The sequence below is a fragment of the Physcomitrium patens genome, chromosome 21 (genome assembly GCF_059467195.1).
Source record: "Physcomitrium patens ecotype Gransden chromosome 21, ASM5946719v1, whole genome shotgun sequence".
Taxonomy (NCBI): Eukaryota; Viridiplantae; Streptophyta; class Bryopsida; order Funariales; family Funariaceae; genus Physcomitrium; species Physcomitrium patens.
Window position 1 is genome coordinate 5,421,371 of NC_143430.1, and position 72,089 is coordinate 5,493,459.

A 72,089-nucleotide genomic window follows, 5' to 3' on the forward strand; every position below is an offset into this window, starting at 1 on the left:
TGATGTTGTCTTAGAGAGAGCAGAAAATGGATCTCATAGTTGTTCAAGAAATTATCAAGGACACAAGAATCTCATAAAGAAATATATTAAGATTAAATACAAAGAATGAAATTGATAACAAAAGTGATTCCAAATACTCCTATTTATACTATAATGAAGGTTATGGAAGTTTTTAGAAGTCTAAACAGGCTTCTAAAAGTCTATAGAACTTTCTAAAAGATTATAGAAGATTTTAAAAATTTATAGAAGATTCTAGAAGGTCCTAAAATATTATAATTTGGAATATATCTATGCTAAGAATTGTGATTAAGAATTGAGCCTTTATAGCTATTAATAAGTAATAATGATATTATTAGATTAATAATAATATTATTATAGTAAATTTGATGATAATAGAATGATGTAATATTAAATATTTGATAGAATCTAAAATTAGATACTACACTTAAAAAATTATTTCAATACTACTCCAAATTAAATTGGTCATAGCTTCGTAATTATCTAATGGATTTTTTTCAACCTAGGATCATTTGATAGCTGTAAAAGAGTTCTTTATTTGCTATATAAACTACATATCATTCATTCAATATATTTTCTGAGTCATTTGTTGAATATATACTTCTTTCTTTGATTATCTTCGTTTTAATCCTAAGTTGATTAGTAATTCTAATTAAGATGGAATTTTCTATGGAGTCGTAATCTATAAGTACTTAATATGGTTGTCTTTTTAGTTTATTCATTAGATATATCAATCGACCTTTTTGATAGTTATTTAAGGCCATGTTGTTTGTTTCTGAGAAACAACAGCTATTCTTAATACTAGCCCCTATTGCTTTTACTGCAAAGTCTTGTTTTCTTGCTTCATTTTTTTATCTATTTGGTGAGTCTTAAGATTGTGAACTTGCCTTGATTTGTTGATGCCTAAATTTTGATGTTTTGAAAAACCTCCAATCTAGTGGCCTAACTCCTGACAATAGAAATATAATCTCTTTTGTGCCAATATTTGTCATCTTTGTGGTGTTAGTGATTTTTATAGGGCATCACTCTCTATCCACATTAGTTGTTTTTCTCTATGGTTTTTAAAATCTATAAAATTGACTTTCTTTGCAATCCTAATTGCTTCTTCAAATATTTCTAGATCCCTTAATTCTACCTCTCGTTGGACTAGTGTCAAGCTAGAGAGAGTTTGCTTCAAGAAAGCACTAGATTCCTGGCAGCCACTAATTACTCAATGAAGTCTTGAGATAAGAAAAACCAAGTTTGTATATATATATATAACACTTTTAGGTACTATTACACCAAATACATAAGTCTTAAGTTCCCAAAAAACATCCAAAATATGATAAAACTTCTAAATCCTTAAATATCCTAATGGAATATTATTCTCAAATTTCAAAAACTCATATCTTCCAATCGGACTATTCAAACATACTCAAATTTTACATGAAGTATTAATGTACTTCTAAAAACTATCACAACAAATTTCAATTGCTAATTTGTCACGGATCTTAAGATATCACCAAAATCCTAACAATAGCTTCAAATCCTAGTTTTTATACATCTACGTATAACTTTCTTCATATCTTATAAACTAAGAATTCAAATACCACAAAATTTATATATATAGCTTTTTAATACAATAATCTATCTTCTTCTAAAGATTTGAGCCAAAAATTCATTTAAAAATGTAAAATATGGCTCCAACTATTACTATGAATAAAATCACTTACTTATTGCCTTTGATTTGGATGCGATGTCTTCAACTCTTTATAACTTCTTCATCCAAATTCCAATAATGCATAAAAAGTGTAGTCAAGGAAGTGCTTTCTCCAATTCTAATTGCCGATCCTTTTTTGCTCTTTGTAAATGTATATTATGTCCAAAGAGTGATAGTAGATATGAAATTAACATCTTAATTTTGAGCGCCAATAACTCCTTCATAAAAACTCCAAATCATACAAAATTTGCGCCCAATCTATATCCAAAAACCTAAGCTTGCTGATCCTAGCCTCCAAAGCTTGAATGACCTCAAAAGAGAAATATTAATTCCTAATAAGGCCTTGAGCAACCTCCTTGAAGCCTATTGGATATGGCTTTTGACCAATAAGAATGAAGAGCTCTATTCTTTACCTTCATCCATCCATATCTTGCTTTCATCCCTTCCAATAAGCCTCTTACTAGTTAAGATTTTCATCTTTAGGCTCTAATCTCCTCTCAAGGCTTCATATTGAACATTTAGGTCCTATAATTTTTTTAAATATTATAATCAAAAAAGATAAAATTCAAAATAAAGTTTCTTAAATCCACTCTCTTTAAATTAATCTATTAAATATTCTAACATATACCAAGAATTATGAAAATATTATATATTCTAACTAATTTTTACATATTATAAGCAATTACAATACAATACCAGAAGTTTCAATCCTTGTACAAATCAATCCATGATCTTTGCCTCTGAAACATTGTCAATTTGAAGACATATAAACTTGAATTGAGAGACATAATCTTGCACTAACCTAGATTATGTAAGATTATCCAATTGATTGTATGCTATCTTCTCTATATCAATGGACCAAAATTAATTCCTAAATTTAGTCTTAAATTCCTCTCAATCATAAAATCTACCTTGAGCTCCATAGCTTTGAATTTAATATTGCCATCAAATGGCTGTCACATCTTTCAAATAATTAAAAACATACATAATTCCTTCAATGATTATTTGTCCTATATAGTTTGAAGTATTATTACATAATGAAGAGCTATTGGCATACATCCTCTTATTTTAAAGTCCTAGAATATGTATTAAACTTATTTAATTTTAACCTAACATATGTCAAGTCCTTAGTCTTAGAAGCTTTTATTTTTCCTTGTAAAGTAGCTATCTAAACTAAAAGGTATTGTATCTGAGTCTCTATTTGGAATTGCTTTGCTATATCTTTTATGCTCCAATTTTTTTATTAAATTCTACTATTATAATGCCTTCTCCTCTTTTAATTGACATCTTAAAAATAACTTATGGTAACTCTAAAACCATACTTGATGTGATTATAATAATTGATCTCCAACTAGATAGTGGCTATCAATACACTACCAAAGAACAAACTAACATAAGCTTTAGTTCCAATAAAATGAAACTAAATTATTTCTAAGATCTAAGATCCTTCAAATCTATAGTAATATAAAATCTATGACAATGTAGGACAATTTTTAAGGACATAAACTAGAAAAAGATGTATAAACTTAAAAAATCTAAGTTAAAAGAAAAGAGACAAAATAGCAATAAAATAGTATGTATATTAAAAAGAAATTAAATTAGCTATTGCCAAAAGACAAAGAAACCACAGACTTTTTGTAATCGTCGTTTGACTCGGACTCAAAACACCAAGATATTTGATCAGTATAGGTGGGTTCGATCTCGGGGAAAGACTCGTTGTATGAATTGGATATGTTATGTCACAATTGATTATGTATTAATTATCTAAAACTTCCAAAGTTCTCTTCTTCATCTCAATTCAATCCCTTCACAATCTCTACAATCGTTCACTGCCCTGCAGCTATTCAATATCACTGACATTCCTGACATCTACAGGATGCTTAATCTCTTTCCACAGTACTTCAATTCTCAATTCCTTTACTTTTACTCAATCTTCCAGTGCTACTAACACAATGCAATAATCTCTATTATCACAATCACACTTTCTTTCTCCAAATTAATTAATTCGAATTCATAATTTTCAATATCTCAATCACAATTTCAGCAATCCTTTTTTTAAATCCAATACTAAAGAAAAACACAAAAGCAAAGAAAACAAAAGGGTAGCTCCAAGCTTTATCCTGGCTCACGACTATCACAGTCTGGCTCCCATTCCTTCTTCTTCAACCTCTTTATCCTACCAAAATATGAATCGTCATTCAGCAGATTCCACAAGTTGTGAAACTTTGGCTTCTTAACCACATATGTTCCTAACTTCCTACTATTAACAACTAATCGAACTAACAATTCATCTAAATGCCAACATTACTACTATTTAATCGATAACGAACCAGAAAAGACATTTATACATTCTACATAGCTCCACTCCTTACTGTGCAGTGTCCTCGCAAACCACCTCGTACTATGTTTTACAATATCACCACATCATTGGCTTCCTCCAATGTCTGAACCTCTGGTCCGCCTTGGTCTGTTTCATCATTTCCATAAGTGAAATTGGTTTCGACTTCTTGAGCTTCTTCTCCAACTCCCTCTCCCACTTGCTCTCCGTTCAATAAAGCTGTCAAGTTCTCGTTAAGTGCTCCCAATTCCCAAACTTGAGACTCCAAAAGCGTAATTTGGGTGTCTCGCTCTTTCAGCTGCTCCTCCAGGGCATGCACCTGTTTTTCTAATTTTCGTAAAGATGTACTTGCTGGATTGACCTCTCCTTGCTGCGTGATAACTGTAATCATTTTTGCCTCCAATTTGGCAATCCTTCTCTTCAATTGCTCGTTCTCCGTCTTCGAGCTCTCCGATTGTCTCCAAAAATCGTCCTCCAATTTAGATCTCCCGGCTTCCAATTCCGCCACCCTATTCTTCTCCTCCTAGTATTGGTTCCGCAACTCCATACACTCTTGCTTGGTAAGCTCCATCAGACTCTTTGCCAACTTGTTCTCCTTGGCCCATTCCGCTTGGGTCTCCTTGAATTGGTACTCTAATCTTGAATATTTGAGAGCGTCCGTTACTGAAGCACGTTGTAAATCCCCAATCTTCTTCTTCTGATTCTCAATGATCTTGTCCTTCTCCTCCAGTACCTGTCTAAGACTGAACTCATTGTCCATTTTCTCAACGGCCATCTGTAATTGAATAATTTGTGCCGAGATTAACTCCTTGAGTTCTCTTGCCTGCTGGCCAGCTCCCGATAAACCCACCCGTTGATAATACTCTACCAGTACTGGTGGAGTGACGGCCATATTGGTACTGGGACGACCCAATTCTCTAGATGACGAGCTGACATTGGTCCGTTCGTAATTTCTAGCTTGGTTGCACTCTGCTATCACCGCTTCCTCGACTTGTTTTGATGGCAATGGCGTTGACTCTACTCTTGTCTCTGTTGCTACAGCGTCTACTCTCTCCACCATTGAAGGTTGCTTCAGTTGATATCTAATTGCTTTACACACGTAGTTGGAGCATAACATCGTGGTAACCTTCCCTGTTCTTCTTTTTACGTCCAATTTCGCATGGATTCTGGTCGCAACATACGCTGCCCAGTTGAAGACCATCCCCTCCAGCATTGCAATTGCCAAAAATAATAATCTTCTCGATATATATGTCATATGCCGATTCAATCCTAATCTCTTCTGCATAAACCACATCCATTCTACTAGCTCTGGCGAAAGCGCATCCACTGTTTTCCACCCTTGACTCTTCTCAAATGCTTCATTTCCCGACTTGAAGTAGTTGCTTGGAACAAAATCAAACTCCAGATCTCCCGATATTGACAACTCACCCATGGAAAGATATAATACCTTGTTCAGTACCACCTCATCTATACCAATAATTCTGCCATGCGCCACACTAGATCCATCCTCCGGATCATAATTCTTCAAATATTCTGTTACCAATGTTATGTCAATTGGTGGCAGCTTTTGCGAAAACTTCAAAAACCCATACATCTGTGCCGTGCAAAACTCTCTCTGTCTCTTCTGCGACCAAAAGATGTGCATAGCTATCGGCTCCATATTGGTCACTATAACACACTCTATTAGTGGTATTTCGTCCTTCGACCTGATTGAACGATGTCTCTCATCTCTTGTAGCTGTCCTCTTCTTACAAATCACCATCTCTTCTACTCACAACAATACTCTAAACTCACACTCGGGAATACGGCTCACAAAAATTGCAATGTAAACAATGCAAAAAATGGAGTCCCACTCCTAACTTCTACCATGTTTCTCCTCCTGAATTGATGTACTCTAACGTGCTCTTGACGCCTAGCCTATTAGGATCTTCGTAACGGCCTCTGTATTACACTTCCTGTCTTAATCGCATTATTACCCATGTTACAATTCCCATCATAACATTTGCGCCGCCACTTCAGCACGTAATGACCACTCGTTCCTCCTCCCCACCAATATAGAAAAAACCCGTCCTGGGTTTATGTATTATACAAGCGTAACCGATTTCCTAAATTGCCGCATCATTGGCTTCTTCCATTGATATTGGTGTGCCAAGCTTCAAATTGGTAACCTCCTCCTCCACTTCTTCATCTTCTATTTCAGTGTTCAAGTCTTGATACTGGTGCATTGGTCTTCCCAATAATTGGAATTGGTTCTGGAATTGGCTTGATCCCGTTTATAAAATTGGTTCTCTTACGGGTTAAGACTGGCCACCCAAATTGGTTGAAATTGGCTCCTTAAAATTGGTGAACAACCCAATATACTGGTCGAATTGGTTAATAAAATTGAACCTGCTACTGGTTCTGGTATCGGACTTTCCTTTTTAAACAATATTGGAGTACCTTCGCCATGTATTGGTTCTTGCTGATTTTCAATAATTGGGTCTGTTCCAATATTTGAATTGGTCCTTCGTCTTTCAATATTTAAATTAAGTCTTTTCCAATCTGAAATTGGGTATTTTCCAATTTAATTGGATCATTTCTATCTTTGAATTGGGTCATTTCTAATCTAAATTGGATCTTTACCAATCTGAATTGGCTTGTTGATTACGATTAGACTAGATTTCCTATTTATAAACTGATTTATATCTTTATTTTGTTCAGCGCATGAATTTCTTTCCTTTCAAATATGCCAGGATCCCATATTTTTTCATTACTTGACACTTGTAGAAACAAATTCTTCAAACTGCCATCTGATGCAATAATATTGCTTGAAAATAATATATGATAATACTTTGAATTCATTGCACACATACTTTGCTTAATGTTTGAAAACATCCTTCATAAGATTTTATAAATCTTAAACCACCAATATTGAGTATAGTCGTACAGTTATCAATTAAACATGTCATAGACGTCTTAAGATCCATAATTATTTTATTAATTTTGAGATTAAAGGTTTGAGAATATAAAATTTCCTTCACACCTTCCAAATTTGAATGAAAATTCTCATAAAGAAACACTGATATTTTAGTTTTCACAATTGATTTTTGAGTTGCAAAAGTTTTTCTTTTCCACATGTTGAAATCCATTGTCCTTTTTAAAACAATTTTTTTCAACAGCTTTGATTCTTGCTTATCTACTTTAAGCAAATTTGACATGGTTTCATTCTTCAATTTAAAATTTGGTAAATAATGATGCCTCCAAGTACTAAAGATTGTAAATTTGTTGAATTTGACTTCAAAATATTTTATTAAGCAACCTTCATTGGCTTGATTGCAAAACAATGGCTTAACTTTTAATTTTGCCAAAGCTTCACCTCTTTGTCTAGCTAGAAATAAAATTTCTTTATTCTTTAAAATCTTTGATTGCAAATTTTCTTCAACTCCTTTTGACAAAACTTTGTTTGCAATGGCCTCAACTTCCTTAATTTTGAATCTTGATTTTTCTTCATTTAGTTGTGAAACTAAATTACTATTATTATCAATTAATATAGTAATCTCAATTTCCAATTTTATATTCTTATCTTTATATTCCAAATTGTCATAATTCATATCCTCATGCAATTGTTTGAATGTTGCTTCTTTCCTTTCCATACATTCAAGGTTTCTTTCTTCTAATTGTTGAAATTTTTCATGCTCATGTTGCAATTTACTTTTCAAATTATAAATAATCTTTTTTTGATTTGAAGTTTCTTCCAATAAATCATCTTTTTCTTCCAATGAATTGATCAAGTCATTTGTTTTTGTGCATAATTCATTTTTTAAAGATTCAATACACAATTCATAATTCTTTTTATTTTTCTGTGCATTATGACTAAATTTGGTAAGATTATCCTCAGCCATATCACGTTGTGCTGTAATTGTATCACAAGAACTTTGAAGCATTTCCAAATTTTTTTCCATAACTTCAATATTTAATTGATAATTTTGCTTCTTGTAGTCATTATCAAGGTTAATTTTTTTCATTTCTTCCAATTGACTACTTAATTCTTCATTTTGTTGAGTCAATTTTGAAATATCAGTTTTCAATTGTAAAGTTTTACTTTCAAATGTAGAATATATCTTTAACAATTCTTCTCTTTGATATTTCATATCGAACTCTTGTTGTTTCATATCCCTAAATATCCTTTCTTCTTGCAATTGATTTTTCCAAATTTGAAAAGTTTCATGTTCTTCTCGCAATTCCAATTTTAAATCATTGATCATTTCATCTCTTATTAAAATTTGATCAATTAAATCTTTTCTTTCACCTTAGAATTTTTCAAGTTCGTACAAAAATTGCAAGCCATTTTCATGGAGATAACTTTCTCTTGATGACCTTGGCCAAAAATTCTCAAAGTCTAAATCAAACATTCTTATAATCCTTTTATTCAACTTCCAATATTTTTATTATTGGAATTATTTCCCTTTTCCATTTTACATTCAATTTTTAACACTTCGTACTATTGTTCTTTCTCCGGTAGCAGCGCCAAAAATGTAATCGTCATTTGACTCGGACTCAAAACACCAAGATATTTGATCAGTATAGGTGGGTTCGATCTCGGGGAAAGATTCGTTGTATGAATTGGATATGTTATGTCACAATTGATTATGTATTAATTATCTAAAACTTCCAAAGTTCTCTTCCTCATCTCAATTCAATCCCTTCACAATCTCTACAATCGTTCACTGCCCTGCAGCTATTCAATATCACTGACATTCCTGACATCTACAGGATGCTTAATCTCTTTCCACAGTACTTCAATTCTCAATTCCTTTACTTTTACTCAATCTTCCAGTGCTACTAACACAATGCAATAATCTCTATTATCACAATCACACTTTCTTTCTCCAAATTAATTAATTCGAATTCATAATTTTCAATATCTCAATCACAGTTTCAGCAATCCTTTTTTTAAATCCAATACTAAAGAAAAACACAAAAGCAAAGAAAACAAAAGGGTAGCTCCAAGCTTTATCCTGGCTCACGACTATCACAGTCTGGCTCCCATTCCTTCTTCCTCAACCTCTTTATCCTACCAAAATATGAATCGTCATTCAGCAGATTCCACAGGTTGTGAAACTTTGGCTTCTTAACTGCATATGTTCCTAACTTCCTACTATTAACAACTAATCGAACTAACAATTCATCTAAATACCAACATTACTACTATTTAACCGATAATGAACTAGAAAAGACATTTATACATTCTACACTTTTAAATCTAGACTAGAAGCAAGAAAAGATTTGATAAGAGTAAAGAGGGCTTCACTCTTACCTTAATATATACTATTTAAGTAGAAGCTATGTGGTGATGTTTTTTAGAACCTCTAATATATGTTGACTTTGCAAGACACATGCTTTAGCTTATAAGGCAAGTTTTCTATGTATAGGCCACATAGTCTGCTTGTTCTTCAAGCTACCAATATTTGTGGTACCAGGCCAACTTATTGATCATGTTTTTAATCTAAAAAGTCAATTATAGATACTTATAAAGTCAAAGCAACATCTATAAAGCTTTTCTAGAAGATATTATGGAATTAACATATTTTTATTTAATTTTATTTAATTATTTAGATAATTATTATTTTACATGTATATATCCGTGACATTATCTCTCTTTCTAAGAACAAGTTCTATGAAGAGCAATCATCATATATTGAAGAAATCTAAGATGCGGCAAATTATTTTTGCCAGATATTTTGATCTTTATTCTCTTCAAAGATGGTTGATAGGACCTCTCAATCATCAATAGTATTCCATATCAAGGCAGGAAGTCCACCTAATTATTTGATTGTTATTGAGGCCTTCATAACTTCCTTCAAATAAAATATTTGAAACACTATTAAGAGTTGTTCTTACCTCTAGTAAAATCACCAAATATTAAGAGTCCCTTCCAAGATTGTAATACCAAACGCCTTGTATTTTGCCATCTATTTGAAAAAAAACATGTTGTTCTTAAAGATCTTCATCTAAATTGCATAGTCTTGAAGATTGTGACAATTGTAATGATTTGTCTAACAAATCAGCAAACAAAGGTTTTTAAGTCAAATCCGCTAGTTGTTGGTTTTTTATTTTTTTAGTGTCACAAAAATCACAAATAAGGATAGAAGGTAGAATGCAATCTTTCTTGGATCTTGTTTCTTTTATAGCAAAGACTTACTATTCTTTATCTTGGTTTTGATGGATATCATCAATGAAAAGTTTCCACCACCTTGATAATATTTGTAAGATTTTTTACTGGCTCCCATGTGCGCTCACTATTATCATATCTATGGCAATGGACAAGATATTCCAATTTAGTTTGGTGCCACCTTGAGTCTAAAACTTCTTTCTTTTCAAACTCTTCATTATTTTCTACTTCTATAAGAGGAAGCAGAACTTGTCTTCTTCTTTGTATGTTCATAGTCTTATATGGTTCAAGAAGAGACATATAAAAGATAGGATGGATCTTCATTGACTAAATGTAATCAATAAGTAAATGGATTGATTTATCTACAAATAAAAAAAGCTTCAAGCTTACGATAGTACAACTTATTATAAGGATGGATAGTCTTAATATTACAATAAAATAATCATACCTTGTCATCTACATTAAATTATTGTTATTTTTTTAATAGACATCCAAGTTGATGCTTTGTTGTTCTTGAACTTTATTTAATTGCACCTGCATTCTTGCATCTAGCTCTGACAAATAATTTGCCAAACCTTCTGCTTCATGATTATCAACTTTTAAAAAGTCAAAAGTATCAAATCATGGATGGTAATCATAATTGGCAAAGAAAGATATTTATTACATAGAAGAATGCATTGGATTATTATAAGCAAACTGTGCCAATGGCAAGAGGATTCTCCAATTGTCTTGTTGATAATTGATGGTATATCTTAAGTATTGCTCCAAAATTTAATTTATGCATTGTATCTGTCCATTAATTTAAGGATGAAAAGCCAAAGAAAGCTTTATGTCCATCTTTAAAATCTTAAAAAGAGTTTTCTAAAATCTTAATACAAATTGAATCTCCCTATTCAATATAATATCTTTCAATAATCTATGATATTGATAGATATTATCAAGAAAAAACTTAGAAATTTCTTCACCTATGATAGATTTTTTACATAGTATAAAATGTACGATTTTGGTAAAAAATAACCTATCATAAATATAGAATCATACAAACATGAGACTAGAAGATCTATAATAAAATCCATAGAAATAAAAGACCATGGTTGTTTTAGAATAGGTTATGGTTGAAGAAGTCTATAAGATTGATGACGAGGAGTTTTTAACCTTAAATAAATGTGACATGATTGAACAAAGTCTTTTATAGCCTTCCACATTTGTAGCTACAAAAAATCTGCAAATATTAGCTCTAAAGTCTTATTGTATGTAAAATATCCTGCCGCCAAAAATTCGTGATGTACTTAAAAAATATATTAATGTGCTTCTCCGTTTAGCACATATAGGTATCCTTTAAAATAAAGTAAGTTGTTCTTGAATTCAAACTTAGAAGTATCACAAGACTTAGAAGAAATATTCTTAATATCATGAACAAGAAGATCACAGGACATACTTGATTAAATTTATTTAAAAAAAGTTGAATCAATAGTCAATGTTGATTTCATTGCTCGAAGATGAAATTATTCTAATTTCAATAAAATTATTCTTTTTTGAATAAAAGGTATATTTCTTTCTTTAGATACAAGATAAGAATTTCTAAAAAGGATATTAGACAAATCTTGTTATTTTATTAGCCGATAAGTGATATTGAATTCAAATCTTGATAGAAACATGTTCCAATAAGCTTGGCAAAAATTTAAAATATGAGTTGACATGAAATATTCAAGATTCTTATGATCTATATATATAGTGACTGTATTAGAAGTACCTTCTAGATAATGATGCCTTTCTTGAAAAGAATCCACATTTGCAAGAAGCTCTTTGTCAAAGATTTCATAGTTAATCTCAACTGCTAAAAATTTCTTAGAATGAAAAGCTAGTACATGAAGTTTATCATCTATTCTCATTTGTGATAATACAACATCCAAAGCAAAATTTGATGTATTTTTTTTGATAAAAAATACCTTAAAAAAGTCAATATAATATAAGATTGGTGCAAAAATAAAGGCTATTTTTAAAGCTTCAAATGCTACTTCCACTTCTTGATTCCATTAAAGTTTGTCTTTATAAGTCAAACGTGTAAGTAGAGCTACAATTCAAGAAAAGTTCTACATGAAGATATAATACTAGTTGGCAAATTTCAAAAAATATTGGACATCTGAAATCATTTTTAAAATCTTCCAATCTATAATAGTTTGAATTTTCTTAGGATCCATCATAAGTCCATTATTTGAAATGATATAACCTAAGAAGTCAACTTGAGTAGTGTGAAATATATAATTTTTTATCTTGGTATAAAGTCCCCTATCTCTTAATTTTTTTAATACACAACAAACATAAAGTTCATATTCTTCTATATTCTTAAAATAGATTAAGATGTCATATAGATAATAGATAATATAATTATCCAAAAACTCTCAAAAAATATCATTCATAAGATGTTGAAAAGTTACTAGTACATTTGTAAGTCCAAAAGACATGACATTATTTTTAAAATGTTCGTACGTGATTTGAAATGCAATCTTGCATTCATTTCCTTCTTTGATGTATACTAGATTGTATACTCCTTGTAGATCTATTTTTGTATAAATCTTGACTTAATTCAACTAACCAAGAAGTCTACATATTAAAAATATTGAGTACTTGTTCTTAATAATGATTTTGTTGAGTCACCAATAATCAATACACATGTGTAATAATCCATCTTTTTTCTTCACAAATAGAATTGAGGCTCTTGCTAGAAATTTGGAATGGCATATGAAATTCTTAGCTAGATTTTTTTTAATATATTCCTTGAATTTAGCCATTTCATTTTGTAATAAATTACAGATTGGTCCAAATAGCAATTGTGTTTTTTCTTGAAGGTCAATTAAGCAGTCATAGAGATGATGTTTTGGAAGAGTATTTGCATTCTTTTATTCAAATATATCTTAAATTTTTGATATTGGCTTGGAATACCACTTGAAGTTTTTGTACTATTAAAAATGGGTGTGGCATAAGTAACACAAGGTGATCCTTCTTTTGCAGCATGCAAGAAAGTTCTTGTATCTACAAACACAGATTTAATTGTATTAGACTTATAAATTTATACATAATTAACTATATTTTTAATTATACTTTTAAAAAAGTCAATAGTACAAGAAATCCAATCTACTCGAAGGTTGTATTTTTTTAACCATGATAAATCTAAAATGATTGAATTAGATGGAGATTTAATAATATTAAATACTACAAAGCTATTATAACCATTGATTATTACTTCTATAAGAAGAATTTTATGAGTAACATCTCTAAAAGACAACAGATGACCATCTATGACTTCTACATGAATAGATTTAAATTTTTTTTATTAAAGATATTCTAATTCTTTTAGCAAATTCTTTATCTAAGAAAGACGCCGAGGCTCCTGAGTCTAATAAGACAAAGGCTTTGTAATATTTAGGTCCTAAAATAATATTTAATATTAAACTAAAAGAGAGTTCTGAGGAAAGAATAGGACTTTTATTAGATATTATACAAGATTTCAGCCACATAGTCCCTATTATAGCTGCACATATTTATTTTCTAATATATTATATTTTTTGACATTCGTATTCCTTATTATATAATTACGTCAATTCTTTAGATAATATTGAGCAGTGTGGTAAGATTCTCCATAATATAAGTATAATTCTTTTTGATGGCAATGAATCTTTTCTTACTCAGTAAGAAGTTTAAACATATTACATTAATTTGTATATCCTCTACTTTTGAATGTATGTGTTCAGGAGGCATTGGTATTGCTATTGAATTATAGTAATATTGAGGCCCACTTATCTGACTCTTAGATCAAAATTCAAAAAATCGATTGTTATAGTTCATAGCAAAGTTAATTGCTTGATTCAATGTTTGAAGATTAGGTAAGTTGAGCATCAATTTCTTTATCTCATATTATAATCCATAGAAAAATTAGCTATAATTACAATATCATTCCACTTTATATCAATTGCAAGTTGTCAAAATTATGACATATATAATTTTATGGATCGATTGCCTTGTCATAAAATACAGATCTTATTGGTTGCAATATAAGTTTCATCAAGTTTTTCATACATGGATCAAAACTCCACCAAAAAAGCCTTCAAATTATCTAGTATCAAATCTCATCATTCAAGAAAAGATAAAAACCATGATAATGTTGAACTTCAAAGAAGTGTATCAATGAATTTAAGTTATGATCTTGGAGTTGGAATTGAAGTTCAATCACAAGTTATACTTGATTGATAAATCCTCAAAACTTGAAACTTGTGCAATAAAACTTCTTATGCATGACAATTCCTAGTTCTCTAGTAACAGTGTCATGATGTAAAATGGCTAATAGATGAAAAGGTGAAGAAAAAATCATATTTTTGAAGATCTTATTTCAATTAAATTATAACAAATTATCTTGGAAAAATAAATAATAGTCAAGGGATAGAAAAATTAAAAGTGCTAATATTGCCTTTTTATAAAATAGGCTTCTATTCACTTTGTAGGACCACAAATAGAGCAAAATTAGGTAGATTAGAAAAATAAACAATATAAAAATATTTAAAAAGAAATTAAGAGTAGTTTCTAATAAAAATTTCCTAAAAAATCTAAATATTGATACTCAAAGAGGGTCGGTTATGAATCAGGATCGAAATCAGACCCTGAGGCACAAAACCAAGCTTCAACAATGATTCCAAAATTCTTTAGTAAATTGAAGAGTGGGATTAGATATTAAACTTGATAGGATTTTGATGAGCATTGATTTTGGATGATTTAGATTTGTATTGACTATATAAGAGCTTTGCAAAATCGGGATTTGTTTTGGATGACTCTAGATTTGTGAAATAAAGTGGATGATACTTTTTGGAGAATTTTGTAAGTTTGGCAGTAGATCTACAAATAAAATTTTGAAGATTTGTGATTTTATATGTATTTGATATATGCTGTGAGTTTAAGCTAGATGGAAGGGTTGGAACAAGGATTATTGAGGTTTAAATGGGTCAAAATCTTGAAAATTAGAGTTTTAGGTCCAATGAGGGTTTTTAAGATTTCTTGCAATCTATCAATTGGATTGGAGTAAAAATTATGTGCGAGGATAATAGACTGATTTCTTTACATAAGAGAAAAATTTAAAATCATAGAAATGGTTCAATAAGGAGATATTGATACTGAAAATTCAACATTTAGATTGGAGAAGGAGACTGGCCAACATCTATGCAAATATTAGGGTTGATCTTCTTTTTGGTGAGTTTGATCTTCTTCAAAAAAATTTCACTCGTTATCAACTTAATTGTCAAGAGGTGTAAAAAAATTGAGTTAATATCAATAATTCATTCATTAGTTATTTAGATTTAAATCTATTATAAGAATTACTTGAAATTATTTAGGATTTGATTAGGATTTGGTTAAGATTTATTCAGGATTTGATTAGGATTTGATTAGAATTTGTTAGAATTTGATTAAGATTTGGTTAAGATTTGTTAGGATCTGACTAGGATTTAGTTAGAATTTGTTTAGAACTTCACTAGGATTTATTTAGAATTTGGTTAGGATTTATTTAGAGTTTTTTTAGGATTTATTTAGATTTTATTTAAGATTTGACTAGGATTTATTTAGGATTTGGTTAAGGTTTGTTTAGGATTTGACTAAGAAATTGATTAGGATTTTTTAGGATTTTATTAGGATTTATTTAGTTTTTGATTAGAATTTGACTAAGATTTAATTAAGGTTTCTATTTTAATATTTTATTAAGATTTTTATTTTAGTACATTCTTGAATTTCTATATTATTTCTTTATAATTTCTTTAAAAGGTCTTTAAGAATAATTTGTGTTTCTTATATAATTTTTTTGTAATTTTAATTTAATTTTATTGATATTTGATTGTACTTCCTAATCTTTAATTGTAATTTGTTTAAGAATCTATTAGAGTTGTTAGGACTTATTGTTGTAATTTTTTTTTTATTTCCTATAGCTAGGTGCCTGGTGCATTCTCAATCCAAACTCCTCATATTACGACAATGGAAAGATCTTCCAAAATAGGAGAAGGGACATGATTAGGTGCAGATATTGAAACAACTCCAATTATATCTATATCTTCACTTCATGCCATTCTTGTTGCTCCTTGTGCTGATAAACTAAGTTAATGCATTGTAAGCATTAGCTCTCTCAATTTCTTTTACATTTGTGCCATTATACTCTTCATTTCAACAAGCTCTGTCATAATAATACTTAAAAAATAAATATCTAATATTGCTCAAGATAAGTAGGAGAGTGGACTTGAGAACAAAGAAGATACTAAGAATAATATTAGTTTAGAAGAGGATAATCCACAACTTCTAATATACTTATATCTTATTAAGAAAAAAAAAATAATCTACTTTTAATCAAGAAAAGACAAAGTTCTAATATTGTAAGTTTATTCTTGTCAATCTATCAAAGACATGAACTGGAAGAAGATGCATAAACTTAAAAAAAAATTGTTAAAAGAAAAGTAAAAAAATAGTACTAAAGTAGTATGTATATTAAAAGGAAACTAGAATGACTATTTCTAAAAGACAAGAAAACTATGGATTCTTAAATCTACACTAAAAGAAAGAAAAGAGTTGATAAGAGTGAAAAGGGCTTTATTCTTGCCTTTATATATATAATTTAATTAAAAGCTATGTAGTGATGTTCTATAGGACTTCTAATATGTGTTGACTTTGCAAGACACATACATTAGCTTATAAAGCAAGTTTTCTATGTGTAGGCCACATATTTAGCTTGTTCTTCAAGTTACCAACATGTGCGGTACATGGCCAACTTATTGAGTATGTTTTTAATCTAAAAAGTCAATTATAAACACCTAAAAAGTCAAAGAAACATCTATGAAGCTTTTAGAAAGCTTCTATAGAAGATATTATAGAATTAATCTATTTTTATCTACTTTTATTTAATTATATAGGTAATTATTGGTTTACATGTATATGTCCATGACAACAACATTGACCATAATAAAATTTAACACAACTAAACAAAATGGTGCATGAAAAGAAAAACAAAGCAAAAGAAAATAGACCAAAATTGAATAAAAAAGTACAAACCAAACTTTATCAAGATGAAAGGATCAAAGTCATACATGATTGGATATCCAAATGGCCATGGCTATTCTTAATTATACTTTATCTAAGCATCTTAGAACTTTTTAGAATATTCCTAATAGTAGGCTCCAACTAGATAACCATCTTAAGCCCTTTCTAAAATATTCTATAGTTGATCTTATATAAACGATCAATCTAGCCTCAATTCTAAAAACTTCTAAAAACTTCTAAAAACTCTCCAAACATGGCTTCAACTACCTATTTCTATGCATTGAGAATATGAATATCTTATCCATATCCCATTACATTAGGATTTGATTAGGATTTTATTAAGATTTCATTAAGATTTGATCTAAGATGTAATTAAGATTAATTAGAATTTTAATTAGAATTAAATTAGGATTTGATTAGGATTTCATTAAGATTTGATTTAGTTTTTTTATTCTAAGACCACCATTTGGATCCTACATCCTTCTAATCAATGGCCACTTCTTCGCTTCTCAGTCTAACCTCTATCAATTTTTAACATCTTTCAATTTCTACTATTTGACATCTATTTGCATTCTACAATATCATTTGCATAATTCACTTCACTATTCATAGATATGCTCAAGAAAACACTTTTTAGAAGTAATCTGAGCCAAAAAGATATTCAATTAAGTGCCAATATAGAAGAAAATGGCAAAAAGAAGGAAAGCATGGACTTTGCTTATTTAAGAGCCTCCACAACTATGACATAGTTTGATACACTTTCTACTATAGAGTAAGTCTTCTTTAATTGTTAATTTGCCTTAGTCATGTTTAATCAATTCATGTCATTTTAGCATAGCGGCATAGAGATTTGGAAGCAATAGCATGTTGATTTTGGATACTAGTCAATGGTTTTGGAACTTGAACTCTTACCATTTTGAATAGGCTCTCAAACAAAGTGTATGTAATTAGTGATATGATTTTTGCTTCTCTTTTTGTAATTTTTAGTTGATTTTACAATGGCTTCTATACCACATGTATGTACTCATTGACCTAAATTTTGTACAAAATCCCATCTATGTGATTGCAAACATGGTGGCCTTATAACCCCCAGCTTTTGCTTTAATTCCTCTCGTTTTTACTTAATTCTATCCCTTTGTTTAGGAGTCAAATGCAAAAACCTTTTTGATAATTTTTTTCAATTCAACTGCTATGACTTTTTTTTTTTTTTCTTTTTTCTTTTTTGCAATACTTCAAAACCTTATTTTCCTACCAAAAAAATTATATATATATGTTAAAAAAACCTCTCACAAATTGGTCGAAATCACTAAGTTGATGGTTTAAGGTATTTTGATGCTAAGTCTTGAAACGACCCCAGTACAAAGTTGCAGTATATTACACTAATTGATCGTTGTACGGCAACCTATTTTTGTGAACTCCAACACTTCAAGTTCATGTAGAGTAGCAAGGCGATGTGGTGGAGTGATGCGGAGAGTCTAAGCCCAAGGCTTAAGCCTTTCTACTGTCACAACCCATTTTAGGTCACTGTAAGCCTCTGTGTAATACACACAAGTTTCTGGTTTGCGTTATGAAGCTAAAAGATTGATTGTCTCCTAAAAATTTGATTTCAGAAAGAGATACACCCAGAAACTTACTTGACACGCCTCCAAGTGAGCACTCCTGATCGAACTTTCTTTGGCACAGCCGCGGCCCATGCATTCAAGTCTGGGAGGGGCCCTGTCAAAGCCAAGTGATTGTCCTCCTTTGTCTCCATCTTGCGCAAATTCAGCTGGCGACGTATAACCAACCACAAGTTTAGTATCCAAGCAAGCAGTTCTCATTAAGGAGGACTGAAAAGTTTATCAATTCTATTAAGTAAAAGGACCAACACAAAACATCGTCCCCAACTCAACGAAACTTTAAAATAGTACGCATTCAGGAGATGAGAAAGAGATGAATGACGTGACATTGCAGTTGGAATCTTGTGATGCTCAAAATCCAAAGAGAACTACGATGTACCTCGGGGAAAACGCGAACCAATGCTGAGATTGTTGCATCCCTGGCGGCTGATCCATCTTCCCAAGTCCATGTTCCGTCGTCATAATCAGGTGTAGAGTCTCGTCGTTCCACACACGTTCCGCCGCAGTTGATCATGATGCGTCCTCCGGGTTTGAGCCTCTTCTTGAGTTCATACCACGCTTGCACCTGCCAATACTTCTTTCACATCTTGGAGGCAAGAAATTCTCCTTGCGAACAATTCTAAAACAAGAGAAAAGAGAATAGAAGCAAAGAGATTTGAAACTGAGCAATTTGAAAATAATGGATTTGATTGTACAAACCTTCTGAAGTTGGGGCAATACCTCGCCCTGGTAAAAAAGATCCACTACTATTCCTGCCAGAAGACAAACACGCAGTACATGAGAAAGGTTTTTCTCCATATCAGGCTGCAAGTCAATGACCTAGAGAGTTCCATTCCCTAACTTCAAGAAATTGAGCCAGTAACTTCTTTACATCTACGAATACGTTAAACTTCTTTTTATTTGTTGAGTGGATGCTAAATCGTCAAGTACCCCTTTCCAAGGACTTGTGTTTATGTCAACAACTTCATGAACAAACTGTAAGCAAAAGTACCAGCAAAGCCGCCTGCCACAGTAGCATTTGGAGTCAGCGCGTCGTCGATGTGGACCGGGAGATAGCCGCCCTCCTGATTTGGAGACTCAAGTGATGCTAATCCCAGATGCAGTCTAGCCTTCTCCACCAGCTGCAGTCAAATCATAATCAGCTACTGGCATGAAAAAATCGAGGCAAATTCGTCAGTATATAGCCAAGAATTTGTACCTCGTGAATATTCCACAACCAAAACAATGATTTCCTCTCCACGCAAACTTCAATGTCAGCAGAGTTGCTTTGTACCTGAGTTGTTAACAAGAAGGGTGAATCCTGCGTATTTAGAAGATGACGACTCGGCGGATTCCAGAATACTCAACTCGTCATAGGCAGTCTTCATCACACTCAACATCGTATAATCACTCTCGCCATCTTGAGCCGCCGTTTCATATTGACTGCCATCTTCCTGTTGAGATTTTAGGTCAAAACAACGTATTACAGCAATTGGCTGCTGGTAACGACGTCGATTGATCACAGAAGCATTACTACAGCATATAATCAACCACGAATTGGACTGTTCCTGGCTTCGGCGCATTACCCACCTGCTTTTGGAGCAAAGCCCAGGCTCCGCTCCCTTTAGAAACAATCTGGTGGCAGGGACGAGCCTTCCCTTTAAAGCTGTACCCAGATGCAGAAACCAACCGGTTGTGGTAGGGAATGCCAGCATTTATGCAACACCGAGCCGGAGATTGCGTCAACGACAAACCTCTGGCACCCAACATTGTCTCCAAAATTTGTCCCGACGATCACATCATTGAATCCTCACAACCTGAAGCTGTTTCAACTTCAGCGACGACTTTCAACCACGATTACAGTCGCTCTGCCTTGACATGGAGTGGACTTGTGGGTAACGCACTCTCAAGCTTTTCGTTCGGTTCCAGAAGAGAGAAAAAATAAATTAGGGGAATCAAGTCCCAGTGCATCTGGGACACATGCGAATGATGGAGATACCGTGCAGACGTGGACGATGTAGTGGATAAAGCTGATATTGGGTAGAGAAGGCTAGGCTGGTTCAGCAGAGGGCAACTTGGCCTTCCGAAATGACACCTCTGGACCAGATTTTTTTCCATAAAGTAGTACTCGTGACCGCTTTTCCAATCGACCTTCTGCAATGAGCACTTCATTTCCTCACAGCGTCCATCCAGTGTGTGGACCACCGTGATGTCGATCCATTGCTGATGGTGCTGCACCTGCTCCTCGCAAGTTTTCTCTTGAATGGTGACGAGTGGTAAACGTCTTCGTCAAATGTTTAGGTAGTTTGATTGTTTCCAGTTGTGCGAGGAGTGTTCTGAGATTACGTTTAGGGGTTATCTTGTTGCGTGTTCTGAACGACGATGGGGACTTTGTGGGTAGCTACGTTTGAATCTACTCTAGTTTCTGGTCTGCCCGGCTGTGTAATCCCTGGAAGTGATTCCCAGCACAGGATTAAAGTTAGCAATTGGGCTCCTCCCCTGGCATTAAAGTCTAGGAGAGTTTTTGTCTCTGCGCAGCCGTCATCCTCCCAAGGTGAGGAATCTAGCTCTGTTGACAAAGTATCCGATTCAAGCAATCAAGATACATATTATAGTAGCTCCGAGGCAATTATCAGTGCTGCAGGTTCAGGTTCTGGAACTAAAGACTTAGATTCTCTACTCCCCTCCAGAAAACAGGGAAATGAAGTGGACCCAAAACCTCAAGGAAGTTCAGCTCAGTCTGCTCTCGAGAGAGCGATGGCTTACAAAAAGATGAAAGGGCAGGGCGCATCATCAAAATCTAGCCCTGCACCTCAAACTAAACCCTCTTCACCTCCTATGCCTCCTAGCGGTCCAATTAGAGTTGAGGTGCTGACTGGCAAGCCAATTCAATCAAGTAGATCTTCGTCAGGTTTGGACTTGGAACTAACTAGATCTTTGAATTTCGATTCCGCTAGTTCTAGTATAGGTTCGGGGTCTGCTTCTCCACAGGGAGGGGAGCAATCCGAGGTAGTAGTGTCCAGTTCAGTTCCCAAATCTGAAAACAATCAGATGGAGGGGAGTTTAGCAGCGCAGTTGTCATTTGAGAAAGCGAAGGCTTATAAACTGCAGCAATCTGAGATGATTGCTGCTCTGAACGAGAAAAAGCCAGAACCTGCAGCCCCGCCACCCATCGTTGAAGATGAGGACAAGGACAAGAATGTCGTGGAAGTTGAGATTTACACGCGGGATGGAATTGTCAAGCGGAGGGTATTAAAGCCTGAAACAGCCTTTGCCAATGTGAAAAATTACAAGGCCAAAGGTGTGTCAACAATGGACTTTGTGGGGCTAGGGTTTGCGGACAAGAAGAGCACGAATAGGCCCGCTGGATTGAGCGAATCATTTGAAGCTCCTTCAGGTATCCCTCCAATTATGTCTTGAAAGAAAATTTTAGGGCATGAACTTTCCCAAAGCTATTCTTCTACAATCAGTGTAGGGTTGGTGCACCTCATGACTGCTCATACCTCCAATTGCTGTCGAATTTTGGAAATCAGTGGAACGCTTTCTGGTTTATTCGTTGTGTAATGATTTGCACAGGTCCTTTGCCGGAAGTGGAAATGTTGACGAGGGATGCGGGTGTGGCTGATCCGGAAGCCACGGCTGATAGTGAAAATGCATACAAACCTCGGGTCGCAACTTGGGGAATGTTTCCTCGGCCTGCGGACATATCCAAAGCAGTAAGTCTTTAGTCTATTTCTCTATCTTTCAGTCTCACAATTGGTGGTATCAGCAGCTGAAACTTCTTCTGGTCGGCACGTTGTAAGGCTTCAGTAATAATCTTATGTCTTCAAGAATTGGCTGGTTTTAGTATGGAGGAGGTCGCAACATCAAGCCTGGTCAGAAGCTTGAAACCGAAGAAGAGAGGATAGCAAGAGAGACTAAGACGAAGAAGTTGCTAGATGATTATAAGAAGAAAGTGGGTTTAAATGTATCTCCCAAGGTCAAAGCTATGTGTGAGATGGTAAGCAATAAACCCTGCGGGCCGTTGCCAGCTCTATTTATCCTCTGATTCAAACCATGAATTGTACGTAGATCAGATTGAGGATGTCAGTAGTTTATTTGAGACTTTGTAGTTCATGGAGTGATCTCCTCTCTGACACTCACATTGAATCCGCAGAACATGAAGCAGGGGCAGAATTTGATGGACAGAGGCCGGTTGGGAGAGGCTCAAGCGGCATTCTTAAGCGTAATGGAGGAGATGCCTTTTCCGGTAATTCTTAATCCTTGACATACCTTGCTAGATCATAGCTGTTACCAGTTTCTGTCCAGCAATAATTAAAATCAAGCTCCGCTATTCATGTTTGGATGGTGTTCGAGGAACCTATATTAGGTGTGTTACAGGGTAATTTTCTCGTTCTTCAGAGCAGTAGACTTGGGTGTGCTGTGAAGGAAATGCACAGAAAAAGCAATGATTTAGGGGAAACTAAAGACTGAAACTATGTGTTTTCTTAGTTGGCGATTACCAGAAAGTGAAGAAATCTAAATATACTGGGTTTGCAGAGCGAATTGCATGGAATGGCAGCCCTGCAAGAGGCTGTCTGTCTGGATTCTTCCAACAGGTTTAACCTTCGTCATGGCCATTGAATTTTATTTAATTTCTCTCTCTTGAACGCAGCGCAATTTCGGAGTTTAAGCTCTCTCTTGACACTTTACTTCGACCTTAAATGGCTTGACTAAGAGTGAAGTTGGGCTTAGGCAGATCGGATGAAGCGAAAGTCAAGTATGAGAAACTGGTGTCTCACCCTAACGGGGCAGTTCGCAAGAAGGCCCGGCAGTTACTTTTTGGTTTCCAGGTGATTGCTTACTAGTGTCTTTTGGATGTGGTTTGGAGTTCTAGCGAAATGAGTAATCTCAGCTATATCAAAACTTGTGTATTGCAATTGAATAATTGTTTCTCTCGTGTCCAGGCTGCCGTAAAGCTGAAAGTAAAATCACGCTACGACTGGGACAGCTCCACCTACCGCAAGTACTTCGACGCTTTTGCTGATGGATACAACACTATGTACAAAAACACTGAAGAACCTGCTACTTTTGAGGAGACGCTCATGCAAACCGTACCGTATGCTCTCCTGCTCATATTCCCAATCGTCCTCATCTTTACACTTGCTGTGCTAAAGAACGTTTGAAAGCCTCTGTGACAGTTAATGTAGTTGGATGGATTCTGAAACGAATTAAATGAAGTTCGAACATGATTTGCTTCAAGTCGTGTTCGGCTACTTTTTGTATCATGGATATTAGAAATTGATACATGTCAGACTTAGAAATGCTGATGTGCATCATTTCAATGGATGTTAAACAAGTTGGCATCTCAATTGCACTTCGTAGAATATCCTCATGCGGGCGCTCGCTCCATGACGTTTTGCCTCTCGTATGCTGTACAATCCTCAATATCCTCATTGTTGTGTCTTGGTTGCTAAGCATCTTGGGAACTGATGTAGAATGTGCTTGACCTACATTTGGTAAGAGTAAAGTACAGGTAACTCACTGTTTCATATATAAATATATATATATATATATATATATGAAAATTCTCTTTGACATTTTCATTGGCGTTTGCTCGCAGTTGCGTGTCACTCTACCCCTCTGGTGAAAAGAACACTTTATTAGCCAGTGGGTACATCATTTTACATCTACAAGTGCTTATAACTGACATGACCAACTTTTTGTTTGCACCTATGGTCATCAAAGTTGAATTGACTGTCTTTCTAAGGAGGCGCCTGCAGATCGAGCACGTCACCTATATTCCAGGAAATAATTCCGTGTTCCTTTGCGAATGTTCATACCGAACGGTTATCGTTGTTTTTATGGCATTTTATTACTTGTAAGACAACGTACAAAACCTTTTTGACGTAGGCTACTCAGTACAAGATCAGGTAAGCGCAACGGTATTTGTTTTTGTCGTTATTACACAATCATCCGGAAGCGAATTTTCAGGGACTTGCAAAAATAGTTCGCATTTCACAGTATTGTACCGTGTTATTCTTGTAAGATGTGACATATTGTACAAGAGAATTGAAAATGCTTTGAAATATGTATGTTGTGGTCATTACATTTTAGAATTTATCCTTTCAGTATCTATTTTCACATGTTTAGGCTGGATTTGTAATATTCCACTGAATCACAGTATTGTCTAGGTATACGTGTTATGATTGGGGAAAAATTTCTGGCCTATTTCAATTAAATCACTTCCTCACGAGTATGAACAATATTTGAAAATGATCTACATATCTTACTAAACAGGGTCAATTCCTAGAAGTGTGAAATTAGGAGCTAAGGTTGTAAATTGTTTTCCACAGCTACCGCCTAGCTCAGCTTGCAGTAAATGTGAGCGCGGTTGTCTTCTATCCAGTTAAATACTTTCAGGAAGATTCCGGATGCCAAAATAGTGGGCTTGAGTGCCGGATCAGCGAAATGTTTAAATAGCAACAGACTAATTGCGCAACCTTGGTATACAGCGGTATGCAAATAGATAAGTAGCATGTTTGTGAAAGTGGAGCATCTTTTCTACTAAGATTGACATTACTTCCACGTAAGATTGACATCATTTCCTCTAAGATTGACATTTCACTGTTGAAGATCACCCAGGCAGTGCAAAAAAGCTCAGCTTTAACCAACCTACAGCACTAACGAAAACGTTTTTTCGACAAATCATATCGAAGAGTGCATTGTGCATCCCTAGGATATTTTGCAGTGACCAAGATATTAGCATCCACTCACTAAAATTCTTCAAAGACTAATGGTTGATCCCCTCCCTTGTGAGGTTTATAACTTCATGGACAGATCATATACTTGATGTTATTCTATTCTACTGTACATAAAGCATATTCCGAGTTTTCCATTACAATATATACCGAAAAATAGCACAATTGTACTCGTGGGCGTGGCGTTGGTTTCACAAACATTGACAGCATGTTCGTAGATTGTCAAGGTGAAAAAAGATCTCCATAATCGGATATTCGTAAACAAAGAAACACCAAGCGAGGAAAATATTGATTACAACATCATTCAACAGATTTATGAAGCGCTAGAAACACACAAGAGGAGTATCACTGCTCACGAGTGAAGGCTTTCAAAATCGTTTATTCAGATCTTCCGAGGTGAAATCATCCACACAGTCCACTCTGGGCAGATGGTTTCTAACCTAGTACATGTTTAAAAGTAGGACATAGCCTTGGCTCAAAAGCCCGTCAGCTCGTGTGACCAGTAACCGTGAATCGTCGCGCCACAGTTCGAAATCCCAAAAATCCCTGCAAATAGACACATATTAAAAATGGCTTACAAGTAAAATCTTCGGAAGCAAAATTGTCACATACCAGAAGCTTGATTGTGTTCACAAATGGTTCCTGGTCTCGCCACATTCGCTCGAGAGCTGCTTAGACTTTCAATTGCGTCCTACGCAGCTGCAAGTACAATGGAAACTGGGTTCATGTTCCGTGCACGCTGTCCATCCTCGGGACAAATGAAAAGTCCTGTCCACGATGCTGGACCGTTTGATGTAGCCTGTTACCCACTCACTTCTTGGAGGAATGCATCTTCGTCTCCGTAAGATTCCAAAACGAGCTTCAATTCGAGGGACAACAGGACCTATTCTTTTGAAAATCTATTTGGATCTACACTTAAAACGCAAGTCAAGTATACTAATTTTGTTTTCCCTCTGCCATCCGACTACTAAGCTCCAGAAAATTATCACTAATTCTTTTATTTGTACCACTGAACTCACCTTCCTGCGTCCCCAGAGCCCTTAAATCTAGCCCGAGCTTCAGTGACTGGAATTCAGATTTGAAAAAGCGACGGTTGTGAAGATGCAGTACTCCAAGATGAAAGTGGGCAACACGGCAAAATTCTTGGTAACAAAATTCTGTTCTAGCAAGGGAGAAGCCGCTAGACGGGCTCGTTGAAGCTTCGCAATGTTGAACAACTTCTCTAGGATTTAACAAGTGAAGCAGAAGCAGGAGTTTCGGAATATGGTCTTCTATTACACAGAATAATCTCCCGCGCCACAAATCATTGGAAACGACTAACACAGCATTGGATTTAAATGAATCTCTCAATTGCACAGGAAAAGCACAGCACATCCGCTGAGAAAAAAAAAAAAAAAAAAAAAAAAAACACAGTCCTGGCTCTAGACCCCAAGAAGAAAGGTTCTACAAGGCGCTAAGATGCAACAGTACTTCTACTGACGACCTCAACCTTCTTATAAATAACACGACTGAGTGTTCAAACAAGCTCCTGAATCTGCCGGGACAGGAAGTGAATTCAAATCCGCAAGGCGAACCTCAACATAGTCTCACACACTTTCCAGCACGAGGAGCAAGCACCTGGGAAAGGAAAAGAAACTACACACGTAGAATTACAAGGAGAGCTACAAGTTCACAACTGTCGAACCCACTATCTCGCACGAACCGCTGAATCAGATCTCTAGTACGCAGCCGCCTAGGACTTAATCCAGGCCAAGGTCTGTGAGGGGGAGGGGGTGTATGCTCGCCAAAGCACATACGAAATGGGAAATGAGGCGCTGAGTTTTAGTGTTCAGAGCGGAGTGAGAAAAGGGGAGTTCGGCAAATAGATTGGCAAGTCTCCGAAGTGGAGGTGAACTTATAGGCAGAGGGTGAGGACTGCGGCGTACCCGAAGATGTCTCACAATCCAAGACGTGCGGGGTGGCTTCATTAATAAGGCCACACAGCCACGCTACGCAAGAGATAGAGAGAAAGGGGTCGCAACACACGCCCACGACGTTCACAGGTCCCGAGCACTACCAGATTCGTGAAGGTCCACAAATATACTATCATGCCCACGATAGAAACAGCACTGTGATTATTATTAGCGCAAGTAAAGCTCTGGTGCCTTCCTTCACCCCCTGGCATCGATAGATTGATATATTGACGTTTAACGCCGGCAATAAAACAGATTCCAGGTCAACCCCTCTCTCTCTCTCCTCCCCCGAGCTCAGGGACCTTCGGTTTGTCTAGCTTGCTTTCCTCCAACGAGGTTCCTTCTGTCTGGCTGTCTGTCTGTCTGTCACGAACCTGCATCGACATGCTGTTTGTTGGACTGAACCTGGACGAAATCGGTGGACGATTCATAATTTCGGCGACGTCGCGCCTGCTGGTGCTGTTGGGTCCCCCGTTATCTGTAGCGATCACCGCAACGTCTTTAATTGTTTTTTCCCACCGCAAGGACTCTCTCTTGCTTTTGTAAGTTTATTGGAAGTAGTAGCAATCCATCGACACCATAACAACCATCACTACATCATATCCCTTCTTGCTTGCTAGCTAGCTCCACTGCCATCGATCCCTCCCTCTTTGCCATCGTCATATCGCATTATTATTATTAATATTAATATTGCGGTGGTGCTTCGGCGGAGGAGGGGGCGGAAACATAAACACATACTTACACAAATACACACACATATACACACAAAAACACACCTTCTCTAGACAACGGGGCGAACTCAACTCAAGCAAAATAAGGCAAATTAAAGTGTGGATTTGTGCATGTTTGTTTTTTTATTTGTGTGTTTGTATAGTTCTCAAAAACTTAAACTAGAACTTCCGTGTGTGGGTTGTCTTTGTGTGCATTGTGTAGTGATTTTCCCAAGTGGGTGGGTCGTTGAAAATATATGGGCCTTGCAGAAAATTGAATTTTGTTTAGATTGTGGTGCTTGTACTTGATTTTTCTGTGATTTGGGTTACAAGGTGTTAAGAAAATTTGATTGTATTCGTGATTTTACAACTTAGAAATGAATCCAGTGTGCTGATATCTGCACAAAAAACGTAAACGCATGTGTTGTTACCTTAGCCCTCTTGAAAGGAGTTTGTGCAGTTTTTTCACTTTGATTTTTTATTTTTTTGGCAAGAGAAATCTGTATGACAATGATGTTAATTAGCTTGGGTGGACAAACCTAGGTTAACTTTGACAGGTTATATTTTCATTAAAAAGTATTTGAGAACATGTATTCATGTGAATGTAAGATAATTTTGTGTGTTGATTTTGGAAATATATGAAATCTATAATATTTAGCATTCTTGAAATGCAAGGAAACAAATTAGCTCAATACAATATCACTTTTTGTTAACTTCATGGGTATACTGCTTTTCTTGAAACATAATAATAATGATGATAATCAAAATAAAAATAAAAATTTGCAATTACAATGAACATGTTTATTTTGCCTATAACTTAGCATTATTTTCAATTCCATTCAAATGAAAAAAATTGTAGAAAAAAACACATTGAAATTAAATAAAATTGAATAAATAATTTACTTTTTTTATTTGATATCTAATTAGAAGTGCTTATTTTGTAATATTTAAATTTTGCATGAATTTATTCAAAAAATGATATTTTATTTCTTGACAAGAAATACATGAGTTTGAATAAATTTTATATTTTAATTATTTGGATAAATATGAAGAAAATAACCAAAAATCATTCAAACTTTATTATGTCACAATGCCAACTTTTTATGTCATCAATGTCATAGGATTTTGCTTAATAGGTCCTTATGATACCACAATTGCAAGTACAACCTTAAAGTGATGTCTACTACATGTAGCACGTTTATAAAGAAAAATATGTAAAACATAATAATGACGTCTCAATACAAATCCAAGATACAAGGGATATTTTGTTTAGGGGTCTAGAAAAGAAACTATAAGTCATAAAAGGTAGCAAGAGCTTAAAACACATTAAGGTGACATAATTCCTTTGGAGGTGCCAACTATTTGAATAATTGTATTTTTTATTTTATCTCATCTTTAAAAAAGAGAAAATAAATATTATGTTATCACCTACTTAATAATCAAGTGATGAAAATTATATATGTATATGTATATATATATATATATACACAAACACAATCCATTTAATTTAATATTATAACAAATCAAAGAAATCACAAGAAGATTATTAAAATCTTAAAATTTAAGTGGAAAAAAATCAAATCAAGATAAAATAATATATATTAGAAGATGTGAACACGAGTTTTAATAAATGTAACTGTTAAAACAAACCAAGTTCAAAATAAGGATAAAATAAATAAATAAATAAAAATACATAAGTTATGCAGTCACTAACTACTATATCCTAACCCTTCTTTGTTCGTTTTACTTTGCATAAATGTATAATGCTCTAGGAATCAACTTCTTAATAAAAAAAAATAAAAAAGTTGTAAATATAAACATAATTAGTACAAGAATAATATAAAGTTGCAAAAGGATCACTTATGTTACTATTACTTTATTATACATGTGGAACTTTGCTAATCATGTTATATTTTAGGTCAACTACCTTAATTTAAGAAAATATTCGGGATATAAGAAATTTATAAGGAAATATCACTTTATAAAAGGAAAAACTTCATATGTTTTTGGAATATCATGTCTTTACTTGCCAGAACATACTGATTTTCATTTATTTAATTAACAAAACTTATTGAGATAAATGTTGTTTTTTATGACATCTGCAAATTTGCAAATCAATAAGATAGCTATCTCCACATGGTATATATTTCTAATTTTTTGTTGATGAAAAAGATCTTATATGTAACAGTATGATACAGGAAAACATGTATATGTGTGTGTATATATATATATATATATATATATATATATAATACAAATCATGCAGAGATTTATCATAAAATTTTTAACGTATTGTGTTATTAAAACTTGACAGTAAAAGCATTCAAAATCATTTGTGTACATTCATAATATGTGTAATGCTTGTGCAAAAAAATGTACAAGACATACTCTTGTATATAGAAACGTAAAATGCACCAAAAACTTATCTAATGTATGTTGTAGGTTGAAGGCCGGCACCTGCTTTTCAATATAATTTAATTCCAAGTAGCAATACACTTTGATACATTATGTTCTTTTATGCAAATAATTTTCATGAATTTAAAATATAACATTTATCATTTTATTTTTAAATCGTAACTATATCATATAAGGTTAACAAAATAAAAAATAAAAAATAAAAAGTAAAATCTCAGTTTTACTGATGTAATACATTGATTTTAATCAAAATAATATTGGAATCAGCATGTACTTTAAAAATCTCTATTATGCACTGACCTTTGAAGTAGAGCATTTAGTGATTTATTTATTTATTTATTTATTTATTTTTCCAAAATCCCAGCATATTTATATACACACACCAAAACTCAATAGTAAATTTAAAATTATTAAAAATTAATTAATGCAAGAAAGTAGTCACATAGAGATTACAAAAGAAATAATTATCCAACAATAAAGTTAATAAACTTTAAACGATTACTTAAAATGAATGATTCTAATTGAATAAGTAGTGACAGATATGACCTTAGCCTTAACAAAATCAGAAGCACTTCTTTATATTGCACAAGTCATTGTTGACTTCCATTAAATTTTAAAAAATAAAAATAAAAATAAAAATGTATAGTTACACAGACTTAAACATACATACAAATATACATATATCATTAATTTTTGGCAGTGCTATGACCAAAGGGAGAGGGGAAAACAAGGAGGTGGGGTGGGGAAGGGGGTGTGGCTTTAACACCTATATATATATATATATATATTATATGTATATTTATTGACACACATACACACATGCATACACCTAGTGATAAATGAATGCACTATACATTTCAAAAGACAGAAGCACGAGCATCCACGAATACCCAAAAGCTGGCCACGAATGGGCACGCTCGTGTACCTCAAAGCAAACCCTAAAATCCAAAACCAAAAAAGAACGAGGGAAAGCGAGCGAGAGAGAGTGAGAGAGAGCGAGATTTCTGACAAGGAATTCAAGTTGGCCGTGCTCCGATGATGCTGATGCAGAAAGAAAGAGGAGGAGGAGGAGCATTGCATTCATCCCCAATTGTACCCCTAATTCTATCTCTTCACCACAATTGTGGGACACAGATAGACACACACACACACACACAGTCACATAGAAAAATGCCGCTTCGGGGGAGGAAGGAAGGAAGTTCAACCTCAATAACAATAAAAACCCCTTATCAATTTATATATAGATAGATAGATATATAATATTGTAGAATTGTATATTTTTGTTTTTAATTTTATCACGCGTTCTTTTAGATCACTGTTTGGGACGGACAAAAATTCACCCGCTGCTGTAGCGCTGGAACTGGCCTGACATTCCCAAGGAATCGTTGCTCAGGTAACACCCCTCGCAATCTCGTATCTCATTGGCTGGCTCCTACCCTCTTCCTGCTCATTTTTTTGTTGGTTTTTTTTTTTTTTTAATTTTTTTTAATTATTTATTTTTAATGCACGTGTTTTGTTGGTTTGTGGCATGGACTGGGGTCGCCTCACAAGAGTCGTTATGTTGAGCTGGCGTGATTCGAATCACCTGCAAAGAACTGGATCTTCTGTGAATTCTGGTGGATAGGGGTGGTGAAATCATAGTTTCGTGAGGCTGTTTGAGTCACTGTGGGGTGGATATGAAATTCACCGCCATGGTCTGGTTAGATTCGGTATGTTTGTGTCCAAGGTGGTGTTGTCTGGAAACAGCTTTATTTGTCGACGAAAATCGAGCGAGAGCGAGAGTCTTACATCAGAGCTTATGATGTACCGATTACCTCCACCGTCAGCTTGCCAAGTAGTTAATATCAGCCACGTTCTGTAGTGCCCTGATCACTACACACCTTGCTTTTCTGAAGTTATGAATCCCACTTCAGGTGCTCCCTGTCGCTGCTGCATGGACATGAATGCACAGAATCGCAGGTGGGTTATCACGAAGTATGGAGAAACGTGGTAAAGCGAAGCATCGTCTGACACCCAGCAGTGAATGCGTTTAAAAGTGTCGAACCAGGTAAAGAGAGAACAGGTGGGGGGCTTCAATTCCCTCAACAAGGTCGAGTTAAATTCCATCCAGACCCTTGTCAGGAGCATGAAACGCACTGCTGGGGTGTCGTACTCTGTCACGGTGGAGTGACGCATCTTCCCGCAGGTATGGAGCGTCCTCTAACTGCTACACAGTGCATTGCAGAATTGTCTGTAATGGTGGGACGTGGTTTTAAGGACACTTAAACATTCCAACGTATCATAGATACATAAGACCGCAAGGGCCTGTAGGAATCACTAAACAATGTAAATTAAGCAATAAGAGAGACAACATATTAATAAACTTTTGAGCACAAGAGATGACAAATGATAGTGGGTTACGAAAACCCGGAAATTATTCAAAAAGCGTCTGCATGTTGATGAGAATGGTGTAACTCATGATGCTATGAGATCGTTCACGTTGAGCGAATTGGTTGCAAGTCAGCGGCTCGATACACGTGATGCTGTGCGGCTACAATTGACGCTTTGGATGATCAACCAAGAAAAAGGGAATCATAAAAATATCCCGATTGTGGTGATTGAGAATTAGTGCGGTTATCACTAATAGATTTGCACCTGAGGATTATTAAAAGTGAGGTATGGTAAAATAAGTCACTTTATCATATAATTGCAGGTTTTTCACTCACAATCTACGAATCAGTTAATCAAAATTTGCCTAATTAAATCCAACTTTACCACTGGAGACTCTCAGTCAACCGCGCCTGAACCCACATATTCGTAGTGATGAATCAGTAGTGTACCAATTCCTTCATATTCATACTTTTCCTCTCATCTGACTTGGTCCACAATGACCGTGTAAACTCCTTTCCTTTACATCAACTACCTTTGACATATCTCCCCAAAAATAGTACTGAACCGCAGTTTCACAAACAACTTCCATTCGGCAAAGCTAAGCATTGCTGGAATGGCATCAATCTTTCGACAAATATTATATATAATATCGGTGTTTTAGATGCAGGTATAGTTTTAACTTCACATATAAAGATACCCTCGAAGACGTAACATGCACCAAGATGAGTTTAGGACTTCAACTGACGAATCCAAGCAGCAGCTTCGAAGGTTATCTTTCAAGGAACATCAGTTTACCGTATAACACCGGTTATGTAATAAGATGTACATATGTCAACTAGATCGTGGAAGGTGCAGAGGCCAGTCTCATCAGGATGTAAAGTTTAAGGTCAAACTCACTTCAAGTCACGAGTGTAGATTGAAGCACCTAATTACATCCAAACATAGATCATCAGCAGTGCTAAAGCCCGATTTGTAAGAGAGTTGAGCACATACTGAAAGGAGTTGGGCTCTATACAGAGACACTAAAGCCTGCACATATTGATTAGACCCTCAAAGACACTAGAACCCGTAGAACAGAGGAAGGAGTGTTCTTGCACCATTATTCTGATGATGAAATGCTGTGTCCTAGAGGCGCGCTGTGCAGATCTCAGTCCTAGAAACCAGCGGAATCCCATCCATACTGAAGACAAACGACGTAAATGCTCAACTGTTCACAAAAAGACAGAAAGATTACCATATAACTTTTGTACTGACATATTCCGAGAGCCTCTACCAGACAGAAAGGACTCGACTACATGATGCACATCAACATATGAAAATGAGATCATCGACGGTCACAGAAGCAATTGGAATGCGACGCACCCCTTCCTCTCCACACTGCGAATTTTTGACAACACAATTATCAAACTAAAATTAGATTCGATATATTACTTGGTGTCTGGAATAGTTCATATCAACAAAGTAACAAAAGGAAGAAAACTATTCTGTACGAGTTGCATCTATGCAAAGAACTCCATCAGTGATGATGGCAGATGTAGTAAGTACTCCAAAACTTAATGCAGTGATGAAAATCCTGCCATCGACACCAACCGCATATAATACATATTCTTAGAGGTCTAATACAATAGCATTCAATGATGTGATGAAAACTCTAGGACTTAGAAAACTTCCAAGAGAAAGACTCTAGACCTTTGAATACATAAACAATTCCTGTGAGATTTAGAAAAGCTTAAACCCAAGTAAAAGCTCATCAAATACAGAACTGCCCTTAGTGAAAGTGTAAGCCTTCTAGAGTTTTTGAATCTGTACACATACATTATGGCTAGCTTCGTGGCATATTCACTTGCTGGACACCAAACGCAAGAGGAAGGACCTAAGGTTGTGGCCTGACCACATCTTCAGCAACCGCGCAGTCATCACCTAACACGCCAAAAGCACAAAAGAAATCAACTCCTAGACTGAAAATATTGAAGAGATCCCGTCCTTTGTACATACTGCACATAGAAATCCCACATCCTCAACTAGTCTGTTTTGAATTCTAGGGCAAATACACATTCGGCTCACAATGGTAACGGCTTCTGCCCTCATGTTTATGTCCCCAACCACGCACCTATAACTAACCTTCAGAACAAGTTTCAACCAGATGCATCACGATCTGACTCTTAAATGCTACCTGGCTCTGTTTACAAAAAACAAATACGCAAATGATACAAATCACAGACCCTTATCAATCGCAATGCTCCACAGCCTTTAACACCTTTTTATAAAGATACTCACTTGGAAATTACTAAACTGTAAAACATATAACAACCGATCCAAACGTTCCTGTTCAACGCCAATTCACCCACTTATCCACAACAAGTTAACCATAGTCACGCCGATCAAAAGAACCATTAGACTTGGAAGCAGAAACACTGCAACAGAATTCATGTCCAAGCTGGGAAAACCTAATTTACTTCATAAACCTCAAAGTGACCGAGAAGAAAAGGCAAAAATTACCTGGAATCTTTAGTCTTCCATTGCTATCCAACGCAGATCCACAACTTTAGTATCGATATCAATGAGAAATTGTCAAAGAATGACCCGTAATCCAACTCTTGCCCTAAACCTCTTCAGATCTAAAACCCTAAATCAAGCCCCACCAAGCAGAAGAAGCATCACCATCTTGCTCATTCAAATCTCATTTTTTGGTTCCATTAAATAGTTTACGGGAATGTGTGTGGATGTTTGTGTGACTGTATGTGTACCTGGCTTTACTTCTTTGTACAAAATAGCCAATATGTGTCCTAGTTTGATACATTGTTTTCATGGTAAAATCAAATTTTTTTTTATGCATGGAACCTATTGGGGAGAAGATTCGAAGCTTTCTGTACGCAAACCTGGAGTTGAAAAGTAACCACGAAAAAATCAACTATGTGGATTTGATTTCTTTACGTTAGTTTTAGTTTTTGTTTTTAAGTTTTTTTGTTCTTATGAAATTATGCAATCAAAATATGTTACTTAGAGAAAAATCACTATGCAATTTGTTTTTTTAAAGAACACATTTCATTCTTCAAAATGTTACAACACTAATATAGCATGCAAATTAAAATGATTAATTTAATATCTTTTATCTATAAAATATCTAATCTTAAATACTAAATTAAGTTATATTATATCTTATTGTTTTTTATATTAAAATATTTTAAAACAGAATTGTTAAAATTTTAAAAGAAGCATTTTAAATATGTAGAATTTTTGTTCATATAATTAGAATTCATTTTTGAAAAATTGAAATAATTTCTATAATATACTAAACATGTATTTAGAAAAAGAAATCACATGATTGACTAAAAGTAGTTTTGGATAAAATGACAAATTTTATTTTCAAAAATATTACCAACATATTTTAAGTATAAATTAAATAATTTTTTGTTGCATGATAAAAATATTGAAACATTCATTTTTCTTAAATATAATATATTGATTATACTATTACACTAATATTAAAAATAAAATATCACATAAATAAATATGATTCAAAATTAAGTATGTTTCATAATACTCAAACAAATACAAGTTAATAAATAATCAATCTAATAAAATAATTAATTCTAAATTTCTATATACTAAATTTTTATAAAAGATACTTTTGACTAATAAAACTAGTAATATCTACTTAAAATTCACTATTAATTTTTTACTATTAAACATCTATAATTTTTCATGGATATACATAGGTACTATAGTAAATACCTATATGATTAGCTAGAAGTAGGTAAAAATAGATAAAAGTAGATTAATTTCATAACACCTTTTAGAGAAGCTTCCTAAAAGCTTCATAGACATTGCTTTGATTTTACATGTGTTTTTAGTTTATTCATTGGTTAGAAACTTGGTCAACAAATTAACCACATCTTGATAGCTTGTGGAACAAGTTAACTATGTGGCGCACATATAGAAAACTTACCGTGCAAGTTAAGATACGTGTCTTGCAAAATCAACACGTTTAAGAGGTCCTATAGGACATTGCCATGTAGCTTTTAATTAAGAATATATATAGAGACAAGAGTGAAGCCTTTTTCACTCTTGTCAATGCCTTTCTAGTCCTTAGTCTTATTTTAAGACTTTTTAGTCTTCTTGTTTTTAGCAACAGCCATTATGGTTCAATATTATATCATCTTTGAATAATATTCTAGTTTCTTTTAGTGATACAGGAGTGTATTGAGGATTTTCTTTTTTCAAGTTTCATGTCTTTGATATTTTGACAAAAGTGCTAACTTATTATTTCTATCTTATTTTAAAAGTGAGTGGGTTATTCCATGTTTATTGTTGTATTTTGAAGGTTGAGGACTACTCACTTTTAAATAAAAAAATCTTGTTTTTTAACACTAATCTTTTCTTTAAAGAGATTGAGTTATCCCTCTTTGTAGAAATATTCATTTGAGGCTGCAGATTATCCTCCTCTAATTTAACTTTTGAATTTATTTGAATTGTCTATAGAAGGAAAGATTATCGATGCTACTCTCATTGAAAGTGAGAATAGATTTACAAGTATTGCACATCTTTATGAGCTTGTCAACACTCTAAGAGTGAAAATCTTACATATTTCCAACGTGAATCATGGAAGTACAATACCTACACCTATGAAAGAAGTTTAGAGTCTATGGTAAGAAATTGTGTAGTTAAAGAAAGCATGTAGATTGATCTTACAACCAAATTTAAGAAGTTTTGCTTTTACAAGTATGATGGAGATAAGAATTGATATGCCCGAGAAGTTTGATGGAACAAGATCCAAATTTTGATGATTTTTGCAATAAGTCAAGCTCTATCTAAGGTTGCATCCTTTCCAACACCTCAATGGATTTACTCAAGTTAGATTCATAAGTGCATTTCTATCAAAAAGTATTTTTTCTTGATTTGCACCTTTAATGGAAAAGAATTTGTGATTCTTTTATGATTTGAATTCATTCATAGAGGTATTTATGGTGTCATAATGTAATATTACTATATAGTGAAACTATAATCAAAATTATATTTTTAATTATTATCTAATTATCTTAATTCAGTAATAATTCAAGGTATCTAAACATGGCTTTTATAAAAGCCTCGTAGGTTATTTTCTTATCTTAATAGTTAGTAGGTTGAAGGTTAGTTAGTAATTTTACTTTCTAACTGTAGAGACTCTCTTACTACCTTAGAAAGACCATAAATTGATAAAATCAGGATAGAAGAGATAAATAATTAATATAATTGATATTAGAATTAAGTTGAGGATAAGGTTGGGCTCAAAAATCCTTAGGATAGATTAGATTGATACCCAAGGATCGAGTGTTTGTGAGACATGGTCGAATTAGACCTATGGCTACTAAAACAATCGCCTAGGGCAAAATAGAGATTCATTTGAAGATTGGAGATAAAGATTTGAGAGCTAGGTTAGGACTTATTCTAAAAATATAAGATTGGTTTCGATAGGATTTAGGGACTTAATAATTATTATTAGAAGTTAAGGTTTGTATTGACAATTTGGGATTTATGCAATGAAATTAAGGCTAGCATTCTTGGCTAGTTCCTAAAATTGGTGTCACATCTATAATTCAAATTTTGACAATGCTTGGTTAATTAGGTTTTCTAAGTATATGTAAAATTTTGTAATAATCTAATAATGCAATTGAGAGATATTTGGATTTTGGTACAAGAACAAATCAGAAGTTGGTAGTTTAGAGTTGGATAGGATTTCTATGATATTTGGAGATCTTCTAGTTGAATCATGGTGAAATTTGGCATGGTATTGAAGGACTTGAAGATCAAGGTGGATACCAATTTTAAATCAAAGTTAACAGTTGGAGAAGGAGAAATCACTACTCGAACTTTTGCTTCACCTTTCAAGTTGGCAGTCGAGTGACATCAGTGCAGTTTTTGGAGGTTTTCTCACAACATGTAAGTTAGATTGGGTTGAAAAATCTTAAGCATATAGAACACTTATATTAATAATTGAACGTAAAATTTTACATCAAGTAGATAGTAAAATTAGAAGTTATAGCTTGTCAAAGCTCACTAATTAAGGTTGGAGCTTACAAGAAAAAACTAAATTGCTTAAATATGAAAGTAACAAGATAATTGAGGTTTATGTGTAATTGAAGCTACTGAGAAGAATGTTATTTTAGTAATTTTGAATAAGAATTTGGATCATATTCTTCTCATATGCGTAAAACCTATTAAGATTTCTTGGATATTTGTGAAACACAACCTCTGCTTTCACAGCTAGGTGCCCGGTGCATTTCCAAGCAAGACAATATGTAATACAATAACGATCACATTTGGAAAAAGTGATCAAGAAAGAGTAGTAGAGACCAAGCTCTTATCTTTATAGTAAGGATTACAATCAATCACCATATATATTGCAGAATTCCAAAACCTTGCTTGCGACATAGGCTGGAATGACAAAGCCTTTGCCAATCAATTTTGATATGGATTCAAGGATAATATCAAAGATTTCTTACTGACAATACCAAAGGTAAAATCTTTGAAATAATTTATTGCTCAAGCTATTACATGTAATAATCGATTATTTGAAAGACTTCAAAAATAAAAATATAGCTATAGAAAAACAAATCAAATAATGATGATAGCTCTCAAGTTTTCAAAAACTTATTTATTAAGGCCAAAATCAATGTAAATTAATACAACACATTTTAAATTTCTTACAGAGTAGAAAAAGACTCAAGAACATTAAAAAGGCTTATGCTTATATTGTGGAGAAGCTATATACACTATTAAATATTTTCCAAAGAAATAACACAATCACATAATGAGAAGAACAATAGCCAAACAGGATGATATATCAAAAAATAAATTTCTCTAGCTACAATAGATACCATGCAACTAGGATCTTACATAATTCCTAGTAAAGGTCTTATTCTCTCTTCAGATCCTTCACCTTGTTTTATAATAGAAGTTTATTTAGGACCAAAAAATCACAAAGTCTTAACTTTTGTAGTTTCATGAGCCTTAGCTTTTTTTATAGACAAAGATTTTGTTAAAAAACAAGAAATGTTGTTAATCAAAAAACTAAACATATACATGTAGAAGCCATAGATAGTTGTTTGCTATCTTCTTGAGATGATATGCATAAGATTGTTCTTTTAGCAATTAAAGATTATAATATCATAGAAATATTTAATATAATAAGATTTTTATTTCACCTTGTTATTTTAGGATTATCTTGATTTAAAAAATAAAATCTTTAGATAGATTGGATTTCTCATAATCTTAATTTTTTTGATAGTTTAATGTTGTTGTATTACGTGCTATCTTGTTTGAAAATGCATCGAGCGTCTGACTATGGAAGATAAAACAATGTTTTGCAAGTATCCGGGCAGGCCAGTGGATTTCAACAATCTAAATACAAACTATTTTGAATTTCAATGTAAAAGCTTAATCCCAATACAAAGTACTTAGAAACACTATTTTTAATAACTTCAAGATATTATAAGTACAAAGTCTTTTTTTATTTGTTAGTTTTATTTTTATTTTATTATATTTTATTTTATTTTATTTTATTTTATTTTTTATTTTTAAACCCTAATCCTAGACATCAAGCTTTGACAAGCTATAATTCTCAATCTGACCATTCGATTGTTGTAAACTTCTACCACTAGTGTCTTTGCAAGCCTTCTAAATGCTCAAGAAGTTTCAATCCAATCTAACTTACAAATTGCAAGAAAATGTTGTAAATCCTCACTAATGTATCTTGACCGCCGCTTAGAAGTCCTCGACTTACTACACCAAAAGTCACCTTATTCTAGTTGGTAGATCTCTAAATATTATAAAAACCCTAAACAACTCCAATCTTCTAACTTTCGATACCTCTTTACACTAATGGTCAAATATCTTCTATCTGTTCCATCAGATTAATACAAACTTTTGCATGCACTCGGCATACTCAACCCTCTAGACACTTCTAAATTTCAACCGCAGAAGTTTCTCCAATTTTACAAAACAATCAACAGTACCAGCCTTAACTTTATTACAAAAAAAAAATCCAAATCACCAATACAAACAATGACTTTCAGCAACGATTGCAAAAGTCCCCCCAAACCCTATGAAAATCCAGTCTTATACCTTTTTGAAGGAACTTGAAGCTTGCTCTCCGACCCTAAAAATCCTGATCTTCGAATGCCTCCTTTGTTTTCTTCTCTTCTCTTTTAACTCCATAAGGTCCTCTATTCTTCTGCCCTGGACTCTGAATTGGAACAGCAGACCTGCCTCCATAGAATTCCCACCTCTAAGAAGATCTTTCCACGGAAAGGACATTTCTCCAAAACGACATAGAAAATGGAACAGCTTGAAATGGAACCGAAGCCTCTATATTCGGGACATCTTCTTGTACCTCCATTAAGCATATTAGGTATCTCCATCGGTATATACCTACTAGGCTTATTCCATATAGGATTAGAAAATGATCCTGGTCGTCCCATTGGTACGGAGGGTACTTTGTTCAAAGACGCCAACAGAAGATACGCTGTTGTCACATTCGGTGGTACAGCTTGCAATGGAGTGACATTAACTGGCCCCTGAATATTGACATTAGAATTGGCCAATGTTTCTAATATCCAAGCTGACTAAATATTAATAAATCTTTTTTCATTTATATTTTTACCATATAGTCGTGTTACAACACGACATCGACCTCTTCTGAACCTATGCATCCTCTGGTATACACCAAATAACCTAATTGTTGCTTAGTTCATAATATATTCTCCAAGTCTTCGACCAAATCCTCTTCTTTATCTTCTAATATCCCTAACTTGCATAATTTTCTTTCAATATTATATAATCTTTTTCTTTCTTTTCTTTTAAAATCATCAACTTTCATATACATAATATTTCCACTCTCAAAAATACTAATAAAACTTGCATCAAAGGCACCTTCATCTTGCGACAGTATCTATTCTTTTGTACCTCCATAATCCCACTTTATAATGGTACTTCTCCAAAATCCTTAAATCCTTCAACAATCCTAAACAATGGTTTCTCCCTCAACCTATCTCAATTCCGTTCATGATTAGGAGGTACTATGAGAAATTGTATTGCTTTCCTTTTATCTTCATTATGTAGCCTTGCATAAGCAGAATCATCGTCAAGTACTTTTGTTTCCATCCGTGTTGCCATAATATAAGATTGTCCTAAAACCAATGGATAAGACGTTGTATCTTGAACAAAGAAATGTTGTTCTATTGCAACATCTCCAATCCAAATTTTGACATCTGGATAAGTTCCATATAATTCGCCTCGTATATTATTAGTTGCTCATATTGCCCATCCATGTTCCATATCAATTAGCTATTTCTGCTTCTTATAAAGATCCTTAGATATAAGATTTATTTTAGAACCATGGTCAACTAAACCAAAAATTGATTCTTCTATATCTTCTACTTTTACCAATACTTCAGTACTTGTCCTTACTCAATGTTTTTGAGTATAATGGCTTGAAGCTTTCATTTCCTTATCACTATAGTCTTTGAAACGTACTCGTTGATTATATCCATTCTTTTCATTTGTTGATTGCTTGTAACCATTATTAACCTCTTCTTCATCTTTATATAATCCTGCATCAATAGCATGATTCATTCTAGCTTTTCTCATTAATTGTCTCTTTCACTTAATGCTGTCAATGATAACATCATGAAACTCCTTCTTTGTAATTTCTAAAATTTCTTTCAATGTAAATTCTACCTTAGCATTTAATATACGTTCTTCCAACACCCCTTTTAAATTTGTTGCCGCTTCAATATCAAGAAGAAGCTTATAAGCAATTGATTTATCCTTATCTTTTGTCTCCTTTGTTTTTTCTTCCAATGATGTCGAAATATTCTTTATAGGTAATTCTTGTAAAGCCGCCTCATGAGCCTTGTCTCCTCGAGTTTGTCTCTTAGAAGAATTTCCTTCTCTTGTATCATCAAAATTTTCTCATCTCTCTTCTTCCATCAAAGCTTCATGTTGGTTCTTAGGAATATAGGCATGAACTGAAAGAGTCTCAATAAGATCTTTTCAACCTGTTGCACCTCGTATTGTAGCTGCAGTCTTCAATAATGCTTTCCGAGGCATTTTTCTTTTTTGCATTGTAGAAATAGTAGAAGCCCAAAATTCACTAGTTTCTATACTTCTATTAAAGTCATCATCTGCTCTAGTACCATAACTTGCACTCTCTCGTAATGCTTTTTCATGTTCTATTAAATAATCTTGAATCAATACTTTCATACCTCCTTTGCCAAAATTGGTTTGAAGGAGATCCTCTATATTCTTTAATACAACCTTTCCATCTTTCTAGCAAATAACTCCTTACTATATTATATTATTAAATTCATTGCAATCCCTCCTAGTATGTGAAGCGTCATTACACCAGATACATTGTTGTACATACCCTTGTTTTGAAATATTCTTCAATTTGTTTGTAGAAGTATTTTCTTCAAGTCTTGTCAATTTGATTTGAAGATCTTGCATTCCACGTAAAGTTTCTTCAATCTCCATATCTCTTTTTTTTGATAAAGATGTCAAAGGTTGAATAGTAGGCATTATCGGTCGTATTGTATGTACTGGAATTTTAGGTGCTTGTACTGCTTTTAGAATATTACTCCTATTCTTTCTCTTTTTTTCTTTTTATAAGCAAACCTACCGTATTTTCAATATTTTTCAACTTTGTTGTCAATCCTTTAACTTCCTCCTTGTCTTCAAGAAGCAACTCCAATTTCCCTTGTAATTCTCCATCAGCAGCTTGAAGAAATAATTCAACTTAATTCGGCTCTAATGTCAATTTTTCTACCTTCAATAATTGAGAATACTGCCTCTCAAATTCCCTCAATAGCTTTGTTGCTTGCAAATTCTTATTAGGCTACTCAATCCATTCTAAAAATAGTTTTTTAGTAATACAATCAATGTCCTTCAAATAATATTTGTCTTTTAATGCATGTAAAAAAATCTTCTATGAATTTCTATAATGCTCCATAATTGAGGTAATATGCTCTCTTATCTCCGATATCGTGGCTAGTCCAAATAATTCAACCATCTTCTTCTCAGAAATCCGATTTAATTCCATTTCCCAAGATAACATCTTAAATACTTTGAAATATCCCTTCCATCAAATTGGTCAATTTTATTGACTACTGCTTCCAAAGCTTTGGTTGCTAAAGCTTCTTTGTGATCATTGCTTTGCTATTGCTGTATAGATAATGATAAGCCTTGAAACATACTAGCAATGGATGGATCTATGTACATACCTTGTCCTTTAAAAGAAACTCCACCAGAAACTCCACTTGAAGCTCCTCCCAAAGACCCTTCAAAATTTTTATTCTCGTTCTCCATAAAATAAAATAAAAATAAACAAAATCCAATACCTTCTACTTCAAGCTTTTACGTCTGGTTCACCACTTATGTCGTATTATATGTTATCTTATTCAAAAATACACCAAACGTCTGGCTGAGGAAGATAAAACAATATTTTACAAGTATCCGCGTAAGCTAGTGGATTTCAATCATCTAAATACAAATTATTTTGGATTTCAATGTAAAAGCTTAATCCCAATACAAAGTGCTTAGAAACACTATTTTTAATAACTTCAAGATATTATAAGTACAAAGTTTTTTTTTTATTTGTTAGTTTTATTTTTATTTTTATTATATTTTATTTTATTTTATTTTTTATTTTTAAACCCTAATCCTAGACATCAAGCTTTGACAAGCTGTAATTTTCAATTTGACCATCCGATTGTTGTAAACTTCTACCACTAGTATCTTTGCAAGCCTTCTAAATGTTCAAGAAGTTTCAATCCAATCTAACTTACAAATTGCAAGAAAATAATGTAAATCCTCACTAATGTATCTTGACCGCCGCTTAGAAGTCCTCAACTTACTACACCAAAAGTCACCTTATTCTTGTTGGTAGATCTCCAGATATTACAAAAATCCTAAACAATCTCAATCTTCTAACTTTCGATACCTCTTTACACTAATGGTCAAATATCTTCTATCTGTTCCGTCAGATTAATACAAACTTTTGCATGCACTCGGCATACTCAACCTTCTAGACACTTCTAAATTTCAACCACAGAAGTTTCTCTAATTTCACAAAACAATCAACAATACCAGCCTTAACTTTATTGCAAAAAAAAAAAATCCAAATCACCAATACAAACAATGACTTTCAGTAACGATTGCAAAAGTCTTCCCAAATCCTATGAAAATCCAGTCTTATACCTTTTGGAAGAAACTTGAAGCTTGCTCCCCGATCCTAAAAATCCTGATCTTCGAATGCCTCCTTTGTTTTCTTCTCTTCTCTTTTAACTCCATGAGGTCCTCTATTCTTCAGCCCTGGAGTCCGAATTGGAACAGTAGACCCGCCTCCATAGAATTTCCGCCTCTAAGAGGATCTTTTTAAGGAAAGGAAATTTCTCCAAAATGGCATAGAAAATGGAACCAAAGCCTCCGTATTCGGGACCTCATTGGGTTGCCCAATCGAGTCACATCTCATACTAGGTAAGAGGCCCATACCAGGATCTGGATTGAATGTCCCCGTAATTGGATTAAATTGGCCCTTCACATTAGATTCACTCGAATATTGAATTGATCCTTTCTCCTTTTGTCGACTACTGATAAGAACAGCTCGAACTCATTCCATCCGATTTATTGGAGAATCTTGAATACCTCGATTTATTGCCTCTATTTTTTCCTGGCTTTGGATCTGTTGATCTTGATTATTAAAATTGAAGGGAGCATTCCATTACTCATAAGTATGCCCCGACTCCTTACTATTCCCACACGCTGGCGTGTAATTATCTTTGGCTCTCGGATTGAGATATTCATTAGCATAATGACCAATTTGTCTGCAATAGAAATAATGAAGTGATCTTCTTGCACCCCCATCAAGCATATTGGGTGTCTCCATCGGTATATACCTACTAGGTTTGTTCCATATAGGGTTAGAAAATGATCCTGATCGTCTCGTTGGTACGGAGAGTACTTGGTTTGATGACGCCGGTGGAACATACGTTGTTGCCACGTTCGGTGGTATAGCTTGTAATGAGATGACATTAATTGGCCCCTGAATATTGGCACTAGAATTGGCCACTGTTTCTTATGCATGCTACAAAAGAAGAGTTATCTTTTATTTTATATACCATGCCTATTTTTAGTGGTGAAAAGACATCAAGTAATATTCCTAGTTAGTCTTAAGATTTCTAAGATTTTTTTGAAAAAATAAATGCATATATTCTTCTATTGCATCACCCTTATGATTGTTCCATCAATCTTCATGAATGAGCTAACCACCATTTGGACCAATCTAGAGCCTTTTACTAAATGAGTTAATTTCTTTCAAAGAGTATATATAAAAAAACTTGGCTAAAAATTTCATATGTCATTCTAAATCTACAACCAAGGCTTGTATCTTATTTATGAAGAAAAAAGTTGGATCTCTAAGGATGTGTGTGTACTATCAAAGTTTCAATAAAATCACCATCAAGAATAGGTATCATCTATTTTTAATTTCAAGACTTTTTGATCAACTCAACTAATCAAAGATCTATACAAAAATAGATCTATAAAAATCATATAATTTGGTACGCATTAAAAAATGAGATGAATAGAAAACTACATTTTAAATCAGATACGGGAATTTTGAATATAATGTCATGCCTTTTGGACTTACAAATATACCAATTACTTTTCAACATTTAATAAATGATATCTTTTGTGATTTTCTTGATAATTTTGATATTTTTTTATTTGTACAACATCTTAATCTATTCTAAAAATACAAAAGAGTATGAAATTTATGTTCATTATGTATTACAAAAACTTAAAAATATAGAATTATACGTAAAGTTAAAAAATTGTGTATTCCATACTACTCAAGTTGACTTCCTAGGATATATTATTTTTAATAAAGAACTCATGATAGATCCAAAGAAGGTCTAAATTATCATAGATTGGAAGATTTGAAGAATCATAAGAGACGCATAATACTTTTTGGGCTTTGCCAATTATTATTGCATCAAAATTTCTTTTCAAGTTGTAACTCTACTTATACATTTGACTTATAAAGACAAATTTGAGTGGAATAAAGGAGCCAAAGCATCGTTTAATGCTTTAAATAAAGAATTTATTTTTGCATCAATTTCATATCATATCGACTTCTTTGAAGTATTTTATATAGAAAAAAATGTATTAGAATTTATCTTGGATGCAGTATTATCACAAATGGAAGCAGATGACAAATTCCATCTAATTGCTTTCTTCCAAAAAAAATTTAGCAATCAAGATTAATTATAAAATCCACAACAAAGAGATCTTTGTAATCGTGGATTCATTTCTAGAATGGTGTCATTATTTAGAAGGTACTTCAAGTCCAATCACCATATATATAGATCACAAGAACCTCAAGTATTTGATGTCAACACATATTTTAAATTGTCGCTAAACTCATTGAACTATGTCCTTATCAAGATTTGATTTCAAAATCATTTATCAACTCAAAAAATAACAAGGTTTGTTGGATGCCCTTTTTAGATGTTTTTATCTTGCATCAAAAGAAAGAGATGCATCTTTTTATTAATAAAGAATAATTTTCTTGAAGCTAGAATATTTTCACCTTTGAACAATAAAATTAATATTAACTATTGATTCTATGTTTGTGAAGTAAATTCAATCAAGTATGTCCTTTGACCCTCTTCTCGATGATATTAAGAATGATTCTTTGAAGTCCCATGATACATCTTAGTTCAAGTTTAAGAACAACCTACTCTATTTCAAGGAACGATTATATATTCTAGAAAGTGGGACAAAATTATTTGTTCTTCAAACTTGTCATGACTTTCTAGTAGCCAGACATTTTGGTTACAATAAGACTTTGGAGCTAATATTGAAAGATTTTTGGTGGCTTTAAATTTAGAAGGCAATCAAAGACTTTATACAATCATATAATATTTATTCAAGATCCAAAATTCATTGCCATCAACCTTATGGACTTCTTCAATCTTTACCTATTTTAGAACAATTGTGGTCTTCTATTTCTATGAATTTTATTACAGATCTTTGACTCTCAAGTTCATATAATTCTATATTTGTAGTAGTAGATTATTTTACTAAAATGGCACATTTTGTACCATATATAAAATCTATCATACGTAAAGAAATGACTAGGTTTTTTTTTAATAACATCTATCACTATCACAAATTACCTAAATATATTATATAAGATAAGGGGACTCAATTTATATCAAGTTTTTAGAGAACCCTATTTGAAATTTTAAAGGTGGATATAAAACTTCCTTTGGCTTTTCATCTACAAATTGATAAGCAAACAAAATGGATGAATTAAGTATTGGAGCAATACTTGAAATGTACCATCAACTATCATCAAGATGATTAGACAATTCTTTTATTATTAGTAGAGTTTGCATAAAATAATTTGATACACTCTTCTATTCAAAAAATACCTTTCTTTGCCAAATTATGGTTATCATATATGACTTCATACTTATTTTTGGTAGCCAATTATGGTTATCATCCATGACTTGATACTTTTGACTTTTCAAAAGTTGATAATCCTGTGGTAGAAGATTGGACAAATTAGTTTTCAAAGCTACATGTGACAAATAAAGGTACAATTAAAAGAAGTTTAAGAATAATAAAAAATTAATGTAAATACATATTGCAAAGAACACCTTCAATTCAATGTAGGTCACAAAGTATAGTTACTTCGTGTCAAGAACATACATCTAAAGAAGATTTGAGAAGATTCTAGAAGGTTCTAAAAAGATACTTATAAATCTTTAGAAGTTTCCAAAAATTTCCAATAGGTTTTAAGAAGATTCTAAAAGATTCGAATAGATTCTAAGAAATTTCTAGAAGGTCATAAAAGATCTTGGAAGGTTCTAGGAAGATTTAGATGATTTAGAAAGTTGCTAAAGAAAGATCTTAGGTTTTTTTATTTCCAAGTCTCATGAAAACTTCTCAAGAAGCTTCTTAAGACCTACTATATATAGGAGTCAAGGCTGAGAAGATCTTTAATCTTGACAACTCATTTCTTGTGGTCTAGTCAAGAGCTTCTTACTTTGTATCTAGTTATTATTCTAATGTCAAGCTAACTCCATTTCTTAATCTTGAATTCTTGTCCTATATACGATTATTAACAGTTTGTCATGACTACCATAAAATAATATTAGAAACTTAGTCTTTCTTGACAGAGAATAGATTATCCCTCTTTTTGGAAGTACTATAACATTCTAGAGGTATAGATTATCCTCTCTTAGATTGATATTGTTTTTTTCTTAATATTCTTTTGATTTTTTTTTATACCATAGATCAGGTTTTTTTTCCTTTGAATGCATGTATTTTTCTGATTTTTTATAGCAAAAGGTGGAAAAGTTAATATGACAAACTCCAAAAAGACCAAATTAGATTATATTATTAATACTTTTGAAGCATTAAAGATTAGGATAGAGACTTTGTCAAAGAAAAATAAAGAACTATATATGATCATATATAACAATCAAAGAGCCGGAGTGCCTCAACTACCACATCAAATGGCAATAGAGATTCTAAATTCTCAAATGACTATAACTACTTCAACAAACATGGGAGGTGCATCGACTCAAGGCAATGATCTAACAACAATAATAGCAAAAGAACCAAGCATCAACTTTTTGAAAAAGTTTGAAGGCACCCATTCAAAATTTTGTGGCTTTGTAAATCAAATATGACTAATCACCTTACTTCAATCTCAACAATATTTCACTGAAGCATCTTGTGTTGGTTTGGTTGGAACCTTGCTCTTAAATCAAACTTTATCTTGGTTTGCTCTATTATTTGAAAAGAATTTCCTTATATTACATAATTTTGAAGTATTTTTGACAGCATTTGCCAAAACATTTAATGAACATGATAAGGTTCATTCTTCAATAACTAAAATTTGAAGCCTTTGAGAAAAAATACATTTTGCATTAACATATGCCTCAGATTTTTGACAATTAACATGTGATATAAATTGAGGAGAAGATGCATTGATGAGTCAATTTCATTGGAGATTAAAAGACAATGTCAAAGACTCATTGTTATCTATCATAGATCCTCAAATATTCAATGAAGCCATTAGTCAAGCTATGAAGTGCAACAATTGTTTATTTCAATGACAATAAGATAAATATTCTTTAATTATGCCACATGTATACATCAATTATTTTACAGCTTCTTCACTGTCTAATTCTAATGAACATTTGGAAGCAAAAGTTATTTAGATTGATGCAATTTAGTTCAAACTTCTTTTTGAGCAAGAAAAAAAGTATCGAAGGGAATTTAGCCTATGCTTATATAGTAGAAATCCTAACTACAAGGTTGATAATTTTTCAAAGAAATGCTGGCATATATGTCAAATAAAGAATAGGGCTACATCATCAAAAACTTTGCAAGTAAATAACGATGTCTAGCTACAATAAAGATTGTGTAGTTGGATTCTTCATTATCACAAACCAAAAAAAGTTCGATACTCTATGCCAACTCTTTCCATTATTTTATTATACCTGTATAATTAGGACTTACAAAACTACAGTGTTATGTATTAGTTGACTCAGGAGCCTCTGCATGTTTTATTGACGAAGAATTTTCTAGATCATACAAAATCTGTGTGGTCAAAAAATCCAAAACTGTACATATAGAAGTAATAGATGGTCGACCTTTAGCCTTTGAAGATGTCACTCATCAGACAATTCCATTAGAAATAACCTTCGAAAATTTTAGTAGCCAAGTAGTATTCAATGTCATTAGATCACCATCAAGTTCAATCATTTTAGGACTCTCATGGCTTGAAAAATACAATCTATGGATAGATTGGATATTCCAAAAGTTAGAATTTCTTCTAATAGATTATAAAACCTCTAGATCTATAAAAAAGCTTCTAATATTTAACAAGCCAAAACTTAAATAATATTTATTTATTAGAGCTAAAGCATTTGTAAAGGCGGCCAAATAGGGTACTATGTTTGTTGTCTATGTAAATCCATGATTGAAACCTATGGTTGCTACAACAATAATTCTAGAGGCCTATAAGGATTTTATAAACATATTTGAAAAGAAAAATGTGGATATCCTGCTGAAGCATTGCTCTTATGATAGTATGATTGATCTTCAAAAAGATGCTCAACCATCATTTGGACTCATCTATAATTTATTCCAAAATGAGCTTGTGACTTTAAAGGAGTATATTAATAAAAATCTACCTAAGAATTTTATTTGAAATTCCAAGTCACCAATTGGTGCTCTGATATTTTTTGTGAAGAAAAAAGATGGATCTTTACAGATATGTATTGATTATCAGGGTCTTAATAAAATCACAGTAAAGAATCGATATCCATTACCATTGATATTCAAACTTTTTGATCAACTTAGCTAAGCAAAGATCTTTACAAAGATTGATCTACGAGGCACGTATAACTTGATATGCATTAAAAAAAGAGATGAATGGAAGACGACATTTTATACCAAGTATAGACATTTTGAATATAATATCATGCCTTTTGGACTTACCAATGCACTAGCTATATTCCAATACTTAATGAATGATATATTTTGCAAGCATCTTGATGGCTTTGTTGTGATCTATTTAGATGATATTCTAATATTTTCCAAGAATCCAAAAGACCATAAAAAGTATATCTAGCTTGTGTTGGAAAAGCTATGAAGTACTCGGCTATATGTAAAACTAAAAAAGTGTGTATTTCATACACCTTAAGTCAAATTTGTTGGATATATTATTTCTAATAAATACATTTTTATAGATCTAAAGAAAGTATAAGTAATCATTGATTGGACAAAGCCAAGAATTATACATGATGTCCAATGCTTTCTTGAATTTGTAAAATTCTAGAAGATTTTTGTTAGGAATTACTCTAAGATTGTTGCTCCACTTATGCGGTTGACATGCAAGGACAAGCTGAACTAGGGCTCCAAAGTAGATAAAGCTTTTCAAAGCTTAAAAGATGCTTTCACAACATCTCTAATTTTGATACATCTAAATTTCAATAAGCCTTACTTTATGGAGGCCAATGCCTTAGTCTTTGCATGGAGAGCAATCTTGTGGTAATATAGAAAAGATGACAAACTTCATCTAATTGCATTCTATTATACAAAATTCTCAGTAATAAAAATCAATTACAAAATCCACGATAAAGAGTTACTTCTTGTCATAGATTATTTCCAAGAATGATACCTCTTTCTTGAAAGTGCCTCGCATCAAGTAATTGTATATATAGATGACAAGAATCCTAAATACTTTATGTCAGTTTGAGTCTTGAATTGTTGCCAAATGCATTAGAGTGTATCTTTATTTCAATTTGTCTTTTGTATTACGTATCAATTCGAGAGCCAATAAGGGTTATTAGATGTATTATCAAGATGTTCTTACCTTGAACCAAAAGAAGGAAAGGCACCATATGATTAACAATGGACAACCTAGTTAAAACTTGAGTAATTTCATCTTCAAGCAAGTAATGTATCAATGCTTGTAAATTTATCATTTCTTAATTAGGTTTATAAAGCCTCAACCATAGACCCTCTTATTTTTAATATCTTTTCAATAACTTTCTTAAAGAGTCTTGTAAAACTGAGATTAAAGATAACCTCTTACTCTTTGAACAACGTTTAATCATTCTTAAAGGACCAACTTGCTTATGTGTTCTTCAAATATGCCATGACTTTCCTACAGCTGGAAATTTGAGATTCAACAAGACCTTGGAACTTTTGTCTAGAGACTTTTGATGGCATAAAATATAGAAAGATATTAAGAAATTTGTACTATCATATGATACTTGTTCAAGGTCAAAGAATCCTCGACATCGGCCATATAAACTTCTTCAATCTCTTCTTATTTCAAAACAATCATGGTCATCTATCTCTATGGATTTCATCACAGATCTTCTAACATTAAATTTATTTAATATTATCTTCGTACTTGTTAATCAATTGACCAAGATGGCACATTTTATACTTTATAAGAAGTCAATTATTAGTGAAGAGATGGTAAGACTCTTTATTGACAATGTCTATTGTTACCATAGATTTCCAAACGACAACGCATCAAATCATGGACCACAACTTGTATCAAGGTTTTGAAAGGCACACTTCAAGATTCTTAAGGTTAACATCACTTTTTTTTTGCCTTCTACCTTCAAATTGATGGCAAAATGGAGTGGATCAATCAAATTTTTGAACAATGTTTGTGGTATACCATCAACTATCAATAAGATGACTGAATTTTCTACTTATCATTGGCAGAGTATGTATATAAAAATAGAATCCATGCATCTATGCATCAAATGTCATTCTATTCAAATTATAATCATCATTTAAAGTTAGATATTATAGAATCTTTAAAGTCGGCAAATCCAACAGCACAGGAGTTTGTTACGAAGATGGCCAAACTTTAAGCAACTATAAAGATTCACCTAAAAAGGGCTCAACAATATTATGAGCTAATTTTGAATAAATTAATGAAAGAACATCCTCCATTCCAAGTTGGTGATAAAGTATGACTTCTTTGGCACAATATAAAAACCAATAAGTGATGTGATAAGTTAAACTACAAAAGATTAGGACCATTTTGTGATTCAAAAATAAATCAATAACATAACTTATAACTTCATCCTTGAAGATTCATCCAATCTTTTATGTTTCACTTTTGGAAAGATATAAAGAATTGAATATACCAGATCGAAGACAACCACCATGTCTTATAGTTGAAATCAATGATCATTTTGAATTTGATATAAAAGAAGTATTAGATTTAAGAATAAGACATGGAAGGCTTGAATATTTGATCCATTGATGCAGATATAATATCAACGATCACACATGGAAACTACTTGGGAATCTTATAAATACACAAATGAAGGTTTAAAAGTTCCATGAATAACATCCATCCAAAATAAAAGTGGCAAAATAGAAAACACTAACTTGATAAGATGGCTTCACTATAAAGATTCTTAATTCTTAGCTTCGTAAAGAATGGAAGGAGGCAATCTTTAAAGAGGCAGTTTTTTCAAATGTTTAAAACAATATAAGCCAGTAGTTTGAGTTCATGACCATAATTTGTTTATATTCTTTTGGTCTTATCTAATTTATGTGATATGAATAGCCAAAAGATAGATACCATACCGATCATACCATCTCAACTAAGTAGCTTTTGGAAACAATCTTGAGATGAAGATATCAAAGTTCATGCTTGATCACAAGTACAAGACTTGGAGCACTATTAATGGCTATAAGGGCCTATGAACTATTTGCCTTGTAAAAAACAACTAGAATATATAGTAGACACCATGCGACAAATCTTAAATTTCTTGTGCATACATTGATTTGCAGCAACATTGCTTGTCAAAGATCTCAAAGCTAGAGGAGAAAGTGATATCATGGACATATAATTAAAGAAGGTTCGAGAAGTTTTTTAGATATTTTATAAAGTTCTAAGAAGATTCTTATAGATCCTAAAAGGTTCTAAAAGATTCTGAAAGATTTTAATAGATTCTAAAAAGTTCTAGAAGATCAAAGGAGATCTTGGAAGGTTCTAAGAGGTTTTAGATGATTTAGGATTTTGTCAAAGAAGAATCTTAGGCTTAATTTTGTTCCCAAGCCTCATAGTAACTTCTCAAGAAGCTTCTTAGGACCTAATATATATAGGAGTTGAAGCTGAGGGGATCTTCAATTTCAACAACTCACTTCTTGTGGTCTAATCAGGACCTTCTTGCCTTGTATCTAGTTATTGTTCTAATGTCGAGTTAATTCTATTTTTTGGTCTTGAATCCTTATCTTTTATATAATCTCTAACACTTTGTCGCAATATCAAGACTACTCATCTTTGTGAGAAGTTAGATTATTATAAGCTTGGACCTTTTTTTATTAGTAAACAAGTCAATCTTGTTGCTTATTAATTATATCTATAGGACTTTATGAAAATCCACCTAATATTTCATGTATTCCTTCTTGAGTCATATAAAATAGTAAATATCTTGGAAAGAAGAGAAATGCCACCTCCTCCTATAAAAACGGATAATAATCAAGAGTTTAATGTGGAAGAGTCTTAGATTCAATGCACCACCAAAATAGGTTGGAATATCTTATTCATTGGTGTAGATATGATATTAGTGAATGCACATGGGAGCCAACAAAAAATCTTACAAATATAGTATAGAAAGTTGAAGCTTTTTATTGATGATATCTATATATATCAAGATAAACTTTTCTATAAAAGAAATAAGATCAAAAGAAGATAACATTCTACCTACTATTTGTCTTTGCAGCTTTTGTGTATTTATAATGCTAAAGAGATAGAAAATCAACAACCAATAAATTCAACTCAAAAGCTTTTATTTGTGGACTTTCCAAATAAGACATTGTAATTGTCACAATCTTTAAGATGATGAAATCGAGATAAAGATCCTTAAAAATAAGATGTCTTCCTTCAAAAGATGGCAAGATACAATGTGTTTGATATCATGACCTTCAAAGAGATTCTCGATATTTGGTGATTTTATTAGAAGTAGGAATAATAATTCTTGATGTTCAAATGTTTTATTTGAAAGAAGTTATGAAATAATGATCAAATAATAGGGTGATCTTTTCGCGTTGGTATGGGACACTATTGATGGTTGAGAGGACCTATCAACCATCTTTGAAGAGAATAAAGAACAAAATATGTGGCAAATATAATTTGTTATATTTTAGATTTCTTCAAAATATGAAGACCGCTCTTCATAAAGCTTATTTTTAAAAAGAGGGATAATATCATAAATATATATATATATATATATATATATATATATAGATATTATAATAAATACCTATATAATTAAATAGAAGTAAGTAAAAATAGATAAAAATAGGTTAATTTCATAATACCTTCTAGAGAAGCTTTCTAAAAGCTTCATAGATATTGCTTTGACTTTACATATGTTTATAGTTAATTGGTAGATTAGAAAATTAGTCAACAAGTTAATCATGTGTTGATAGCTTATGGAATAAGTTAACTATGTAGCACATATATAAAAAACTTACTTTACAAGATAAGATATATATCTTGTAAAATTAACATGTTTTGGAAGTCCTATAGAGCATTGCCATGTAGCTCTTAGTTAAGAGTATATATATAGAAGCAAGAGTGAAGCCTTCTTCACTCTTGTCAATGCCTTTCTAGGCCTTAGTCTTATTTCAAGACTTTCTAGTCTTTTTATTTTTGGCAATAGCCATTCTAATTCAATATTATATCATCTTTGAGTGACTTTCTAATTCTTTTCAGTGACACAAGAGTATATTGAGGATTTTTCTTTCTTCGAGATTCATATCTTCGACATCATTTTATTATTTGTAATTAATAATTAAGATTTTTTTGTTATTAATGTAAATATCTAATTTCCAACTTGGTAGCTTATATTTTGACAAAGGTTTAGAATTATATATATAGTTGAGTTTTTTGTCAAAATTTAATATTTCAAATATATATACGACAAAGTTAGTTAAATCATTGGCACATACTTGCAAATTAATTAAGTTTATAATATTGTTCAAGTGTTGTTATTTTAAAAGGAATGTTAATTTCATCCCAACTTTTATTAAATCAACTCACTTATTAAAACATCATTATACCTTCATATCCCTAGTCCTTATTTTCCATATTCTTAGCCCTCATCTTTATTTTCCATATTCCTAGTTCCTATCTCGACCTCCTCCTCTCCATCTCTTATTCCAATTCTCCTCTATCCTCCCTCCTACATGCGTAACATTGGACGTTGCTCATTCATGTGCATTGCTTGCTCAAATTTGCTATACGTTACATTTTGTACTCTTCCAAATAGTAACCTAATGGAGTATGTTTTCCAAAATAAAGCAAAGATAAAGTATGTTTCTTGACACCATCAACATTCAAATTAGAAAGAATATACAAGTACAAATGACTGAATATAGATCAAATTCTTATCAATAATGTATATTTATGTCAAGGACAAAGACTCGATGAGGGAAAATATATACAAAAAGGCTATCTCGATATAATAAGTCAAAATATAAACAAGTAGGTATATTAAAAGGAAACTAGAATGGCTATTGCCACAAGACAAGAAACTAAAGACTCTTGAACCTGGATTAGAAGCAAGAAAGGAGTTGACAAGAGTGAAGAAGCCTTCACTCTTGTCTCTATATATACTATCTAACTAGGAGCTACGTGGTGACGTTCTATAGGACCTCCAATATGTGTTGACTTTGTAGGACACATGCCTTGACTTACAAGGCAAGTTTTTCTACGTGTGGGCCACATAGTTAGCTTGATCTTCAAGCTAACAACATGTGTGGCACATGGCCAACTTGTTGACCACGTTTCTAATCCAAAAAGTCAATTAAAGACACCTATGAAGTCAAAGCAGCGTCTAGGAAGTTTCTAGGAAGCTTCTATATTAAATATTATAGAATTAACTTATTTTTATCTACTTTTATTTACTTCTACCTATTTCTATATGTAATTATTAGCTTACATGATTATGGCCGTGACATTACCCCCCTTTCTAGAGACGAGTTCCACGAGGAGCGGTCATCATATGTTGAGGAAATCTATGATGCGACGAATTGTATTCGCCACATACTCTGATCTCTGTTCTCTTCGAAGATGATTAATAGGGCCTCTCAACCATCGGTAGTGTCCCATACCAGGGCGGGAAGACCACCCAGTTATTTGATCATTGTTGAGGCCTTCGTAACTTCCTTCGAATAGAATATTTAGAACACAATCAGGAGTTGTTCCTACCTCTAGCAAAATCACCAAACATCGGGAGTCCCTTCCCAAATCGTGATACCAAACGCGTTGTATCTCACCATCTATTCGAGGAAGAACATGTCATTCTTGAAGATGTTCATCTCAATTGCGTCGTCTTGAAGGTTGTGATAATCGTAATGTCTCGTCCGGCAAGTCAGCAAACGAAGGTTCTTGAGTTGAATCCGTTGGTTGTTGGCTCTCCATCTAATTAGCGTCACAAATACAAAGAAGTTACAAACAAGGATAGGAAATTGAATGTTATCTTGCCTCAATCTTGTCTCTTTTATAAGAGAGATTTTCATCTTGGTTTTGATGGATGTCGTTGATGAAAAACTTTGACTTTAGTTGATGCATTTGCTAGATTCCTGGATGGCTCCCATGTGCGTTCACTAATATCATATCCGCACCAATGAACAAGATATTCCAGCTTATTTCGGCGCCGCCTTGAGTTTAATATCTCTTCCACCTCAAATTCTTCATTATTATCTACTTCTATAGGAGGCGGTGGCATTTGTCTTCTTCCTTGTATATCCACTGTCTTATATGGTTCAAGAAGAGACACGTGGAATACAGGATGGATCTTCATTGACTCCGGTAGATGTAACCGATATGCAACTAGGTTGATCTGTTCAGAAACAGAAAAGGGGCCAAGCCTACGATAGTCCAACTTGTCACAAAGTCGAGTAGTCTTGATATAGCGACGAAGTAGCCATATCTTATCACCCACGTTGAGTTGTGGTTGCTCCTTACGATATAGATCTGCGTTTATCTTTTGTCGTTCTTGAGCTTCCTTCAATTGTGTCTTCATTATTGCATGTAACTCTGACAACCGATTTGCCATATCTTTTGCTGCAGGATTATCAACTTTTGAAAAATCAAAAGTATCAAGTCGTGGATGATAGCCATAATTGGCAAAGAAAGGTGTTTGTTGCGTGGAAGAATGTACCGTATTATTATAAGCAAACTTTGCCAATGGTAGAAGGGTTGTCCAATCATCTTGTTGGTAGTTGATAATACACCTTAAATATTACTCCAAGACTTGGTTTACGCGCTCTGTTTGTCCATCAGTTTGGGGATGGAAAGCCGAAGATAGCTTTATGTCCACTTTTAAAATCTTGAAAAGAGTCCTCCAAAATCTTGACACAAATTGAGTTCCCCTATCCGATATGATATCTTTAGGTAATCCATGATAGCGATATATGTTATCAATGAAAAGCTTAGCTGTTTCTTCACATGTGATAGATTTTGTACATGGCACAAAATATGCGATCTTGGTGAAACGATCTACTATCACAAATATAGAATCATAAGATCTTGAGCTTGAAAGATCTGTGATGAAATCCATAGAAACAGAAGACCATGGTTGTTCTGGTATAGGTAATGGCTAAAAAAGTCCGTAAGGTCGATGACGAGGAATTTTTGATCTTGAACAAATATCACATGATTGTACAAAGTCTTTGACTGACTTCCACATTTGTGGCCACCAAAAATCTCTTGATATGAGTTCCAAAGTCTTATTATATCCAAAGTGCCCTGTTGCTGGAAAGTCATGACGTGCTTGAAGAACATGTAAACGTGTTTCTCCTTCTGGAACATATAGGTGTCCTTCAAAATATAATAGATTATTCTTGAACTCGAACTTAGAAGGATCATGAGACTTGGAAGAATTATTCTCGATATCATGAACAGGAGGGTCTGAGGACATACTAGACTGGATTTGCTTGAGAAAAGTTGAATCAACAGTCAATGTTGATTTCATTGCTCGGAGATGAAATTGCTCCGGTTTCAAGAGGACCGTTCTTTGTTGCTAAAAAGCTGCATCTCCTTCTTTTGGTGCAAAATAAGAACGTTTAGATAAGGCATCAGATAAACCTTGTTGTTTTCCTGGCCGATAAGTGATAATGAACTCGAATCTTGACAAAGACATACTCCAACGAGCTTGAAGATGATTCAACACGCGTGCTGACATGAAATACTCAAGGTTCTTGTGATCTGTATACACAGTGACTGGACTAGAAGCGCCTTCTAGATAATGACGCCATTCTTGAAAGGAATCCACGATCGCAAGAAGTTCTTTATCGTGGATCTCATAATTGATCTCGGCTGCTGAGAATTTTCTTGAATGAAAAGCTATCGGATGGAGTTTATCATCTGATCCCATTTGTGATAAAACTGCACCCAAGGCAAAATCTGATGCATCTGTTTCCATAAAAAATGCCTTGGAAAAGTCAACACGATATAAGACTGGTGCAGAGACAAATGATGTCTTCAAGGCTTCAAATGCTGCTTCCGCTTCTTGATTCCATTGAAATTTATCTTTACTAGTCAAGCGTGTAAGTGGAGCTACAACTCGTGAGAAATCTTTGATGAAGATCCGATAGTAATTGGCAAATCCCAAGAAATATTGGACATCTCTTACCGTCCTTGGAATCTTCCAATCCACAATTGTTTGGACTTTCTTAGAATCCATCATGAGACCATCATTTGAAATGATGTATCCTAAAAAGTCAACTTGAGTAGTGTGAAATACACACTTTTCCATCTTGGCATACAATCCTGCATCTCTAAGTTTTTGTAATACTTGACGAACATGTATTTCATGTTCTTCGACGTTCTTAGAATAAATCAGGATATCATCTAGATAGCAGATGACAAAATTGTCTAAGAATTCACGAAATACATCATTCATGAGATGTTGAAAAGCAGCTGGTGCATTCGTGAGTCGAAAGGGCATGACATTATATTCGAAATGTCCATACCTGGTTCGAAACGCAGTCTTCCATTCATCTCCTTCTTTGATCCGTACTAGATTATATGCTCCTCTTAGATCTATTTTTGTATAGATCTTAGCTTGATTCAACTGGTCAAGGAGTCCTGATATCAAAGGTAATGGATACCTGTTCTTGATTGTGATCTTGTTGAGTCCTCGATAATCAACACACATTCGTAAAGATCCAACTTTTTTCTTTACGAATAGATTTGGAGCTCCTGCTGGAGATTTTGAATGGCGTATGAAATTCTTCGCTAAATTCTCGTCAATATATGTCTTGAGTTCGGCCATCTCATCTTGCGATAAACTATAAATTGGTCCAAATGGTGGCTGAGTTCCTTCCTTGAGGTCGATTGAACAATCATATGGACGATGCTCAGGAAGAATATCTGCATTTTTTTTCTCAAAAACGTCTTGATACTCCTGATATTGACTTGGAATGCCACTTGAAGTCTTTACGTTTTCAGAAATAGGTGCAGCATAAATAGCAAAAGTTGATCCTTCTTTTGCTGCGTGTATAAATGCTTTTGCACCTATCAGTATGGGTTTTACTATACTAGACTTATAATTTTTTACTTGGTTAGTAGAACTATTAATAACGCTCTGGGAAAAGTCAAGTTTACGCGAATTCCAATCTATTCGAGGGTTATATTTTTCTAGCCAGGATAAACCTAAAATAACTGGATTGGACGGGGATTTAATTATGTTAAAAGCTATGTAGCTATCATGACCGTCTATTGTTACTTTTATAGGATGAGTTTCATGAGTGACATCTCCAGAAGACAAGGGACGACCATCTATGACTTCTACATGTACTGGTTTAGGTTTCTGTACAAAAGGTATTTTACGACTTTTAACAAATTGTTCATCTAAAAAACATGCTGAGGCTCCTGAATCTAATAAAGCAGAGGCTTTGTAATTCTTAGGTCCTAAATATAAGTCTATTATAAAACAAGGAGAGGGTTCTGAGGAGAGGATAGGACCTTCATTAGGAATTGTACAAGGTTCCAACTGCACGGTCCCTATTGTAGCTGGACGAATCCGTTTTCCGACATGTTGTCTTCTTTGACCGTCGTACCTCTCATTTTATAGTTGCGTCGTTTCTTTGGACAATGTTGAGCAGTGTGCTTAGGTTCTCCGCAATATAAACATAATCCTTCTTGACGACGATGAATCTTTTCTTGCTCAGTTAGAGGTTTAAAACGTACCGCGTCAATTTGCATGTCTTCTACTTCCGAATGTACGTTTGGCAAAGATGTTGATGTTGCCATTGAGTAATAACGTTGAGGTTCCCGTGAATGATTCTCAGATCGAAATTCAAAAAGTCGATTATCACATTTTACTGCAAAATCGATTGCTTGACTCAAAGTTTGAGGATCAGGTAAGTTGAGCATCAATTTCTTTACTTCGTATTGCAATCCATAAAGAAATTGACTGATGAGTGCAGCATCATCCCACTTGATGTCAATTGCAAGTTGTCGAAATTGTGAAGCATATACTGTTACTGAGCGATTTCCTTGTCGCAGAATTCGGATCTTATTTGTTGCAACACGAGTTGCATCGTGTTCACCATACATAGATCGAAACTCCACCAAAAAAGCTTCCAAATTGTCCAATATTGGATTTCGTTGTTCAAGAAAAGACGAAAACCACGATAATGCAGAACCAGAAAGTAGAGTGCCAATAAACCTGACTTGTGATCTTGGAGTTGGATAGCTTTGCGGTTGAAGTTCAATTGCCAATTGTACTTGATTGATGAACCCTCGAAACTTTGATCTCGTACCATCAAATTTCTCAGGTAAGGTAATTCTTGGTTCTCTAGTGCTTACAGGGTGTTGTACAATTGGAGAAGGAACGTGATTTGTTGTAGATGTTGAAGCAGCTCCGATCATCTCTATATCTCCACTTTCTGCTATTCTTGTTCTTTCATGTGTTGGTGAATTGAATTGATGCATCGCAAGCATTAACTCCCTCATTTGCTCTTGCATTTGTACCATTGCACTCTTCATTTCAACAAGCTCTGCCATAATGACACTAAGAAGAAAAATTTGTTTGATATTGCTCAAGACAAAAGAAAAGAAAGACTTGATAACAAAGAAGATACTAAGAACAATATCAGTTTAGAAGTGGGTAATCCGCAAACTTCTAATACGCTTATGTCTTGTCAAGAGAAAGGGGTAATCCACTCTTACTCAAGAAAAAACAAAGCTCTGATATTGTAAGTGTACTCTTGTCAATCTGTCAAGGACAAAGACTCGATGAGAGAAAGTATACACAAAAAGGCTATCTCGATATAATAAGTCAAAATATAAACAAGTAGGTATATTAAAAGGAAACTGGAATGGCTATTGCCACAAGACAAGAAACTAAAGACTCTTGAATGTAGACTAGAAGCAAGAAAGGAGTTGACAAGAGTGAAGAGGGCTTCACTCTTGCCTCTATATATACTATCTAACTAGAAGCCACATGGCGATGTTCTATAAGACCTCCAATATATGTTGACTTTCTAGGCCACATGCCTTTGCTTGCAAGGCAAGTTTTCTATGGATGGACCACGTAGTTAGCTTGTTCTTTAAGCTTCCAACATGTGTGGCACATGGCTAACTTGTTGACCAAGTTTCTAGCCTAAAAGTCAACTATAGACTCCTATAAAGTCAAAGCAGCGTCTATGAAGCTTCTAAGAAGCTTCTCTAGAAGATATTACACAATTAACCTACTTTTATCTACTTTTACATACTTTTATCTATTCATATAGGTAATTATATGTATGTCCGTGACAAAAAGCTTCCAAATTGTCCAATATTGGATTTCGTTGTTCAAGAAAAGACGAAAACCATGATAATGCAGAACCAAAAAGTAGAGTGCCAATAAACCTGACTTATGATCCTGGAGTTGGATAGCTTTGCGGTTGAAGTTCAATTGCCAATTATACTTGATTGATGAACCCTCGAAACTTTGATCTCGTACCATCAAATTTCTCAGGTAAGGCAATTCTTGGTTCTCTAGTGCTTACAGGGTGTTGTACAATTGGAGAAGGAACGTGATTTTTTGTAGATGTTGAAGCAGCTTTGATCATCTCTATATCCCCACTTTCTGCTATTCTTGTTCTTTCATGTGTTGGTGAATTGAATTGATGCATCGCAAGCATTAACTCCCTCATTTGCTCTTGCATTTGTGCCATTGCACTCTTCATTTCAACAAGCTCTGCCATAATGACACTAAGAAAAATTTGTTTGATACTGCTCAAGACAAAAGCAAAGAAAGACTTGATAACAAAGAAGATACTAAGAACAATATCAGTTTAGAAGTGGGTAATCCGCAAACTTCTAATACGCTTATGTCTTGTCAAGAGAAAGGGGTAATCCACTCTCATTCAAGAAAAACAAAGCTCTGATATTGTAAGTGTACTCTTGTCAATCTGTTAAGGACAAAGACTCGATGAGGGAAAATATACACAAAAAGGCTATCTCGATATAATAAGTCAAAATATAAACAAGTAGGTATATTAAAAGGAAACTGGAATGGCTATTGCCACAAGACAAGAAACTAAAGACTCTTGAACCTGGATTAGAAGCAAGAAAGGAGTTGACAAGAGTGAAGAAGCCTTCACTCTTGTCTCTATATATACTATCTAACTAGGGGCTACGTGGCGACGTTCTATAGGACCTCCAATATGTATTGACTTTGTAGGACACATGCCTTAACTTACAAGGCAAGTTTTTCTACGTGTGGGCCACATAGTTAGCTTGATCTTCAAGCTAACAACATGTGTGGCACATGGCCAACTTCTTGACCACGTTTCTAATCCAAAAAGTCAATTAAAGACACCTATGAAGTCAAAGCAGCGTCTAGGAAGTTTCTAGGAAGCTTCTATATTAAATATTATAGAATTAACTTACTTTTATCTAGTTTTACTTACTTCTACCTATTTCTATATGTAATTATTAGCTTACATGATTATGGTCGTGACAATTTATTATGTAGCAAATCTTAGACAAAATAAATAAATAAATAAATAAAATAATAAAACTAAATACATACCTTTTGTTTGAAAAATTGGCCAATAAAGAGTTCAATCTCTAAATTGATTGTAGAAGATAAATCCATACTCAAAATTTAAGTAGCTACTTCTCAAGAAACATCTAAGTTTTGAAATTACACCAACCATTAATTTATAGCAATTTAATTAATTGATTATATGTCATGATTTATAATATGAATAATCTACATTATTTTGTACATGTAATGACTCTATGTCTATATTTACTCCAATAAACACATCCCTCCCCCCCCCCCCCAGCTCCCTAGCAATTTTATAATCACTCTTCAAGCCAATTGAACATTTGAAGCATTCAAAATGAAGCATTGTCCTATCATAATCCACATATACAATTGTGCCAAGTTGCAAATTTATCTCACTAAATCCTTCTTTCTTGAATACAAGAAAATTTCTACAATATATATGTGTATGAATTATTAACATTCAAGAAAACATCTCCAAGTATAGAATCCAAAACAATATAAACGTCAATTTTTTTCTTCAATCTTTTTCTTGATCTAAAAAGATGAATGGGCATCTAAATTTACTCAATGTCACATACATATATATATATATATATATATCTAATTCGTTGAAAAAACCAATGTCCAATCCTTTCAAATTAATTATTAATAAAAACTTCAATAAGAACAAAGAAAAGAAAGAGAAGAACCCTCAAAAATCCACTACATAACCATTCCACGTCCATAGAACAACAACACTGTCACCTTTATTTTTCTCTTTTGTATAAGCATGAACATTGCTTGTCGCTTCTTCACGATTTTTTTTCAAGGACAGATTACCTTTATTGCATCCAAACTAAGGCCAAAAATTGTATTGTTGTTGCCAACAACTCAACTTCATCAACTTTAAATTCAAACATAGAAGAAAAAGAACAAATGTCCAAATTCAAAACTAAAAGAATGAGAATCTCAACTAAGGACTACAATGAGTGAAATAAGAAGCATGAAGAATCCGCTTGCTAAATGGAAACAATTACATAGGATTGTGAGTTGCTACAATAAGGAAGAGCATAAAATCCAACTTAGAACAAAGTAGATTTGAGCAAACAATGGACATGAATGAATGATGTCTGATGTTACTTGCATAGGGAGACAAAGACAAAGACATGCAAGAAGAGAGGTTTGAGGTGAAAGAGGGAGGTTGGAAATGGAGATGAGAGACAAGATGGTGTAATGATGTTTTGATAAGTGAGTTGATTTAATAATTATCAAGGTTAATATAATATTTTCTATTTTAGTTATTATTGCTTCAAATATTATATTACAAATTGATCTTAACATTTCTATTTATATTCAAGCATTAGTATAAAATTATAACACAAAAGGTTGAAGACTCAATTTGAAGTGCAGATTTTCTTATGAGGATTTTAATATTGTATTAGTACTTGTTTGTTTTTGATTTTATGAGCTAGATAATGCAATTGTTGATCTAAGTCTATAGAATCTTTTAAAAAGTGCTTTGTTGTTTAGAAGTACAATAAACAAAACTTCACAAGTAAATTCTTAAAAAATATTTATATATAAAAATTGTCTTAAATATAGACAATCACTATTACCTTTAATATGTGAGATTTATACAAAAATATTTTATACTTCTTCATTTAATATCTAATCAAAACACATTTTTTAGATATTTTACATTTTTAAAAACTCTAATAAATAACATCAACAATTCTGTAACTTAAATTTAAAAAGTTTGATTTTAAAATCATTGAAGTTGGTTTGTATTTAAATTCAACCATTAAAACCATACAATCAACTATTGGCTTACACAAATTATTTATGTTTCAATTTTAGGTGTGCAATTTTATTTGAACTTTCTATAAAGACAAGAAAAGAAAAAATCACAAAATTTCCATCAAAACTTCAATTACAACAAATGCACACTCAATGTATCAAGAGAATTGGAATTGCTATTGGTTAACAAATCCATACACATTGTGAAATCAACCCCACCTCTTCTTTTTTCTTTTTTTTTTTCTATGCAACCTCTCACAGTAAGAATTAGGGCTCCTGTTCGTATGATTTCGAAGCCCTAATTTTTCGAAATCCTAATTCACAGAATCAGTTCGATGGCAAGGGCATCGCTGTTGTGGCTCCTCCACCGTCGAGCGTCCGACGCGAAAGCTTTTCTTTCGCACACGGTTTTGTTAAAACATGGCCGAAGAAACGCAGAGGAAAATTGCTTCGACGACGGCCTAGTGATGATCGACAACCGTGACGGAGAAAGTGTCGGAAGGGCAGGTGTGTCCTCACCGGTATTGTGTTGCAAAAACTTGCACGGCTATGGCAATGAATGGTGAGTTCAGGATATGGGCCGCACCGCAGTTGGATCACGCTTGCGGAATCCTAAGCTCCCCTTCCCCACCCCCTCAAACTCTTTCCCCCGTTCACAGCAACAGAATTCGCGTCGTTTCACGCGGTTTGAAGAGGTCCAGCAACCGAGCAGCCCTTTTCATGCACCTCGGGGAAGATGCTGTGCTGGAGTAGGACTGGAACGGAACGAAGGGTAGAGCCATGGCACTTTCGACTGGCTCATTTCCCTCAAAACGGGTGAAAAGAAAATGAGGACAAAATAAAAATAAAAACAAATTCGAGGTCGGCGTCATAAATTTTTAAAGTAGTTTGGATACTTTTTGGGAGGTTTGAAGGATGAGCTGTTGGATTTGAAGCAAGAAGTCGATAGACTGTGGCCATTCGCGAACTCATATCTTCGAAGGTTTTGGGCTGCTGGTGAAAGTTGGAGTTGGGTTTTGTGGAGTTGGGTTATTTTCGCATCGTGTGTGATTGTGGATGTTGGAATCTATCATGAACAAGGAGGGGCGTTACTTATTATGCTCGAAGAAATACGGCAGGCCTTTGTTTGCGGGAGCATGGTTGGCTCCCTTGACGACGAAGAAAAAGAAGGAGGAGGAGGAAAGGAATGGAGAGGGGGATGAGGAAGGGGAGGTGTTTCCGAAGGAAGCGCAGGAAGGAGTTGTGGTTTTAGCGGGAGGGGGTGGTAACCAACGCAACGGGGTGCCCAATAGCTTATTGCTTGCGGAGTATGACTTCAAGTCCACTCTGTTGACGGATGCGCTGGATACGTACTCAACGGGCGATGACACGCCGTTGCGTCTGGCTGCACACCCTGCTGGGGAGGGAGTGGTGTGCAGTTTTGAGAAGGACTGTCGGCTATTTGAAGTACTTCGAGAGTCCAGCGGTGACTTGAATGTGAGGGTAGCGGAGCGAGAGATTCAGGTGTTGCAGGGAGTAGGGGAGCAGAATTGTTTGGTGTTCAGCCCCGATGGGATTCGTCTGGCGGCTGGGGGAGATGACGGCCACTTGCTTGTGATTGAGTGGGGTTCTTTCAAGGTAGGATCTCGAAATTATCTGCAGATGGTGTTGATTTGTTATTCATTTGTGCGAATTCGTTTGTTGGGAAATTAGGGTTTGGTGTTCTCGGGATGCATGCTTTTGTTTGGTTTATCCATTGGAATTTACAGCATTTTTCTGGGTTTGGAATTGACGGCTACCTCTACCTCGTTTCGTTTATTCTCAGGTGCTGTTTGACAAGCCCGAAGCTCACAAGTCAATTAAGGATCTTGACTTCAGCTTGGACGGTGCATTTGTGGCCTCGACTTCAGATGACAGTGCTTGTCGAATATGGGACGTTGCATCGGGCACTTGCGTGTCTTCACTTCCGTCCGTGGTAGGGGAAGGCATGGGATTCGTGAGATTCTCTCGAGATTGCAACAAGCCCTTACTGTATGTGACTGTACGAAAACGAGGAAACGGGTTTGTATCTGCATTTGACACCTCCTCTTGGAAGCAAGTCGCTTCAAGGAAGCTGCAAGAAGACCCTATTTCTGCTTTCTCGATAACTCGAGACGGAAGGTGAGCACTATGTCTTAATTAACATTTTGTTAAATATTCAAATCATTTCACTTCCAAGCTGCAATAAGTTTGAGATGTGCCCATGCGAACGAAAGCAAAGACCGATTCCAACTCTTTTGTGTTACATCGCTTCTCTAATCTTCCTTACTGCCAATTCCTCAGGTTTCTCGCCATTGGGAGCAGTGAGGGAGACATCTCGATTGTTGACACATCTACTCTATCAGTATGTCAGAAGCTGAAACGTGCACACATGATCTTCGTCACTTCCATGGAATTTTCTCCCAGCGGCCGAGCAATTTTATCTGTCTCAGCAGATTCTAGTGCACGCGTCACCCCGATTGAACCTCGCAGAAGTGGCTCATGGCAAGGATCTCTTCTTTTGCTACTTATTTTCATCCTCTCTACGTTACTGGTCATTGTGGGCGAAGATGTGTTCAAAAAGTGGCACGAGGGTCGATCTTCGGAGAGCTTCCTGTCCGGCTTTTTTGCCCGCTTGAGTTCTTTCTCTGATTTGAACACAAGAGGTCATGACGATGCTCGACTGTCACCGTAGGAGTACTTTTTAATCTGTTAACTTACGACATTACAGGAGTAGGTGATGAGTTTGTACTGTACTCTGGGTGATTTATTTTGTAAATAATTCTACACTCGTGAGGCTCAATGTTAATAAGTTCATGCTTTTTTCGTGGTCCTGTTTTTGCAATATTGTGTATTGGCTGCTTCAGGGTTCTCGATTATCTACTTCTCCCTTCGTACAATGAAGTAGACAGTTTTATTTCAACCATGTTCTTGATAGACGCTGTAGCCGACAATAGTTATTTCGCTATCTAGTTCGTGCTGCACTTGCGTTACGTTTGGTTCTTTTAAATAGGAAAATAGCCCGAATTGAAGAGAACATGGTTCTGAAGCTAGCAGCTGTTGGTGAAGTCTTTTTTTTAGTTTATCTTGAGTGTGATCATCCCAGCATTCCGATCTTCATGTCGAATTCGTTGCACGTATGAATTGTGAATTTGATTGATTGATTGCTCGAACGAGATCTGATTCGGTTAAGAGAACGGTGGTAAGGCAATCGGAGTGTAATTGGAGTGATTTATGGAATCGGGAAGATTAACTAAAACTTTGCAGGGAAAATGGTGGTTACATGTAGTATTTGTGAATTTCAACAATAGCAGATAAAGAAATGTTTAGTCCACATTCTAGTTCAGGTCCTTAACTCTGAATCAAATATTAAAAGAATAATGTTTATGTGAAGTGTACAACCATTTTCCCGAAGGCCTGGTCAAAAGTTTAGGTTGTTTTTCTTTTGATTAGTTCCAACAAGTCCTAAGTCTTGTTTGAAAATTAGTCAAATTGCATTGCCATGATATTCCACACCATCCTTTTTAAAAACAAATGAATGAATGGAAGGTTTTATTTTGTTTATAACTGGGCGAAAGCCGACGAAGGTTTTTCTTCAAACAGTAATTTAATGCAGAATTAGATTTGAAACAGATTGGTAGTGGATACATGAATACATCAGTTTTTTGGTGACTAGTTGTCTTAATGTTAAAGATAAACCGTTATTCAATTGAGAGTGTTGAAATGGAAAATCAGGTTGAGAAAAGTTTCCTTGTGAAACATCCATGGTGCAATACCCTTCGAATGGTTTGGGCCTTGATTGCCACCCTCTTCCACATGTAAATGTCTTCTATAATTGAGGATCCAAAGGTAACTCATGTGTGAGCCGTCACAAATAGCCTACAATATATCTCCCACCCTTTCTCCCACCCAAAAGAAAAATATTGTTTAGGATTCCTGCAGAATTTTTATTCTCTTTCTCTAGACAATGCATTACTGAGAGAATTGCCACATGGAGAACACCTTAAATGTGGATGTCAAGGTAGGTAAATCAGAGCAAGAATGCATTCTTGGAAATATACTCCAACCAATAAGAATTGAAAAGGGACCTCGTCATCTATAAGCGATACAGCTTCTTCCTTGATATGGATGTCGTATCCTCCAAGAACAGCTATGCAGAGATATGAGCTGAATGTAACTTAGCCTAACCACCAATAAGCTGAATTTTAATATATCCTTCTATTACATTCCTACGCCCCCCCCCCTATTATAAGTGTTTTAACAGTTGTTCACAAGTGTGACTAACGCCAAAAGCGAAGCATTTATCTTTGAGATAAATTTCCAAGTAAAAAAAGAATTTATCAACACTAAAATAGGTTACAAAGGACCCCAGTCTTTCATGAGTAGCATAAAGTACAAGCTGAAATTAAGAGTTGCTAATACAACAACTGGGCCCAGGGTCTGGAGTACTTTGGCTGTAAACGAGCTTGTCCTCGCTCTTCCCTTACGCATAGAGGGGCTTATAGTTAAACCCATGGGGCTGGGTATTTTCACAACTGTGTCCGTGTCTATGTCATGACCTGCACGCCTTGCAACATTCCCTCTGCATCGTAACAGACATCAAGGTGTCCAAAATTAATGAGACATTACGCTCGAAGTAGTCAAACATTAGGCCCTAATTTGTAGCCAAACAGAATATGTTGTACACATTCCCATCCATTCCAGGTGAATTGATTCGAATTGCACGGTCCACACCTACTTGTTAGCGGTTGTAACTAATGGATACAACTTGATTGAATCCCAAGGAAATTCACAAACTCAAGCAATGTGTTTTGCATCACGTAGCATATACAGCACATGAGGATTATTACCTCTTCCCAGAAGTGGTTGTAGATTCCACCAACATTGGTAAACCTTTCGGTCCCTTATTGAGCAGATGCATGCCTCCCTCTGCATCCCAAACCATCTCCCACTCCGCGTCTTCATCTTTGGCCTTAAACCTCTGCGTTTTGGAGAGACTGGTTGCCACTGATTTGGCTTCCTCAATGAACCAGGTGATTGCTATCAGACCTTTTGATGGCCACAACAGAAGTGCATACAATGTGACAACCAACAGTATCCCATACCTGATGTGCACACGTGATTAAGAAGAGGAGTTAGGACTTCCAATCAATGTGGTGCATGTCACAGATCAAGCCCGACTTGTTTTTCAATGTATATAATTCGCTAGTTAAGTGACCCAGATAAAAAAGTTAAACAACCTCGATTCTCTTAATCCACACTTTTAAGGTTTTTGATTCGAAGATTTGGCGTTAATGCACCTCCCATCGGCATAGGAATCAAAAGCACCATTTGGAATCAAAATTTCGCGTTGCAAAAGCAACAAAGAATGTTAAGTGCTTTTACCAAATGTAAATGAAAAGCTGCACTGGCAGGAAACAGAGTCTTGAAGCTACCGCATTTTCCAGCCTTGCATCTCCAGAGGCATTTGAGCTAACTGAAAGCAACATGAAAGATGGAAAATGGTTCCCTTGCTGCCAGCTGAACGTTCCCACAGTATGCTAACCAAACAATAAGTCCCAAATCTTGATAAGAATGCATTGGAAATACAAATTAGTTCCACTACACTCAATTGTAACTGCTGCCTTTAGTGATGACCGGA

At 34.0% G+C, this 72,089-nt stretch overlaps 4 protein-coding genes and 2 long non-coding RNA genes across 16 annotated transcripts in view; 3 read left to right on the top strand and 3 right to left on the bottom strand.

The window, feature by feature from the left end:
- Nucleotides 1-18,511: 18,511 nt before the first annotated feature.
- Nucleotides 18,512-20,639, bottom strand: LOC112274151 (uncharacterized). Its single transcript, XM_090245717.1, has 7 exons — nucleotides 20,460-20,639; nucleotides 20,177-20,323; nucleotides 19,882-20,011; nucleotides 19,590-19,642; nucleotides 19,270-19,455; nucleotides 18,906-19,039; nucleotides 18,512-18,769 (listed from the first exon to the last, which is right to left on the bottom strand). The coding sequence occupies exons 1-7, from the start codon at nucleotides 20,637-20,639 to the stop codon at nucleotides 18,760-18,762; spliced, it is 840 nt and encodes a 279-aa protein (XP_090101843.1). The 3' UTR covers nucleotides 18,512-18,759.
- Nucleotides 20,640-20,935: 296 nt separating this feature from the next.
- LOC112274352 (uncharacterized) lies at nucleotides 20,936-24,275 on the top strand. 5 transcript variants are annotated; one of them, XM_024503778.3, is made up of 7 exons: nucleotides 20,936-22,266; nucleotides 22,446-22,585; nucleotides 22,717-22,869; nucleotides 23,026-23,118; nucleotides 23,409-23,467; nucleotides 23,608-23,701; nucleotides 23,816-24,235. In XM_024503778.3, the coding sequence occupies exons 1-7, from the start codon at nucleotides 21,252-21,254 to the stop codon at nucleotides 24,032-24,034; spliced, it is 1,773 nt and encodes a 590-aa protein (XP_024359546.1). In that variant the 5' UTR covers nucleotides 20,936-21,251; the 3' UTR covers nucleotides 24,035-24,235. The 5 variants fall into 5 exon arrangements, 1 of the variants encoding a protein (XP_024359546.1); XR_002967400.3 differs by having other exon boundaries at nucleotides 20,957-22,266; nucleotides 23,361-23,467; XR_002967401.3 differs by having other exon boundaries at nucleotides 21,026-22,266; nucleotides 23,361-23,467; nucleotides 23,604-23,701.
- Nucleotides 24,276-30,850: 6,575 nt separating this feature from the next.
- On the top strand, nucleotides 30,851-33,110 carry LOC149986731 (uncharacterized). Of its 4 annotated transcripts, none has more exons than XR_016499797.1 (3): nucleotides 31,477-31,778; nucleotides 31,998-32,079; nucleotides 32,600-33,110. It is a non-coding gene; the product is annotated as an uncharacterized LOC149986731 (long non-coding RNA). The 4 variants fall into 4 exon arrangements; XR_016499798.1 differs by having other exon boundaries at nucleotides 31,478-31,778; nucleotides 32,238-33,110; XR_016499800.1 differs by having other exon boundaries at nucleotides 30,851-32,395.
- A 718-nt stretch (nucleotides 33,111-33,828) lies between these two features.
- Nucleotides 33,829-35,813, bottom strand: LOC112274043 (uncharacterized). Its single transcript, XR_016499801.1, has 3 exons — nucleotides 35,556-35,813; nucleotides 34,872-34,976; nucleotides 33,829-34,433 (listed from the first exon to the last, which is right to left on the bottom strand). It is a non-coding gene; the product is annotated as an uncharacterized LOC112274043 (long non-coding RNA).
- A 31,542-nt stretch (nucleotides 35,814-67,355) lies between these two features.
- On the top strand, nucleotides 67,356-69,263 carry LOC112274145 (SEC12-like protein 1). Its single transcript, XM_024503379.3, has 3 exons — nucleotides 67,356-68,068; nucleotides 68,256-68,590; nucleotides 68,753-69,263. The coding sequence occupies exons 1-3, from the start codon at nucleotides 67,508-67,510 to the stop codon at nucleotides 69,141-69,143; spliced, it is 1,287 nt and encodes a 428-aa protein (XP_024359147.1). The 5' UTR covers nucleotides 67,356-67,507; the 3' UTR covers nucleotides 69,144-69,263.
- Nucleotides 69,264-70,518: 1,255 nt separating this feature from the next.
- The window catches only part of LOC112274143 (uncharacterized protein C630.12), a 5,543-nt gene continuing 3,972 nt past the window's right edge, over nucleotides 70,519-72,089 (bottom strand). For all 4 annotated transcript variants that reach the window (XM_024503376.3, XM_024503378.3, XM_024503377.3 and 1 more), the window contains 3 exons: nucleotides 71,834-71,988; nucleotides 71,299-71,553; nucleotides 70,519-71,030 (listed from right to left, as the gene is read on the bottom strand). In XM_024503376.3, coding sequence (XP_024359144.1) covers nucleotides 70,805-71,030; nucleotides 71,299-71,553; nucleotides 71,834-71,988 — 636 coding nt within the window. In that variant the 3' untranslated portion in view covers nucleotides 70,519-70,804. The remainder of the gene's footprint in view (nucleotides 71,031-71,298; nucleotides 71,554-71,833; nucleotides 71,989-72,089) is intronic.

Bases quoted from the DNA above. Each gene is read 5' to 3' on its own strand.
- LOC112274145 (XM_024503379.3), top strand. From the start codon at position 67,508: ATGTTGGAATCTATCATGAACAAGGAGGGGCGTTACTTATTATGCTCG. The intron at 68,069-68,255 runs GTAGGATCTCGA...GTTTATTCTCAG, and splicing joins TTGAGTGGGGTTCTTTCAAG to GTGCTGTTTGACAAGCCCGA. The intron at 68,591-68,752 runs GTGAGCACTATG...CCAATTCCTCAG, and splicing joins TCGATAACTCGAGACGGAAG to GTTTCTCGCCATTGGGAGCA.
- LOC112274151 (XM_090245717.1), bottom strand. From the start codon at position 20,639: ATGTTGGGTGCCAGAGGTTTGTCGTTGACGCAATCTCCGGCTCGGTGT. The intron at 20,012-20,176 runs GTTAACAACTCA...ATTTGACTGCAG, and splicing joins ACGCAGGATTCACCCTTCTT to CTGGTGGAGAAGGCTAGACT. The intron at 19,643-19,881 runs GTACTTTTGCTT...GTCTTCTGGCAG, and splicing joins TGTGGCAGGCGGCTTTGCTG to GAATAGTAGTGGATCTTTTT.
- LOC112274352 (XM_024503778.3), top strand. From the start codon at position 21,252: ATGGGGACTTTGTGGGTAGCTACGTTTGAATCTACTCTAGTTTCTGGT. The intron at 22,586-22,716 runs GTAAGTCTTTAG...GGCTGGTTTTAG, and splicing joins CTGCGGACATATCCAAAGCA to TATGGAGGAGGTCGCAACAT. The intron at 23,468-23,607 runs GTTTAACCTTCG...GGGCTTAGGCAG, and splicing joins TGTCTGGATTCTTCCAACAG to ATCGGATGAAGCGAAAGTCA.